Source organism: Lynx canadensis, chromosome X (assembly GCF_007474595.2).
Source record: "Lynx canadensis isolate LIC74 chromosome X, mLynCan4.pri.v2, whole genome shotgun sequence".
Classification (NCBI taxonomy): domain Eukaryota; kingdom Metazoa; phylum Chordata; class Mammalia; order Carnivora; family Felidae; genus Lynx; species Lynx canadensis.
The window spans coordinates 95,275,741-95,336,688 of record NC_044321.2 but is presented as its reverse complement, the minus strand read 5'-3'; the positions used below and the strand labels follow the sequence as shown (position 1 = coordinate 95,336,688).

The window sequence follows — 60,948 nt, the reverse complement described above, 5'->3', positions numbered from 1 at the left end:
AAGTAGAATCTGCTAAGATGTGTTGCAAACACGTGCGGAGCAGAACAAGGCTTCGTTGGAGAAATGTACAAAGCCCAACCAACAGCAGTGGTAAAGTTTTTCTCAGTCAAAAAAAAAAAAACCAGCTTTTTTTTTTTTTTTTTTTTTTTTTGAGCTCAAGGCTGAGACCGAACGTTTTCTGAATGAGAAGAACCACCTGCAACCGCTATTAAACACTGGATGGTTTTTTTTTTTTAATTAGCTTTTGCTGTAGGCTTAATGTTAATGCATTGAGACTAAAATTACAAGGCAAAATCCTGCTTGTACGTGCAACTTGTATTTCAGTAAAGTCATTTCAATGACAACGAACATTGTTTGAATCACAAGTAATGCCTTTACTTTGATCTCTTCCTGTGCCGTCAAAAATGAAAACAAAAATCGGGATTTGAATTCCCTCACCAATTTGCGATGAATACATTTTCTGAGTCCAAATTTACAATTCCAGTGGTGTTTTTCGGAACTTGATGCAAAGCGCAACGGAAATTTCTATATTTAAAAATCAGTTTAACTGTGCATCTCGGGAGCTTCCACCTAAATTTCAGTTGGAAGTGATTGTTCCGTAACGTAATGCCGCACTAAAAAGGCAAATATCAAGAGAAGAATCCAATTGAATTCTATAAGTTCCTTCTAAAATATGAATATGTTCAGTTGAAATCAGATGTTTGGTATCAGTATTTGGCAGTGTGTATCTGGGTTAAAACTTGTTTTCAAAGATGAAATACATAAAATCTCACTGCAGATAAGTATTAACAGAGGGATATTGGCGACCGCTTTATTTCAGTAAGACTTTTATTAACAAGTGCTTTCAGTTTGTTGACTCTTGGAAAAAAGCTGTAAACTTTCATTACAAAATCAAAATGAGGTTCTGAAAACTCTCACCTTGACCAGGTGTATTGAGATTGCAAGAGATTTTGATGATACAGAACACTCACTTTGAGCCCTAATTAAGTGAAATATTATCCCCTCTATAAAAGAATGCTATTCTTCTCATTAGCAGACCTGTATCACAAAAAATTAATTACTTTTATATTTTGAATTTCATCAATAACACATTTGTGGAAATTTGTTTTCTCTCGCTATAGAAGTACCTGAATAATCTTGTGGTTTTGCCTCTCGGCCCTCCAAAGGCTGAAATATTTATTTCAAAAGTTCACCCGGCCCTGCATTTGACTATGGCACACGAGGGGGTGAGATTATTTATAGGTGATCACTATACAACTAGTACATAGTGCACTGCCTGACACACAGCAGAGGATCAATAAATACCAAATAATATGAAATCATATGGATGACATTGGAGTAAGACCTAAGGAGCAAACACTGTGATTCTCTAAGACTTGAATTGATTTTTTAAAATTTGTTTTTACATTGATTTATTTTTGAGAAACAGAGTGAGACAAAGCGTGAGCAGGGGAGGGGCAGAGAGAGAGAGGGAGACACAGAATCGGAAGCAGGCTCCAGGCTCTGAGCTGTCAGCCCAGAGCCTGACGCGGGGCTCGAACCCACGAACCGCGAGATCATGACCTGAGCCGAAAGTCGGACGCTCAACCGACTGAGCCACCCAGGCGCCCCAAGACTTGAATTGATTTTTAAAAATTTGAATACAGGTTAAAAAATTGTGAATATAGTCGTCACATGATGTTATATTAGTTTCAGTTTTACAACATAGTGGTTCAACGACTCTATACATTAAGCTATGCTCATCACGATTGTAGCTACCATCCATCACCGTGCAATGCTAATACAATGCCATCGATTATATTGCGTACGCGGTACCTTTTATTCCCATGACTTCTTCATTCCGTAGCTGGGAGCCTGCATCTCCTACTCCCCTTCACCCATTTTGCCCATTCTCCTACCCCCCTTCCCTCTGGCGACTGTTTGTTCTTGGGATTTATAGGTCTGATTCTGCTTTTTGTTTGTTTTACTTTTTAGGTTCCACATATGAGTGAAACCATGTGGTATTTGTCTTTCTTTGTCTGACTTATCTCACTTAGCATAATACCCTTTAGGTCCATCCATGTTGCACATGGCAAGATCTCATCCTTTTTTATGCTTGAGTAACACTCCGTTATATATATATATATTAGATGTATATATAATATATATATATATACACACACCACATTTCTTTTATATTTGATTTAATTCACATTCGTTTGAGGTTCTAGCAGATGCCTTTAAATTCCCCTTGGTTTACACCTTGTGTGTTTTGAACTTCTTTCAGCCAGCCAAACTGTCAATTTTCTAGTCACATGCTCCTGTTGCCTTCACTAAGTTCTGTGTTAAAAATCCACTATTTTGGTGTTGTCACTTGGATTTTTGAAGTTATCCAATGTGAACTGCCTCAATGTCCTTATTCCGGATTGCTCCAGGCTCTCGTCCTCCACAAAGAACATTCTGGGGCAGTTTCTGGGTTGGGGAAGGAAGGGTGGAAACTGTCCCCTTATGACCGTGGCAAACAGGATTATTAAGAGGCCTCTGTTTGTAAGTCATTTGCATGATTAGGGTCTAGTATCTAGAAGGTATAACAAACTCTTACAATTCAGCAATAAGATGACAACCCGTTTCAAAATGGGCAAAGCATTTGCATAGACATTTCTCCAAAGGAGATACATAAACGACCAACAAGTGTGTGAAAAGGTGCTCATCATTAACCACCAGGGAAAGGCGAGTCAAAACCACAAGGAGATGTCACTTCACACCCACCAGGATGGTCATGATCAAAAAGACAGACAAAAGTAATTATTGGTGAGGCTGTGAAGAAATCGGGCCCCCTCCCCTGTGTATTTGTAGTGGGGATGCAAAACGGTATGCACCTAAGAACACGAAAAACATCCGTCCTCACAACAACTTGTACGCCGACGTTCATAGCAGCGTTAGTCGTTATATCCAAAAAGTGGGAACAACCCAACTGTTCATCGACGGCCGAGTAGATCAACAACATGCGGGATAGCCACACAACAGGATATTCAGCCGTAAAAAAGAATGAAGCTCCTTTTTACTGATTCATTACTGCTGTTTACCCATTCACACTACAACATGGGATGAACCTCGAAAACACGATGCTGAGTGAAAAGAAGCCAGACATCAACAGCCCCATGTTGTATGATTTCATTCATAGGAAACGTTCAGAAGAGGAAAATCCACAGGGACAGAAATTAGACTAGTGGTTGCGGGGGGGGGGGGGGGGGGCTGGGAAAAGGTGGGGAGTGACTGCTAACGATATGGGATTTCTTTGGGGGATGATGAGAATATTCTGGAATTAGTTCTGCAGGTTGCACAGCTTGGTGAATATACTAAAAACCACGGCATTATACACTTTTTAAGGGGTGAATGTTATACTACATGAATTATATCTCAACTTTAAAAAGATATCTCTACTTCATTAGGTTCTCATCCTGAATACAGCCATTAAAATCAAGACCATATTTAGATGCACACCTAAAATCTGTATGAAGCCGGTAATGTGCACATATAGTTCTTTGTTCTCTCTGGTTTCATATATCTGCATATACAGACGTGTATACCAATATACATGAATTAACTTCAGCAGTATCAGGACTGTCCCAAGCAAAGAAGTCCCAGCTAACTCAGGCCAAGGCAGAGGAGGTTCTGAGCGCTTTAGGGCGTTCCCCCCCCCGCATCCTGGTCGAATGGAACCACCCGGAAGTCCACGGGACTGCTACTGACACGTGACCAGCCTTCCGGCTGGGAAGAGGCTCGAGGCACGTCTGTGACATCATTTCTGCGCGACCCTTATTTTTTGGCCAGAGTTTTCCTGCTGCTCTTCAGAACTATGCCTAAAGTAGTGTCCCGGTCGGTAGTCTGCTCCGACACCCGTGATCGGGAGGAGTATGACGACGGCGAGAAGCCCCTCCACGTCTACTACTGTTTGTGTGGCCAGATGGTCCTGGTGCTGGGTGAGTGGTCGGGGAACTGGGCGGTGTCTGCAAGACGGGAAACTTCGGGATCTAGGAGGCACGTCTCTTTGAAGAGTGGTTTTCCTCGCTCTCCATCCCTGCCCCGCTCCAGGATAGCTTTTCTGTTTTCTGTTTAACTTTGTGAGTGTATCAAGGCTTCCCTCAGAAGTAAATTTCTCCTTCAGGAAAAATAAACTGGCCACCTCCCTCTCCTCCCAGTCCGCCTCTACAAACTTTGTAACCTTTCTGCCGGGTGCTAGGATGCTGCTATGGCTCTTCTCTTAAACCAGAATAAAATCCTCCCTTGATCCCCCCATTTTCTTCCAGCGGTATCCCCATTTCTTTGTTTCTTTTATAGCAAAACTTCTAAAAAAAAAAAAGCTGCCTATATTGACTGTCTCTGTATCCTCACTTCCCATTCCTGTTGAGCTAATTTCAGGCAGGCTTTCCTTCCTGCCCCACCACCGAAACCGTATTTGTCAAGGTCGGTGACTGAACGCGTTACTAGTCCCAGTGGTCAGTAATCAGTGCTCATTTTGGTCCACATCTTAGTGTCATTTGACAGAGATGATTATTCCATCCTTCTTAAAACACTTTTTTCTTGGCACCTGGGTGGCTCAGTCGGTGAGACCTCGGACTTCGGTTCAGGTCATGATCTCATTGTTTGTGAGTTCCAGCCCTACTTCGGTTCAGGTCATGATCCCGTGGTTTGTGAGTTCCAGCCCTGCACGGGGCTCTGCACTGACAGACAGTGCTGAACCTGCCTGGGATTCTCCTCTCTCTCTCTCTCTCTCTCCCTCTTCTTCTCAAAATTAAATAAAACAAAAAACACAACAACAACACTTTTTACTTCCAAGACTCCACAATCTCCTGATTTTCCTCCTACCTTGATTTTGCCCCTTGTCAGTGTCTAGTTCCTTTTTCTGACTCAGGTTTTTAGGCATCGCAAGGCCCTAGGGCTCAGTCCTCTTACCTACTCTCAACCCATACTCACTCTCTAAGTGATCTCAACCAGTCCCAAGCTTTAAATACCATCTCTACGGTGATGATTCCCAAATGTTCATCCTTCACCCACACTTCCCCTCAAACTCCAGCTGCCTGTTCCGTGTCTCCACTTGGATGTCTAATGGGTCTCTCGAAGAGATCATGTTCAAATTGACTTCATGACCCCCTACTTCCCACTCTCCCCTATTCGCCCAGAATCTCAGAATCATTCTTGACTTGTCTCTTTCTCATACCTTCGATCTATCTAGTCCATCAACACGCTGTGCCGGCCCTTCCTTGAAAAATCTATCCAGAACCTTACTGCTTCTTACCACTTCATTTCTGCCACTCTAGCCCAAGCCACCGTCGTCCCTCACCTGGAACTGCCACGATAGCCTTTTACCCTCCACTCTTTGTTTCCAGGGGGCTTTTTCCCACACAGCTGCCAGAGTCCTGTTCCAAACTTGGTGTTTTCCTATAAAACCAAGAGTAAAACCAAAGCCCATGCCTAGACCCTGCATGATAAGATCCTCAACCACCTCTCCGACCTCATCCCCTACCCCTCTTCCCCTTGCTCACTGTGCTACAGCTACAGTGGCCTTTTTGATTTTTCTTCATCACGTCAAAACCTTCTGCCTCCCAGAGCCTTTGGGATTGGCATTTTTTCTGCCTCGAACACTCTTCCCTAGGTGCTTCCTTATTTCATTGAGGGCTCAGCTGAAACGTCTCTTCATTTGAAAACTCTTCCCTGGGGGCTCCTGAGTGGCTCTGGCAGTTAAGTGCCAGAGGTCAGCTCAGGTCATGGTCTCGGTCATGATCTCCCACGAATCCCAGTTCGTGGGCTCGAGCTGGCATCAGATCAGGGTCTGTGCTGACAGCTCAGAGCCTGGAGCCTGCTTCGGAGTCTGTGTCTCCCTCACCCTCTGCCCCTCCCCCACTCACGCTCTCTGTGTGTGTGTGTGTGTGTGTGTGTGTGTGTGTGTGTGTGTGTCTCTCTCTCTCTTTCAGAAATAAATAAACATTAAAAAACCCCCAGAAAACTCTTCCTTGGCTATCTAAAATAGCACCCTTGTTACTCTTTGCCCTCTTAACTCTGCCTGATTTTTCTTGGTAGCACTTATCACTGAGATCACTGTCCATCCTCTTAATATCCGGCCGGGTTTTTTTATCGGCACTTATCATTATCCAAGGTCATATTTTGTAATTCTTATTTAAAAATCTTCTGCCTCCTCCACTAGAATGTAAACTGCATCAGGGCAGGGACTTGGCTCTGTTATTTGCTGAATCCCCAGCACTACGTTTGAACGGCACCTGGTACTTTGAGGGCCCTCGCCTATTCATTGAATGAATGAATTCTCTTTTGATCACCTAGAGTTGAGTCTGAATACTTGTTGTCCTCAGTAAATGCACACTCTTTGGCAGCCTCAATTCCCTCACCTTTAAACTCTGAATTGGGCCAGGAAATGTCTACTCCAGCAGGTCATTGTGAAGATTAATCAACATGCAAACTGCCTGGCGTTCTCTGACTCCCCCTCCCTCTCCTCCATTAATCTCGAATCACTGTGGTCACTTGACTTCTCTATGACCCTTTAGGTACTTAATTTGCATTATATCAGTTTCCATCTGCTTTGTAACTGCACCTCATTTATTTCCTGCGTGTTTTCATTGTTTTCCGAGGGAAACGCCTCTAGCCTGGCTTGGGTCATTTGCATATCACTTGTAGCATAGCACCTCCCCTGTCTCTCTCCTTTTGTGACCGCGGATCCACCCTTCCCAATGCCTTCCTAAACGAGGCTTGATGACGATGTCCTTCCTGTCTGATTCTCATGCATTATAACACGAGCCAAGTGTCCCACGGTCACAGAAACACTCATGGAAAACTTGCAGTGCTGGGAAGGACTTTTGAGACACTGTGATCTACTCATCCTTCAAATAAGGGGGGCAAAAAAACCCCAAAGGAAGTTGCCAAAGATCACCAAGATGGTAACGTAACAGCTGCGGGTGTTCTGACACCAAGTCATTTTTTCGTTGGGGAATCCAATAATAGCCATCAATAAGCATAGCAATTATAGTGCAAAATTACAGCGCTAAGGGCCCCACTGGAAACTTGTGATTGCCTCCAGGTATCTCTCAGTGGCTCCTGTGACCGAATCTTTCTCCATTTCTTCAGACTGTCAGTTAGAGAAACTGCCCATGAGGCCCCGGGATCGGTCCCGGGTGATCGATGCTGCCAAACACGCCCACAAGTTTTGTAACACAGAAGACGAGGAGACTATGTATCTTCGGAGGTAAGAAGTGGATGCTCTCTGTCTGGAATTTCCTTTCTGTGCCGCAGTCAGGTTCTGAGGAATAGAAACACCCCGTCTAGCGCTGAACGGGTCATTCTTGTGGGCCTAACGCTTTGACCTTTGCGTTGGCCCTAACTTCTGCGGACACAGTTAAGCATCCAACTCTTGATTTTGGCCCAGGTCATGATCTCGCGGTTCGTGAGGTCGAGCCCCGCGTCAGGCTCTGTGCTCACAGCTCAGACAGAGCCTGGAGCCTGTTTCGGATTCTGTGTCTCCTTCTTTCTCTGCCCTTCCCCTGCACTCACTCTCACTCTCTCTCTCCCTCTCTCTGTCAAAAATAAATAAACTTACCAAAAAATTAAGACGGATAAGGTACTGCCCTTACCATTAAAGAGCCCATCCCTCATCGAGCGGACTGGTCACCTGTTAGGATAAAATGCTGGCGTGGTGGACAAAAGGCTATGGAAAAACAGATGGGAGTGGGTCATTCTCCTGAAGAGTGATCAGGAAAGGCACCGAAAGATGATGGCATTTGTGTGTGGCCTTGAACTAGGATTTCACCAACTAGATGAGAGGGTTGAGAAGCATCCCAGGTGGAAGGGATATGGAAGCATTGAAAGCATCACATATGGTGTGCTTGGGAAATTTGAATGGTCCTTGGTGACTATAGCCCAGGTTACTTTACAGGAAGGGGTTCGTGCATCCTGGGGTGGGGACAGAGTAAAATGCCGAAATAGACAAATTTGGACTTTATCTGTCGGCAATAGCTTGTTCTCTTTCTTAAGCAGGAGAGTGACATGGTTAGATCAGTTTTAGATTGGGAGTCCTTGCTTGAGATGGGGAATTGAAGCCTGGGAAGGGCTAACGTTATGTGGAGTGCGGAGCAAGAAGAGAGAGGACTCAAGATACAATCCTGGGAAACACTGGACGTTTAAAAAGCAGACAAGGGGGGATGCACCTGGGTGGCTCAATCGGTTAAGCATCTGACTTCGGCTCAGGTCACGATCTCACAGTTCGTGAGTTTGAGCCCCGCGTCGGGCTCTGTGCTGACAGCTCAGAGCCTGGAGCCTGCTTCGGATTCTGTGTCTCCCTCTCTTTCTGCCCCTCTCCTTCTCACGCTCTGTCTCTGTCTCTCTCTCAAAAATAAACAAACATTAAAACAATTTTTTTTAAAGGGACGCCTGGGTGGCTGTCTTGGTTAAGCATCTGACTTTGGCTCAGGTCATGATCTCACAGTTCATGGGTTCGAGCCCCGCATCGAGCTTGGTGCTGACAGCTTGCTTTGGACTGTGTCTTCCTCTCTTTCTGCCCCTGCTTGTGCTCTGTCTCTCTCTCTCAAAAATAAATAAACATTAAATAAAAAATGAATAAAAAAAAACCAGACAAGGGGGGCACCTGGGTGGCTCAGTCGGTTAAATCCAATTTTAGCTCAGGTCATGATCTCATGGTTTGTGAGTTCGATCCCCCCACATCAGATGAGTTTGAGCCCCGCTTCAGGTGAGCCTGAGCCCTGCTCTGGGCTCTGCACTCTCTCTTCCTCTCTATATCATGTGGGATTCTCTCTCCTACCCCACCCCTCACCTCCCTTGCTCACTCGTACTCTCTCTCTCAAAAATAAACAAAATAAATAAAAATAAAAAGCAGACAAGGGGCGTCTGGGTAGCTCAGTCGGTTAAGCATCCAACTCTTGATTTCCGCTCAGGTCATGATCTCATGGTTCGTGAGTTTGAGCCCCGCATTGGGCTCTGCGCTGTCAGCACGGAACCTGCTTGGGAGTCTGTCTCCCTCTCTCTCTGCCCCTCCCCCACTTGCACGCACGCATGCGTGTGCGCTCTCTCTCAAAATAAATTACACTTAAAAAAGCAGACAAAAATAATTGGGACCTGGTGACGTGGGAACCGAGAGGAGAGAGCATCAAGGAGTGTGTATATCGGGGGACAGTGGCCGTCAACAGGTGCCTGATACCACAGAGAGGTCGGTTGTGGGGAATTAAAAAGTCCATACGTCCCTTCACGTATATTTTATTTATTGGGCCCCTCCTGTGTGCCAGGCACTGTCCTAGAAACCCGGGATATGCCACTGTATTCTTTTGCGAGGGCTGCTGTAACAAAGTACCACAAACTGGGTGGCTTAGCACAACAGAAACTGCCTCACATTTCTTCTGAGTCCTAGAAGTCTGAAATGAAGGTGTTGGCGGGGCCGTGGTCTCTCTGCAAGTTTGAGGGCAGGATCCTTCCTTGGCCCTTCCCAGCTTCTGGTGCTTGCCACCGGTCCATGGCGTTTCTTGGTTCGTAGATGCCTATATTATCACGTGGTCTTCTCCCTGGGACTCTGTCTCTGTTTTTCTTCTCTTCTTTTTATAGGGACACCAGTCATATTGGATTAAGGGCACATCCTACCCATCTGCATGACCTCATCGTAACTAATTATATCTGCAAGGACCCTCTTTCCAAGTAAGGCCACATTCTGAGGTTACTGGAAGGACATGACGTTTTAAGGGATCCATCCAACCCATCACGACCAGTAAACAAGCAACGCACCCTGCCTGTATGGAGCTTGTGTTCTAGTGTTGAACTGGGAAAAGCTACAAGCTGACATCTTACTATGTTAATTTAAGAAACCAAACTGCTGTCAGCCCGCACTAACAAAGAGAAGCGGAAATACTGCTAGGCGATTCGGTAGCAAAGCAGGCATCAAGCCCCATTGGGACAACTGGGTTTCTAAAATGGTGTAGCTGGGGGCGCCTGGGTGGCTCAGTTGGTTAAACGTCTGACTTCTGCTCAGGTCATGATCTCACGGTTCGTGGGTTCGAGCCCCGCATGCTTGCTTGCTCGCTCGCTCTCTCTCTCTCTGTCTCTCAAAAATGAATAAGTGTTAAAATTAAAAAAAAAAATTTTTTTATTGTTTGTTTATTTTTGAGAGGGAGCAGAGTGCAAGCTGGGAAGGGGCAGAGAGAGAGGGAGACAAAGAATCCGAAGCAGGCTCCAGGCTCTGAGCTGTCAGCACAGAGCCCGACACGGGGCTCGAACCCACGGACTGTGAGATCATGACCTGAGCCGAAGTCAGACGTTTAACCAGCTGAGCCATCCAGGTGCCCCAGTGTTAAAAAAAACTTTTTAAATACAATAAAATGGTGTGCCTGAAGCGACGTCAGTTGGTTCTATACGAGATACAACTCGAGGCCAATAATACGACCAGATTCTAAAATTGATGAGATCTGCAAAGGAAGGCCCTTCAGGAAACATTGGGGAAAAATACTCCAAACACTCCATTATGGTATACAGGAGGCTTTACGAGGAAGACACCCTGTCCCAAGCTAATCCATTGTCTTGTGCCTTTTCTCCCTCCGTTAACCTTTATTTAATTTTCTGATTTTGAAAATGGCCAACTGACTGTCTTTAAGATCACAAAGATACTTATTATGGATTTGTTATATGTATTGTAATTACATGTAGTAACGTATAATTGTATATTACGTGTATCGAACGGATGTATCTTACTCAGTTAATACAGAAACTGATCTAACAACACAGCCAGGCCACAGGCCCCTATGGCACTAAAAGGCAGATGCCCTCCCCTCTGGGCCAGAAAACTGAACAGCCTTAGGCTGAAGTAGAAACCCCGGAGTCCAATCAGCCTGGCCCTAGAAGCGAGCCAGCTCCGGGCCTAACCTTAGGACCAGGTAGTTCTTAGAGTTTACCAACGAGGTGTCGTCTGCTTCCCCCCCCACCGTTGGCACTGTTCCCTCTCTAACCAACAGTCTTTCCAATGGCCCGTTCTCGGGTGCCCCTCTGCTGGCCAGGGTGGAGTTTCGCTCTGCTCTTCTGCAGCCAAGCTGTGTGGGAGAGCACGGGTTGCTGAAAACGTGGCGGCCTGGCCACCATAGGCCCTGGAGCCTGTCGCTGTCCACCTCCAAGTCACGCATTCTCGAGTCCTTCTCTTTTGGCACTGTCGTTCCCCAGGCGTCCCTTTCCCTCCTCCGCCACTCGCACAGTTGCAAATCTGGTGCTTTTCTGTCTGGATCTCTGTTGACCGTGCCTCCCTGGTTGCTCTCCTTCCTTGATTTCTGTGAAGCTGTTCTGGAGATTCTCCTCCTCCTTTGGCTTTCTCAGTCTTCCGGATTCTTCCTCTGCCTGCCCGTTAAATGTTGGCATTCCCCAGGGCTCTGACCTCCCCTCTTTATGCTCTCCTCGGACATTCTCACCGCCTTTCATGACATCAGTTACATTTAGATGCTGAAGCCTCACAAAGTCTCCCATCTGCCTGCATTTCTCTCCCGTACTCAGAACTGTGTACCTCACTGCCTCATCTCCTTCGTCGTCTGACGTTCTCTCTCAGATCCAACAGGCTCCATCCAGGCTCTGAGCTGTCAGCACAGAGCCCGATGCGGGGCTCGAACTCACAGACTGTGAGATCATGACCTGAGCTGAAGTCGGATGCTCAACCGACTGAGCCACCCAGGCGCCCCGGTTTTTTGTTTTTTTTTTTCTTTTTGTAAGTAAGCTCTACGCCCAGTGTGGGGCTTGAACTCGTGACCCTAAGATCAAGAGTTGCACGCTCTGCTGACTGAGCCGGCCAGGTTCCCCTTGATTTTTTTTCTTCAAACACAACATTTACCATGTCATTTAGTTTCTGTGGGTCAGGGATTCAACAGCAGTTTGGGCGGGTGGTTCCCGTCTCTTCGTGAGGCTGTGGTTACGAGGCCGACCAAGGGTGCAGTCATTTGAGGTCTCGCTTGGGGCTGGCGGTCCCACTTCCAAGGTGGCTCACTCACAGGGTTGGCAGCTGAGTGCTGTTGGGGAGGAGCCCCAGCCCCTCATCACAAGGGTCTGCCATAAGGCTGCTTGAATATCCTTGTGATGGGACAGCTGGCTTCCCACAGCATGAGTAATCCAAGAGAGAGCAAGCCACAATATCTTTTGTGACCAAGACTCAGAAGTCCCCATCATTTCTGCAGTGTCCTCTTGGTATTACAGGTCAGCCCCCCTCCTTTTGGGAGGGGACTGTGCAGGGTGTCAATACCAGGGTGCAAGGATTATTGGGGGCCATCTCAGAGACTGCCACAACCAGGGAGAATGTTGTGTTGCGTTTTGTTTTTGGCCTTCCCTCCCTCACATATTCCTAGAGATTAAGGGCAGGACAGAAAATCAAGGTCAATTAGTCCAGCTAGCTAGCTCATGTTAATCACTTCCTTGTACCAGTTAAGTACATTGTCTCCATATCAAGGTGAACTTTTTGAGCGCAAGAATCCTGCCTTCTACATCCAAAACCCTTAGTACATCTTGCCTGCTTCTTGGCACATAGTTAGGAACAGATAAGTTTTTATAAACTTGACAAAATCCCATCGGTCACTGGTATTTGAAGGTTAACTCATTGAGAAGTATACAGTCCCCTTTATTTGAAATCCTGTGGTTTGAAAGCTCAGGCTTATGAGATTGACCGACTTCGGGATTCTAGAAGTCGCTTGCGTGGCGAATCTCTCCGCTTCAGGCTGAGGTTGGATTTAGAGTCCCAGTAGGAACCAGAAGTGGTACACGGAAGCCAAGATATTGCCAAGGCCCTAGTCGCGTGATGTTGGCGAATGGTGGCGCGTTTGACACAAGCAATACTTGTAAGAGAAATGGAAGGTTAAAGATGGCACAGACTTCGGAGTTCTACCCCAGGCAGGACCGCTTTGTGACTTTGGGCAAGTCACCTAAGCTTTTTGGGCCCGTTTCCATGTCCCTCAACTGGGAGAATAATAATCGTCAGTCTCTACAGTCTCTATTCCTCAGCAGTTCTGCTCTTTGCACGCACCCTCACGTAGTGACTCTCCCCCCTGGCTGTGTTAGCACCATCCCGGGGACTTTGTTTTGTTTTGTTTAAGTCCTGATGCCTGGGCGCCTGGGTGGCTCAGTCGGCCGACTTCGGCTTGGGTCATGAGCTCGCGGTTTGCGGGTTCGAGCTCCGCATCAGGCTCTGTGCTGACAGCATGGAGCCTGCTTCGGAGTCTCTGTCTCCCTCGCACTCTGCCCCTCCCCCGCTGGCACTCTGTCTCTTTCTCTCTCTTCTCAAAAATAAATAAACATTAAAAAAATTTTTTTTAAAAAAGGCACCAGAAATATTGTAGCTTTTTATGTCTAGCATCTTTCATTTAGCATGTTTTCTTTCTTTTTTTTAAATGTTTTTATTTATTTTTCTTTCTTTTTTTTTTAAATGTTTTTATTTATGTTTGAAGGAGAGAGAGAGAGACAGAGCATGAGTGGGGGAGAGAGAGGGAGACACAGAATCTGAAGCAGGCTCCAGGCTCTGAGCTGTCAGCACAGAGCCTGACGCGGGGCTCGAACCCATGAACCGTGAGATCATGACCTGAGCTGAAGTCCTACGCTTAACCGACTGAGCCACCCCGGCACCCCTGTCTTTCTGATCATGGTGATCCTAGTGTGCGTGAAGTGGGAGCTCATTGTGGTTTTGATTTGCATTTCCCTCCTGGCAGATGATGCTGAGCAGCTTTTTCATGTACTTTTTGGTCATTTGCATGTCTTCTTTGGAGAAATGTCTATGGATTTTTTGCCCATTTTTAATGGGTGTATTTGTCTTTTTAATTGTTGAGGTGTAAGAATTCTTTTTTTTTTTTTTTTTTTTTAGTTCAAGGGTTTTAATCCAATTCTATCACATATTAATTCTTTGACCTTAGGCACGTTACTTAACCTTGTTTTTTTAAATTTTATTTGTAATTTTTTAAAATTCACATCCAAATTAGTTAGCATATGGTGCAACAATGATTTCAGGAGTAGATTCCTTCGTGCCCCTCACCCATTTAGCCCATCCCCCCTCCCACGATCCCTCCAGTAACCCTCAGTTTGTTCTCCATATTTATGAGTCTCTTCTGTTTTGTCCCCCTCCCTGTTTTTATATTATTTTTGTTTCCCTTCTCTTATGTTCATCTGATTTGTCTCTTAAAGTCCTCATATGAGTGAAGTCATATGATTTTTGTCTTTCTCTGACTAATTTCACTTAGCATAATACCCTCCAGTCCCACCCACATGGTTGCAAATGGCAAGATTTCACTCTTTTTGATTGCCGAGTAATACTCCAGAGTTGTAAGAATTCTTTATAATGGATACTGGCCTCCTATCAGGTAAATAATGTGCAAATATTTTCTCCCATTCTGTGGATTAGCTGTATACTCTCTTGATGATATTCTTTGAAGCATAAAAGATTTTAATTTTAATCAAGTCCTATTTATTTTCTCTTTGATTGCTTGTGCTTTAGGTGTCTTGTCTAAGAAACCGTTGCCTAATTCAAGGTCTTGAAGGTTTATGTCTACATTTTCTTCTAAGAGTTTTATAGTTTTAGTTCTTTTTTTAAAAAAAATATTTATGTATTTTGAGAGAGAAAGAGAGAGAGAGAATCCCAAGCAGGCTGGCTTCATGCTGTCAGCACAGAGCCCGATATGGGGCTTGATTTCACAAACCGTGAGATCATGACCTGAGCCAAAATCAAGAGTTGGATGTTTAACCAAGTGAGTCATCCAGGCGCCCCTTTATAGTTTCAGTTCTTACGTATAAACCTTTCATCCATTTTGCGTGAATTTTTTAGATGGCCTGAGGTAAGGATCTAATAAATTCATAAGAGACTCTGAAATACAGAGAACAAACTGAGGGTTGCTGGAGAGGGGGTAGGTGGGTAGGTGGGGTTGAATGGGTGACGGGCATTAAGGAGGGCACTTTCTGGGATGAACGCTGGGTGTCATATGTAAGGGATGAATCACTGGGTTCTACTCCTGAAGCTAAGACAGCACTGTATGTTAACGAACTTGAATAAAAAATAATCAATCAGTTAATTCATCCTTTTACATGTGGATATCCAGTTGTCCCGGTACCATTTATTGAAAGAAAGAATGTTCTTTCTCCTTTGAATGGTCTTGACACCTTGTCAAAAATCCAGGGGTGCCTGGGTGGCTCAGTTGGTTAAGGGTCTGACTCTTGGTTTTGGCTCTGGTCACGATCTCACAGTTGCTGAGATCGAGACCCCTGTGGGGCTCTGCGCTGATAGGGAGGAGCCTGCTTGGGATTCTGTCTCTCCCCCTCTCTCTCTGGCCCTCACCTGCTTGCACTCTCTGCCCCCCCCCCATGAATAAATAAATAAACATTAAGAAAAATCAGTTAACCAAATATGTATGGGTTTATTGTGGACTCTCAGTTCCATTCCATTGCTCTATTTCTATCTTTTATGCCAGTACCACCCCGTCTTGATTACTGTGGCTTTTGTGGTTTCAAAATCAGCAAATGTGAGTCCTCAAGCTTTGTTCTTTTTCAAGATTGTTTTGGCTATTCTAGGTTCCTTGCAATTCCATGTGAATTTTGGGATCAGCTTGTCAATTTCTGCAGAAAAAGCCAGCTTGGGTTTTGATAGGGATTGTGTCGAAGGTGTAGATTCATTTAGGGAGTATTGCCATCTTAACATTAGTAAGTGTTCAGTCCACAAATACGGGATGTCATTCCATGTACTTAAGTGTTCTTTAATTTCTTCCAGCAGTGTTTCATAGTTTTCAGTGCATAAGTCTTGCACTTAATTTGTTAAATTGTTCCCAAGTATTTTGTTCTTTCTGATGCTATTGTAACTTTTCTTAACATTATTTTTTATCGTTCATTTTTAGTATATAGGACTACCACTAATTTTCATATAATGATTTTGTATCCTGCAGCCTTGCTAAATGTATTAGCTTTAATTGTGTGTATGTGTGTTCTGAAGGGTTTCTACATGTAAGATCATGTCATCTGCAAATAGAGATGGTTTTACTTTTTCCCTTCCAATCTGGATGCCATTTCTTTTTTCTTTCTTTCCTTCCTTCCTTCCTTCCTTCCTTCCTTCCTTCCTTCCTTCCTTCATCTAGTTGCCCTGGCTAGACTTTGTGTAGTGTTGAATAGAAGTGTTGAGAGTGAGTCTCCTTGGCTTGTTCCTGATCTCAGGGAGAAAACTTTCAGTCTTTCACCATTAAGCATGATATTAGTATATGTAGCTTAGGGATTGTGGGTTTTTCACAAATGCCCTTTATCAGGTGGAGGAGGTTCCCTTCTATTCCTAGTATATTAAAAGGGTTTTGAGTTTTGTGAAAAGCTTCCATTTGGGGCCTATTGAGATGATCGTGTGTGTTTTCTCTTTTATTCTATTACTGTGGTGTATTATTGCTTTGGTTAATTTTTTTTTTTTTGTATGGTGCACCAATCTTGATTTCATGGGATAAATTCCACTTGGTCGTGTTATATAATCTTTTTTCTGTGTTGCTGGATTCAGTTTGCTAGTATTTATTTTCATTTGAGGATTTTTGCCTGTGTATCAAGCAGGATTGATCTCTGTTGTGTTGTTGTACCTTTGCCTGGTTTTGGCATCAGAGTAATACTGGCTGCATAGGATGAGTTGGGAAGTGTCTCCTCCTCTTTTGAAAAGTTTGTGAAGCATTGGTATTCATTCTTCTTTGAACTTTTAGTAGAATTTACCAGTGAAGCCACTGGTCCTGGGCTTTTCTTTGTGCAGGTTTTTGATTACTAATTAAATGTCTTTACGTGTGATAGTCCATTCAGATTTTGTTTCTTTTCTAGTGAGTTTTGATAGTTTGTGTTACTCTGTTGTCTTAGGAGTTTGTCCGTTTCACCTAGGTTATCTAATTTGTTGCCATGCAGTCATTCATAATGTAATCTTACAAGTCTTTTTATGCTTGTCAGATCAGTAGTACTCCCTTGATTTTTTTTTTTAAGATTTTTTAAAAAAAAATTTTATTTTTGAGAGAGAGAGAGGGAGGGACAGAGGGGCAGTGAGAGGGAGATACAGAATGTGAATCAGGCTCCAGGCTCTGAGCTGTCAGCACAGAGCCCGACATGGGGGCTCGAACTCCCAAACCACGAGATCATGACCTGAGCTGAAGTCGAACACCCAACCAACCGAGCCACCCAGGCACCCCACTCCCTTGGTTTTTTAAAGTCCTAATAACGTTAGACTATTTCCCTGAGTATGCTATACGGTTTTGGCTTTGCGCATAGTATTCCCACTGCTTGAAATACTACTTTCTATCAGGAGTGTTGGCTTGAAATCACCTCCTCACGAAGCCTTCCATGACTGCCTCAGACAGACTTGGTGTGCCCACCTGTGTTCCCATTACAAGGCATACGTTTTTCCATTTAAGAACTTCCCGCCATGATTATAATTTTTCTCACTAAAACCGAATTCTTAAAAGGATAGTTTCAACCAATATTTATTGCATGCCTACTTTGTTTCCAGTGCTTTGCTCAGCTCTGGGAATAGAGTGGTCAGATAGGCATGGTCTCCGCTGCTTTCGGAGCCCATGGACCTTACAGTCTAGTGGGCTGACAAAAATAAAGTAATTATGATTATGGAAAGTTCTGTGAATGAAACCAAGGGCTTATACAGGGTATCTCACGAAAACTTCTCTGAAAAGGTAGTCAGGGAGGGTCTCTGTGACTAGGTGATATTTGATCTGTGAGCCCCAAAAATGAGAATCAGAAAGCAGGGAGAGGAGCATTCCAAGGAGAGAGAGAAGGGTGTGTGTGTGAAAGGTCAGAGGTGGGAAAGCGCTGGTTTGTTCCAAGAATAGGAGGGAGGGAGGGCATCTGTGGGATGAGGCAGGGGCCCAAGCGGGTGCTCAGTTGGGGCTGGTAGGCCGTGGTAGGGAGTTTGGATTTTCTTCTAGGTGTCTTAGGAAGCCACTCCTGCTTCTGTTTCAAGAATGATTTGTAGTGGAAGCAGGTTCTAGAATAAGCAGTTGGAGTTTGTATGTTAGGTATGAACTTAGGATGGGGAAGGCCTAACTAAATACCACCCCCCTCACACACACACACACATGCACACATACTATCGATTTGACTGCACAAAAATCTAAAATTTCCACACGGGTTAGGAGGAAGTCAAAGACAAATGTCAAACTGGGGAAAAAATATTTGCAAGGCCTGTTAACATTGGCAAGTCTCAATAAACAAAAGATGTGAAGTGACCACTCACACAAAAAAAGAAAACACAAATGCCCATTAAATATGTGAAAAGATGCCTGACTTCACTCCTTAAAAAAAAGAAATGCAAATGTTGAGATCACGGTTTGCACGAGCCAGATTGGCAGCTGTGCATTTTATTAAAAAATTAAATTTTTTTTTTTTTTTTTTTTTTGAGAGAGCAAGCAGGGGAGGGGCACAGAGAGAGGGAGACACAGAATCCAAAGTAGGTTCCAGGCTCTGAGCTGTCAGCACAGAGCCCGACGCGGGGCTTGAACTCACGAACTGTGAGATCATGACCCGAGCTGAAGTCGGACGCTCAACAGACTGAGCCACCCAGGGTCCCCAGCAGCCTTGCATTTTTTTTTTTTTTTTAAATTTTTTTTTTCAACGTTTATTTATTTTTGGGACAGAGAGAGACAGAGCATGAAGGGGGGAGGGGCAGAGAGAGAGGGAGACACAGAATCGGAAACAGGCTCCAGGCTCTGAGCCATCAGCCCAGAGCCCGACGCGGGGCTCGAACCCACGGACCGCGAGATCGTGACCTGGCTGAAGTCGGACGCTTAACCGACTGCGCCACCCAGGCGCCCCAGCAGCCTTGCATTTTAATAACATACCTTGTTGGTGAGACTGTAGAGAAACAGGAACTCTCACATTGGTAGTGGGGATGTAAGTTGGTTCAGCTTCTCTAGAGAGTAATTTGGCAGTATTTATCAGAATTTAAAGTGGATACACTTCTAGGAATTTATCCAACAGGTAAAAGACTTCGGCATATCCATACACAGGAATACAACGCAGCCCTTAGGAAGAATGACGCAGCTCTTTGTCAATTGATAGGGAAGGGTCGCAAATATATATTTTCCAACCAGGATACATTTTTAAGTGAACAAAGAAGTAGAGAACAGTGTAAGGTGTGCTCTCTTTGTCTAAAAAGGAAAAAAAATCTGTTTTCTTTATATACCAATAAGGATTCTTTGCTTGCATCGTCAGCTGTCTCTGAGAGGAACAGAAGAAACCAGAACAGTATTTGCCTCCGGGGAAGAGAACTGGGTGGGTGAAGGGTGGGGGGGATGATGTTTACTTTTCTTTGGACCCCTATAGGGTACCCCTATATTTGTACCGATATGTACCACGCATACATACTGCCTATTAAAAATTTGAAACCAACAAGGGGAGGGGGCGTGAGGGGACCAGTCTGGAAGCTGGAAGCTGTGACAAGTCATCCAGGGAAGAGACGCTGGTGGCCTGGGCTAAGACGGTGGCAGGAAGGTGGGGCAAAGCAGATCGGTTCAAGAACTTTTTTGGGAGGAATCCAAAATCTACTGATGGAGTAGATGTGGGAAGTGAGGGAAAGAGAAGAAACAAGGATGAATCCTAGGTTTCTGTTAAGCACCTGGGTGGGTGGAAAAGCCGCTTACCTAAGGCAGTGTTGTGGGCTCTTGAGCTGGACGGGCCTGAGCCTGAAGTCAACCTATTCTTTTTTTTTGTTTTTAATTTTTTGTTTTTGAATTCAACCTATTCTGCTTCCTAACTGTGACCTTGGGCAAATCATGTGATTGGTTTGTACTTAGGAGCCTTCATCTATAAAATGGGAACAATAATATGACCTACCTCACAGAGCCACTGTAAGCATTAAATGACTTAATACATGTATACTTGAGGGGCGTCTGAGCGGCTCAGTCGGTTAAGTGTCTGACTCTTGGTCTCAGTGCAGGTCATGATCTCACAGTTCGCAAGATCGAGCCCCCTGAGTCAGGCTCCGTGCTGACAGTGCGGAGCCTGCTTGGCATTCTCTCTCTCTCTCTCTCTCTCTCTCTCTCTCTCTGCCCCTCCCCCACTCATGCTCTCTCTTGCACTCACTCTCTCTCAAAATAAAAATAAATAAACATTTTTTAAAAATTAAAAAATACGGAGCGCCTGGGTGGCTCAGTCGGTTAGGCGTCCTCCTCTTCGTCTTGGCTCAGGTCATGATCTCATGGTGGTGAGATTGAGGCCTCCCCCCTCCCTTTCTCCACGCTGGGCATGGAGCCTGCTTAAGATTCTCTCCCTCTGCCCCCTCCTCTATGCACTTTCTGGCACCCACGTGTTATCTCTCTCTCTCTCAAAAAAAACAAAGATTAAAATGAATACAGGTTTAACTAACCAGTCAATCTAGGAAATGCAAATTTTTGAAAGGCCCTATTACCATTTGAAGAAATGAGGTAGGGAGGTGGATAGGTTATGCGATTTGTTCATATCTTTTTTTTTTTTTAAATTCCATTTTCTGCACAGGCCTGAAGGCATTGAACGACAATACCGGAAGAAGTGTGCCAAGTAAGTATTTAACAGTGTGGGTTTCTCCAAGCATAAGAAAGTAGAGGCAGCAATGTGTTCGGAAAAGAATTATTGGATACAATTCTCTGTTGTATCTTTATCCTTATAATCTCCATTGCCTTTGAACTTCCACTGCACAACCACCAATATGCTCCCCAAACAGACTAGTCAAAGTCACATCCCTGACCAGCTGGCCACAAAAATGTTTTTCTATTTTTTTTTTTTTAAATTTTTTTTTTTTTCAACGTTTATTTATTTTTGGGACAGAGAGAGACAGAGCATGAACGGGGGAGGGGCAGAGAGAGAGGGAGACACAGAATTGGAAACAGGCTCCAGGCTCTGAGCCATCAGCCCAGAGCCCGACGCGGGGCTCGAACTCACGGACCGCGAGATCGTGACCTGGCTGAAGTCGGACGCTTAACCGACTGCGCCACCCAGGCGCCCCATGTTTTTCTATTTTAAAACATAGTATCAATTTTTAAATGGAGATGTGAGACTACTAAACTACAGTAAGTTTAATCTTCCTGATGTAAGTACGGTTACATCTTGGCTCTCGGAAGACTGGGAGAATTAAGGCAGGGAAATGGCCAAGAAGGCATTTTAGTTCACAGCCACACTGGATTCGTTAAATTCGTTTTAACATGTCTCATGGGTCGACTTCATGTACCTGAAAACAAGTCTAATAGAAATGACCGACCCCAATCCCTATCAAAATAACACCAGCATTCTTCACAGAGCTAGCACAAACAATCCTAAAATTTGTGTGGAACCAGAAAAGACCCCGAATAGCCAAAGCGATCTTGAAAAAGAAAACCAAAGCAGGAGGCATCACAATCCCAGACTTCAAGTTGAATTACAAAGCTGTAATCGTCAAGACAGTATGGTAGTGGCACAAGAACAGACCCTCAGATCAATGGAACAGAATAGAGAACCCAGAAATGGACCCACAAACGTATGGGCAACTAATCTTTGACAAAGCAGGAAAGAATATCCAACGGAATAAAGACAGTCTCTTCAGCAAGTGGTGCTGGGAAAACTGGAGAGCGACATGCCGAAGAATCAACCTGGACCACTTTTTTATACCACACACAAAAATAAATTCAAAATAGATGAAAGACCTAAATATAAGACAGGAAGCCATCAAAATCCTTGAGGAGAAAGCAGACAAAACCCTCTTTGACCTCGGCTGTCGCAACTTCTTGCTCAACATGTCTCTGGAGGCAAGGGAAACAAAAGCAAACGTCAACTATTGGGACCTCATGAAGATAAAAAGCTTCTGCACAGTGAGGGAAACAATCAGCAAAACTAAAAGGCAACCGACGGAATGGGAGAAGATATTTGTGAACGACATATCGGATAAAGGGTTAGTATCCAAAATCTATAAAGAACTTATCCAGCTCAACACCCAGAAAACAAATAATCCAGTGAAAAATGGGCAAAAGACATAAACAGACCCTTCTCCAAAGAAGACATCCAGATGGCCAACCGACATATGAAAAAACTCATCACATCACTGATCCACATCACTCATCATCAGGGAAATACAAATCAAAACCACACTGAGATACCACCTCACCCCTGTCACAATGGCTAACATTAACGACTCAGGAAACAACAGATGTTGGCGAGGATGTGGAGAAAGAGCATCTCTTTTGCATTCTTGGTGGGAATGCAAGCTGGTGCAGCCATTCTGGAAAACAGTATGGAGGTTCCTCAAAAAATTAAAAATAGAACTACTCTAGGACCCAGCAATTGCACTACTAGGTATTTATCCACGAGATACAGGTGTGCTGTTTCAAAGGGACGCATGCACCCCAATGTTTATAGTAGCTCTATGGACAATAGCCAAGGTATGAAAAGAGCCCAAGTGTCCATCGATGGATGAAGGGATAAAGAAGATGTGGTCTATATGTGTCAGCTCAGGTCACGATCTCGCGGTCCGTGAGTTCGAGCCCTGCGTCGGGCTCTGGGCTGATGATGGCTCAGAGCCTGGAGCCTGCTTCAGATTCTGTGTCTCCCTCTCTCTCTGCCCCTCTCCCGTTCATGCTCTGTCTCTCTGTCTCAAAAAAATAAATAAACGTTAAAAAAAAATTAAAAAAACCTTAGACCAGTTACCCAGACTCTTGGAAGAATGGCAGCAACTATATATATATATAGTATGTTTTTAGAAACTTCTATTACTTTAAAAATTTTGTTTATTTTTTAAGTAATCTCTACACCCAACATGGGGCTCGAACTCTCAACCCCGAGATCCAGAGTTGCATGCTCTACCGACTGAGCCGGCCAGGCGCCCCAGAACGGCAGCAGTTGTAACTGGAAAGCCGTCAGTAGCAGGAGCCAGCATTTCCCAAACTTGTCGAATGAGAAGAATCACTTGGGATCCTGAGGGAAATGACAGATGCCCGGGCCTCAGCTCCCCGATTTGCTGAATCAGGATCTTCTGGGGGAGGGACCTGGGAATCTGAGCAGCAGTTTTAACAAATTCTTGGCTTGTAAAAGTGATCCCTCAGTGATTCTTAGCAAGTAGTTTCGGGAAGCAGTGGAAGGAGTGGATCATTCGTTTATGCCACAGACAAAACTATTCCCAGGATCTGAGCACACTTTGTGAATCCGTGTCTTGGGGGATTTGTATTCTGAGCTCCCCAGAGATTCATTCTGCTGTTTGCAGGTGTGGACTGCCACTCTTCTATCAGTCCCAGCCGAAGAACGCTCCTGTGACCTTCATCGTGGATGGAGCAGTGGTCAAGTTTGGCCAGGGTTTTGGCAAAACAAATATCTATACCCAGAAACAGGAGCCTCCTAAGAAGGTAACTATTGACAGACAGGTTAATATAGCTACAGATCGCCCTACATTTTTCAATAAGATTATAATGAGAAATCGCCCTTTACGGACGCATTCCTTATTAAGAGAATGCCATTTTCATGTATAAGCAGGTGTTACATGTGACACATCCATTCTGTGTTCTTTTTTTCTTTCCTAGAGCTGTCCTCTGAGTAAAGTGAGAAGTTGTATGGTTTTAATGACCATTTATTTCCTTTGAAATGTCTTCCTTTTTCAGTGTGGACAGTGTATTATGCTGCGGGGAATAAGTCAGAGAAAGGAAATAATATGATTTCACTCATGTGGAATTTCAGAAAACAGATGAACATAGAGGAGAGGATGGAAAACTAAGATAAAAAACAGAGAGGGAGGCAAACCATAAGAGACTCTTAAATACAGAGAACAAACTGAGGGTTGCTGGAGGGGTGTTGGGTGGGGGGGTGGGCTCAATGGGTGAGGGGCTTTAAGGAGAACACTTGTTGGGATGAGCACTGGGTGTTACATGTAAGTGATGAATCACTAAATTCTGTTCCTGAAACCAATAGTATGCTGTATGTCAACTAACTTGAATTTACATCAATAATGAAATAAGTAAAGAAATAATGAATCGGGCTGAGTTTTAAATATACTTTTTAAAGCCTTGATGGCAGATGTTAGAAAAACATGATCCAAATAAAAACCATTAGCATTTGTAGATAGGCCAGCCCGTCCCAAAGAGGGGAGTGTCCCCTGCCCCGGCCCCCACCCCCTGCAGTCAGGCATGTGTGCCCGCAGGGACACATGCGCGCGTGCACGTGGCTCACAGAGCCAACTGCAGTGAATGAGACCGAGTCCTCCTCCTGTGACTCCAGGTGATGATGACCAAACGGACGAAAGACATGGGCAAGTTCAGCTCTGTCACGGTGTCTACGATTGACGAAGAGGAAGAGGAGATCGAGGCTGTGAGTGCTTCTGCTCTCAAGGGATCTGGATGGACTGGGGGTGGGCCCGGAAGGAAGGGGGACTCTAGAACCAGCCCATTCGAGTCGCGGCATAAATAGAAACTTTGGTCATAGGCCTTACTCTGCTGGTAAGGGACTAGAGAACGCGGGGCTAGTCCCTGTCTCCCTGGGTCTCAAGGACATCTGCACGGTGAGAGCCAGGGAGTTGAACTAGCTCAGTGCTTGGTGTCCTACTGTGTTTTGAGCCGCTTTCAAGGGGGCAACCCCCTCATCCCTCTTCGGTTTCAAAACTATTAGACTCAACAATTTCAGGTCCCTTCCATTCTGGCTCCAGTGGTTTGTGTGGCTCTCCTTAGCGGTAGCGGCACTTACCTTTACGGTACTTGAGTATAACGAGGTTTGCAGAGAGGTGTGATCTGCTAGTTTTCAGCCGCTTTCGCTGCGATCTGCGATCTGAGCTCTTCGGGATTTACTGAAAACCCGAAGCCTTTGAAAGGGGACAGAGTCCGTTTCGGTACTTTTGGAACCGGAGGAGTCTGCTGCTTAAGGGCGACTTAAGGGCTCTGTTGCTGGTGGGCAAGACCGCTGGTTTAAAGGTGCCGCCGCTTCACCCGCAGAGAGAAGTCGCTGACTCGTACGCGCAGAATGCCAAGGTCATTGAAAAGCAGCTGGAGCGCAAAGGCATGAGCAAAAGGCGGCTGCAGGAGCTGGTGAGTGGCCCGGGCTGGCAAGGGTTACTTGGTCTGGAAGACCCTCGGACGCTCAGGGAGATCCTTTCGCAAGTCTGTCAGGGGCTACCGGCGTGGTGGGCTGCCAGCGTGAACCCCGCTCTGGTGACCACAACGTCCAGGCCCCCCGGTTAGAGTCCTGGTGAGCTGGCCCCAACCAGAACGATACTTCACTCTGCTGCCTGTGGTCCAAGGTCAGGAGTTAACGGATCGGGGCTCCTGGACGCTCTCCCAGGATGCGACGGCGGGCGGCGTTGCTACAGCGACAGTACCGGGACCGGGGCTTCGGCACTTCTGAGAGCACACTCCGGTTTCTGTGTTATCCACGGGCTCATCGCAGAGCACGCACGTTTATATCTGATGGTGCCCGCGTTTGTGTCTTCTTGATAGTAACGTGCTTATGCTATTGCCTTAAAATCCAACACCACTGCATTTGTGCCTCCTCAGAGGGTGTACCAGTCTGTTCGAATGACCGTAGAGGATTTTTTGGCGACAGAGGTGGGGGGGGGGGTGGTCTCGGGAGCTGCATGACCTTGCCATAGTGTCCAAAGCAGTGCTTACCGAATGTTCTGAGGTGAAGGGCCAGTGCTTGCTTTTTTTTTTTTTTCCTAATGTTTACTTATTTTTGAGACAGAGACCGAGCATGAACGGGGGAGGGGCAGAGAGAGAGGGAGACACAGAAGCCGAAGCAGGCTCCAGGCTCGAGCTGTCAGCATGGAGCCCGACGCTGGGCTCGAACCCACAGACCGTAATATCATGAGCTGAGCCGAAGTCGGACGCTTAACCGACTGAGCCACCCAGGCGCCCCCCCCCCTTTTTTTTTTTTTACAGTGCTTTCTTTTTTAAATTTCCGGCTTGTCAAGAGCAAGTTTATAATTTATCAAATGCAATAAAAATGAATTTGCCTCAGTTACTCCTATCAAATTACTTGATTTTGTTATCCCTGTCAAATGGCTACGCAAGTTGCAGAATGCTTGCTCTCGATTCTTATACGTATCTTGCACGAACCAATAACAAACAGTTCGTGGGCAGCACAACTTGAAGTAACACTGTTCTAGAAGAGCATTTCTTCCTGTTCTGCCGGGAATAGGATACCGGTATGCCACGATAAATTGCTTCCCTCGGCCCTTGGAGGAACCTGGGGCTGCAGGAGCCCTGCACTGATCACCTTTGGCCACAGCCTTGCACGCTGCCCCCATTTTGCCACGCAGACGTCATCATTTCCTCTGTGAACCGTAACATCAGAAACGTTGGAAAGCAGCTGCTGGACACCGCCCTTCTGGTTGCTCTACTGAGTGAACACGACAGCATAGAGTTTGGGCAGTTAGAGTAAGGAAGGAAAGTACGAATTTCACGTCATGTATCAGGGCGTATGCTTTTCTTCCTCTCCAGGCTGAACTGGAAGCCAAGAAAGCGAAAATGAAGGGGACCTTGATTGATAACCAGTTCAAATGATCAGGACCTTTCTCTCAACCCACACTGGAGATCACGAGGAAAAAGAACTTTTTCTTGACTGCATGGACTGCTGTCTACCTTTTTGCCCCCGCAGAAGGCTTTCCATTGCTTTCCATTGATTTCTCCTACCTTCAGTGAGGTCTTTGAGTCCATCTGACCTGCTTTCTAGAGATGGGGTTTTTTTTCCACCAAATCTTTCTGTATATAGGCCCTCAGTACTATTTTTGGTCCATTTGATATAAACTTCTTCAGCTGTGTAGAAACTCTCTGAATACATCAGTGCTTGAGAGTCTCCAGTTTCTAAAGTAGCTGTTCTTATACCTTCTTCAAAGTTAATAAAATGTTTAAAGATTTTTGAAAAAGATACTATGATGTGTCACAGAAGAAAGTGGCATGAATTATATTTAAAGCCATAGCAAGTCAGACTCTTTGAAGTTGAAGTGACTCTCTTCTATTCTTAGACTGGCAGGTATCAGCTCTGGTTTGAATCTCTCTGCTGTCGGAAGAAAATCCATAAAAAGCCAGAATGTACGTAGAGCTTCCTTTACTTGATGTTCAGAGAAACTTGCCCAGTCACAGACTCCAGAAACAGCACAGCCTTGCTTCCTGTACTTCAAATATTAAAGCCCTGGGTGAGTTCTTCCTTCTCAGACTTTGTACTTACGAAGGAACAGCCAGATTAGAGTGGGCGGGGGCAGGGCAGCTCGGCTCCAAATGGAAATGGGGTCTCGGTAAGCAGCCTCAGCTAATAACTGCCATCCCTTCACGCAGCTGACAAGAGTATGGGAGGGAGACGTAGAGGAAGAAACGATACTGAGACAAAGGGGCCTGTCGGCCATCGGGTATTTCACATTCGCTATCCGTAGAGGAGTGTTGTATAGTTAGACACTTAATGCCCCGCTCTTTCGGTGGTGTCAGTACGTAGTGTTGTGTGCGTGGTTTTATCTGTTCCCCGGTATGACGAGCCGTCGGGGCAGGAAGGGCACTTTAACCTCGTTGCGTCGTCTGCCGTGGGTTCAGTCGCCCCAGACGTGTGTGTGAGGTGCTGTCGGGAAATAATAGGGCATTTTTCTCTGCCTTTTTTTCCCCAGCTTCCTTATTTGGAAGGAGAAGTAGGTTGGAGTAGGGGTGGACGGGAGTTAGCAAGAAGTGGGAGAAGGGGGCGGGGGTGGTGTCCCGGGGACAGCCCCGGGCGGGGCCGTGTTTCCATCTTCCCAGTTAGCCTCCCGCACCCGGCGGGCTCTTTGCCTCTGAGGCGTCCCTCCCCACCTCATTTCCTGTCCTCACCCTGAGAGGTGCTTAGACACCATGCGGGTGGTCGGCTGTAACCTCCGCACAGTTCCTTGACTTCGCCTCCAAACGGTGACCTTTACCTTCACGCTAGCCACGAACCGCCATGACCACAGCCCGGCGGTCCTGTCCCGCCACCTCTGAAAGCCAAGATTCCCGAGATCCCATAGCCATCAAGTGATAAAGCCAGAAATCTGACTGCAGAACTAGGCTGAACTGGCTCTCCTGGGGGACTTTTAAGAAATATATTGTCGACAACAGATAGCAGTTTCATTTTGAGAAACCAAGTAAAATGCGTTGTGAAGACACTTACGTGGGGGGCTCCCTGTAGGAAATGTGTCGTTACCTTTCCACACATTTTCCGAAATACTCGTCCTTAGATACTAGCCCTAAACCGTTGGAGCATCTGGTTCAAATTGTGCATTTTGCTTCATCTTTAAGACTGCCAATCATTAGGTCATTAGCACTAGATAAGCACGTGCCCTTTAGTGTTTTATTCTCTCGTTCTGAAATGCTTATTTGCATAGTTTCTCTATTACCTTTATTTTCTTGTAGAATGTGAGCAGCAAATACAGGGTTTTAGCGTTAGGATAAAGAGCCATGTGGAAATTTTGGAGTCTTACTCTGTGCGTGTGTGTGTTTGCACATTGTCAACTGTCATAAAATAGTAAAATGTAAAATGTTTAATAGCTGTAATAATCGGTGACATTTGGAAGTGTAATTATACTGCGTAAGAGAAGTTAAAATGCTTTTTAAAAACTAGCTTGCCTCGACCATGTGGGGATCCTTATCACCGGGGACCACCTCCTTTCCTTAAGGAAAAAACTTCCCTTTTTGTCTTCCTTGATGTTTTGTTCTGCCGCGCCTTCACCTGTCTGACTGCTCCGAGTTTTCACTCACTTCGAACAAAGCACAGTCCCTCACACTTGAGCTTTTAGTATTTGAGAATTCCTCCAGGAAAACGAAAAGCATCACTTAGAGTGAACTGAACCGGCTTCTAAACTTCGTAGGACCCCGATCCTCCTGTTTTCTCCCAGTGTTGCCATTCTGTCACCACCTCGCTTCCTTTGGGCCCGGCCTGATCCTGTGGTTGGGGATCTGAAGGCCCCTCACCTTCAACTCTTCTCACCTTGAGTTTGTGTGTTGTTTTTTTTTTTTTTTTTTAAGTAGGCTCCACGCCCAACGTGGGGCTTGAACTCACGACCCTGAGATCAAGAGTCGCATGTCTACCAACTGGGCCACCCAGGTGCCCCTAGTTTTGTTTCCTAAGTAAGCTCTACGGCCCAACATGGAGCCTGAACTCATGACCCGAAGATCAATGGCCCCATGCTCTACCGACTAAGCCAGCCAGGGTGCCTGGCCTTGAGGTTTTTTACCTTAGAAAAACCCCTTTTTTTTTTTTTTTTAATGTTTATTTATTTTTGAGAGAGAGAGAGAGAGAGAGACACCATGAATGAGGGAGGCTCAGAGAGGATGGGAGACAGAATCGCTAATGCCAGCGCCGCCTCTAGCTCACTGAGCTCCAAAGGAGAAGGGGATTAAGTAAGGAGGTCTCCCCACCGTTGCCTGGACAAAGCAGGCTGCACGCGAGTCGACCGGAGCCACCGAGGAAGCAACCGGCTACAAAAGCCACTCGCAAGAATGCGCCCTCTACTGCAGGGGTGGAGAAACCTCATCGTCACAGGCCCAGTACCGTGGCATTCCGCGAAATTACAGATTATCAGAAGTCCGCGGAACTTCCGATCCGCAAACTTCCTTTCCAGCGTCTGGTGCGGGAGATTGCTCAGGACCTCGAAACAGATCTGCGCTTCTGGAGCGCGGCTGGCGGTGCTTTGCGGGAGGCAAGCGAGGCCTACCTGGTGGGCCTCTTGCAAGACACCAGCCTGCCAGCTGTCCGTGCCAAACGTGTAACAATCATGCCCAGCTAGCACGCGGCATACATGGAGAACGTGCTTAAGAATCCGCTCTGATGGAAAACGTTTCATTCTTCAATTTAAAAAAATTCTCTTCTTCCTCTTATTGGTAGATATTTTTTTTTTCCCATGGGGTCAAAGGTACCTAAGTATATGATTGCAAATGGAAAAACGGGGGACAGAAGTAGGTATTGGCAGTTTTTCCATTTTCATTTGTGTGTGAATTTTTAATACAAACGCGGGGACACAAAGCATTGATGCAAGTCAAAGTGTTGCGGTGAACACGTTTCAGCAGTTCAACTTTATAACCATTATAAATAAACCTGTTACATTTTTCTGGACAGTGCCAGCGTTTGGACTTTTTTTTAAAAATTTTTTTTTTTCAACGTTTATTTATTTTTGGGACAGAGAGAGACAGAGCATGAATGGGGGAGGGGCAGAGAGAGAGAGGGAGACACAGAATCGGAAACAGGCTCCAGGCTCTGAGCCATCAGCCCAGAGCCTGACGCGGGGCTCGAACTCACGGACCGCGAGATCGTGACCTGGCTGAAGTCGGACGCTTAACCGACTGCGCCACCCAGGCGCCCCTGGACTTTTTTTAAGACAAGTAAATTTCTTATTGATGGCAAAAGCAAATACATAAATATGTAAAATTTAAAAATTCAAAAAAAAATTTTTGAATAATTTGAGATGTACAGAAAAGTTCCAGAGATCGTTCAGAGAGTTCCTGTATACTCTCCACTCGGTTCCCCTAATATTAACATCCTGTATAATGGTCCGGGCTGAACTGTGTCCCCTCCAGAATTCCTCTGTTGAAGCACTAACCCCACAGCGTGATGGGATTCGGGGGATAGACCTTTGGGAAACAATTAGGTTTAGATGAGGTCATGAGGTGGGACCTTCATGATGGGATTAGTACCCTTAAAAGAAGAGACCAGAGAGCTCTCTTTCTACCTGTCTCTCTCTCTCTCTCTACCACGGGAGGACACAGCAAGAAAGCGGCCGTCTGCTAGCCAGGAAAAGAGCTCTCCCTAGGAACTGAATCAGGTGGCACCTGGACCTTGGACTTTGTAGCCTCCAGAACCGTGAGAAAAAAAAAAAATGCCTGTTGTTAAAACCACTCGGTCTGTGGAATTTCGTTACAGCAGCCCGAGCAGACCAGTCCATACAAAACCATAGCACAGTGGTCAAAACCCAGAGATTAACGCTGGGACAATAACATTAAACTACACACTTCGTTTGGATTGCACCAGTCGTTCCACTGTGTCCTCTTTCTGTTCCAGGACCCAATCCAGAATCGCACACTGCGTTCAGCTGTCGCGTCTCTTTAGTCTCTGTCTCTCTCTCTTTTTAATTTTCAGTAGCGGAGCCTAACGCGGGGCTTGAACTCACGACCCTGAGATCAAGACCTGAGCTGAGATCATGAGTCAGAGGCTTAACCTACTGAGCCACCCATGTCTCTTTAGCCTCCTCTGATCTAGGACAGTTGCTCAGGGGTATCTTGTGCTTTTGATTTGCGTCTCCCTAATGAGAGGAGGTCTTTACAACCCTGCTCTCGATGCCTCAGGTAAATACCCGGAAGTGAGGTGTTTGGATCAGACGGTAATTCTGTGTTGGGTTTTTTGAGGAACCACCATATGGCTTTCCACGGCGGCCGCCCCCGTTTACACTCCTACCAGTAACGTCCAGGGCCCCCATTCCTCCGCATCCTCACCAACACCGCTTACTTTTATTTTCTGTGTTTGACGGCAACCATCCCAACAGGCGTGAGGCTGAACTTCATGGTCTCTGTTAGCATTGAACAGCGGTGTTGAGGAACTTTTCATATGATTCTGAGCCATTTGCGTATTATCTCTGGAGCAAGGTCTAGTCAAGTCCTTTGCCCATTTTTCATTAGACTGATTTGTTGTTGTTGTGAACATATTTGTATTAGTTAATTTGCCACCTGTATATCTTCTCTGGAGAAGATCTGTTCAGATCTTTTGCCCATTTTTAAACGGTGTTTTCTTATTGTTTATTTATGTATTTTGAGAGAGAGAGAATCCCAAGTGGGCTCTGTGCCTTCAGCGCAGAGCCCAACGTGGGGCTCGACCTCACAAACCGTGAGATGGCGACCTGAGCCGAAAATCGAGTCGGACGCTTAACCGACTGAGCCACCCAGGTGCCCCTGTTGTTGGGTTTTAAGAGCTCTTTGTACAGTCTGGATACAAGTCTTTTATCAGATATGTGATTTGCAACATCTCCCAGTGTGGGAGTTGTCTTTTTATTCTCTTAATAGTGTAGTAGCTTTCATGACCCAGGACTGTGCAGATTTTCTTCCATAAGTTTCATATTTTAAATTCAGTCTGTGACCCATTTGGAATTAATTTTTTTTAATGTTTATTTATTTTTGAGAGAGAGAGAGCGAGAGCGCATGAGCAGGGGAGGGGCAGAGAGAGAGGGAGACACAGAATCCGAAGCAGGATCCAGGCTCCGAGCCGTCGGCACAGAGCCCGACGCGGGGCTCGAACTCACGAACCGTGAGATCGTGACCTGGGCTGAAGTCGGACGCTCAACCGACCGAGCCACCCAGGCGCCCCTGAATTAATTTTTGTAGAAGGTGTGAGGCATGTGTTGAGGTTTTTTTTTTTTTTTTTTTTTTGTATACAGATGTTCAGTTCTGACACCATCTGCTAAAAAGCCTTTGCTTTCTCCATTCAGTTGCCTTTGTACCTTTGCTAAAAGTCCGTTGACTCTAGTTTTGGACTTTCTCTCCTGTCTGTTGTCTCTGTGCTTGCACGAATACCCCACCATCTTGACTTGCTTATTACAGCTGTGTGGGAAGTCTTGAAATCGGGTCGTATGATTTGTCTAGCTGTGTCCTTTTTAACGTTTGTTTTGGTTACTCTGGTTCCTTCGCCTTTCCTTCTAAGTTTTATTTATTTAAAAACGTTTTTGTTTTAATGTTTGTTTATTTTTGAGAGAGAGAGAGAGAGAGCACGAGCAGGGGAGGGGCAGAGAGGGAGGGAGAGAGGGAGAATCCTCAGCAGGCTCCACGATGTCCGTGCGGAGCCCTCAGAGCCCAGTGTGGGGCTTGAACCCACACATGCCACGAGATCGTGACCTGAGCCAAAATCAAGAGTCAGACTCTTAACCAGTCGAGCCACCCAGGCACCCCACGAGTGGAATTTGACACTGTCCCGATAGCTAGCCAGTCCTGTGTGTTTGGGGTCAGCAACCCTCCTGTTCCCCCCCTGGAACAATTTACAGCCTCCACCACTTTGCCCCAGCCTCTCTACCCGTGAGCCCCCTTTCTCCCAACAGACCTTTTTCTCCCCAGAGCACCGAGGACACAGGGGCACCCATTAGTTTCGTCTCTTTCCATCCTTTTCTCCTTCCAGCCCCAGAGGAAGAGATGGCCCTCTTCCTGCTGAAGTTCATCTGTTACCTTACTCCGTGAACTTACTGTATACCGAGTAGCTGCTCCGTGCCAGATTTTGCAGTAGGAGCTGGGGACAGAGTGGAGAACAGAGCAGCTCATGTTCTGGGGGCAGGGGTGCCAGACAAACAAGGGAACAAGAAATGGGTCAGTTACAATAGTGTGATGTGATGGAGAATGACAGGTGGTCAGGGATGGACTCTGGGGCGGGGCCGTTGAGCCCAGGGGACCCGCGGGACGAGAATGAGCCAGCCAGGTAAGGATGGGTGGGGGAAGCAATCCGGGGGAGGCTAACAGAAAATACAAAGGCCCCGCAGAGGGATGAGCCTACCGCGTCGGAGGAACAGAAGGGCCGGTGTGCCTAGATTGTATTGAGCGAGAGAACAAGCAAGCAGCAAGAGGTGGTCAGGGGAGCGAGCAGGAGCCAGGCCATGTATGGCCTTGCGGGCCCAGATAGGGAGTTTCCATCTCGATGGCACAGTGGGAAGCTGGAGACTTCTAAGCAGAGGAGTAACGTGGTTTATGCTTCCGAACGGTGCCAGCTGTCACGCACAGAATGGCTTGTCACCGGGAGGCCAGAATGGAAGCAAGGAGACCCATCAGGGGACCCCTGTAGTAGCCCGGGAGAGAGAGGAGAGCGGTCGGCCCAGGGTAGTAGAGGAAGAGTTGGAGAAACTGAAGGGAGATGTGTTTGGGAGGATTTGTTATCGGGGCAAAAGCCGATGGGTTGGATGTGGGAAGCGAGGGGAAGAAGGGAATCAAGGACGACTTCTTAATTTGTGGCTAAAATAACTGGGTGAACCGAAGCGCCATTTACTGAGATGGGAGGAACAGCTTTGGGGGGGAAGGCCAAGCACTCTGTCTCAGACATGTAAAGTGCAAAACGCCTGCCGGCTGGCAAAGTGGACACGTCAAGTAGGCAATATGCAGTCCGGAGCTCAACTGGGGAGGTCTGGCTAGAAGCTATCAACGTGGGAGGTTTTGGTGTATAGATGTTCTTCAAAGCCACAAGACAGGATGAGATTCCCCAAGACATACGTGTACACAGAAAAGAGAGCTGGTGCAAGGATTGAATCCTGGGGCGCCTGGGTGGCACGGTCGGTTGGGCATCTGACTCTTGGTTTCAGCTCAGGTCATGATCTCACGGTTGTGGGATTGAGCGCCACATAGGGCTCCAACCTGTGCATGGAGCCTGCTTGGGATTCTCTCTCTCTCTCTCTCTCTCTCTCTCTCTCTCTCTCTCCCTCTCCCCCCTCTCTCCTCTCTCCTCTCTCCTCTCTCTCCCCCCTCCCTTGGTGTTACTCAAGTCCAGAATCAGGGACCACCCAGAAGCAGGAAGGCTGGCCCAGCAGGAGCTTGGTCCATGGAGGGAAGGCCTATCCCGGGGGAGTCACAGAGTAGATACAGTCACTGTTTCAGAGATGACACTCAACACAGAGGGAAAGGAAGGGGGTACCGCAGCTTCTACTCTCCAGTCTTCAGCCAGTGATTCCCATTAGCCAAACCCATCAGGAAGTCAGAGGGGAAGGGCGCCTGGGAAATGTAGTCGTCCGTTCCACACAACAGAGCAGAAGAGGGAAAATGGCTCTGAGAGCAAATAGGCAAATGACCAGCACGCGGAAGAAAGACGAGGACTTGGAAATGAGTATTGCATTTAATAGACGTCATTGGTGACCTTGACAAGAGCAATTTAATAGAGTGGTATGAGCAAAAGCCTGACAGGAGTGAGTTCAAGAGAGAATGGGAGGAGAGGAATCAGAGGCAGCGAATACAGATGATTGTGGGTTGTTTTTTTTTTTGTTTGTTTGTTTTTTGAGTTTTGCTGTGAAAGGAAAAGAGAAATGCGTGTGTAGTGGGAAGTGACAGTAGGTGTTTTCTGTTTTAAAAAAAAATTTTAACATTTATTTATTTTTGAGAAACAGAGAGATAGAGCATGAGCAGGGGAGGGGGAGAGAAGGAGGGAGATACAGAATCTGAAGCAGCCTCCAGGCTCTGAGCTGTTTGTCAGCACAGAGCTCAATGTGGGGCTCGAACTCCTGAACCACGAGACCATGACCTGAGCTGAAGTCAGACGCTCAACCGACTGAGCCACCCAGGCGCCCCAGTAGGTATTTTCAAGACAGGAGAAATAACAGCATATTTGAATGCTGATGAGGAAAAAGCCAAGAGATAATGCAGGAGAGAGAGAGAATTACCAGGGCAATGTACCTGAGGAGACAGGAGGGGATAAGGACCCAGTGCAAAAGTGATACAGTAACACAATTTGTAGAAAATCAGTCCTAGTATCTTCATCACTCAAGGGTGGAAAACACCTTAAAAAATCATGAGCTCTAACCTCCCACATACAGGAATTCCCTGTGCCACTCCCCCAGACACATATTTGGTCCAGCCTTTGCTTGAAAGTCTCCAGTCTTACTGACCCCTCTTTAATGTAGCAGTGCTCGCAGGTGTAAGACAAATAACAAGCTTTTAAAACACACAAGGGACAGAACACTAGCCCAAACGATGAAACGGAAGAATTCTCTTCACAAGAAATGACAGCTAAAGAATTGATAAAAAACAGATATAAACAACGTAATGAACCAGGATTTGGAATGATAGTCATAAGATTAATCGTTGGGCATTAATCTTAGCATAGATGACAGCAGAGAATCTATTGCTGCAGACATCAAGGAACTAAAAAATACTCATGATGAATTTGAAACTGTTGTAAATGAGGTGCAAAATAAACTAGAGGCAGTGACAGGATTCAAGAGGCAGAGGGGAGAATAAGCGAAATAGAAGATAAAGTTATGGAAAAAGATGAAGCTGAGAAAAAGACAAATTCTGGACCACAAGGGGGAGAATTAGAGAACTAAGTGACTCAATGAAATGTAATACTATCTGTATCATAGGAGTTCCAGAAGAAGAAGAGAGAGAAAGGGGCAGAAGGTGTACTTGAACAAATCATAGCTGAGAACTTCCCCAATCTGGGGAAGGAAACAGACACTGAAATCCAGGAGGCACAGAGAACTCCCTTCAGACCTAACAGGAATAGATTTTCTGCAGGACACAGAGTGAAATTGGCAAAATACAAAGATAGAGAGTTCTGAAAGCAGCTAGGGACAAACGGGCCTTAACCTACAAGGGTAGACATGTAAGGGTAGTAGCCAACCCATCTGCTGAAACTTGGCAGGCTAGAAGGGAGTGGCAGGAAATATTCAATGTATTGATAAGGAAAAATACGCAGCCAAGAATCCTTTATCCAGCAAGCCAGTCATTCCGAATAGAAGGAGAGATAAAGGTTTTCCCAGGCAAACAAAAACTAAAGGAGTTCATCACCACTAAACCAGCCCGACAAGAGATCCTCAGGGAGACTCTGTGAGTGAAATGTTTCAAGGACCACAAAGTACCAGAGACACCACTACAAGCATGAAACCTACAGACATCACAATGACTCTAAACCCATATCTTTCAATAATAATGCTGAATGTAAATGCACTAAATGCTCCAATCAAAAGACATAGGGCATCAGAATGGATAAAAAAAACAAGACCCATCTATTTCCTGTCTACAAGAGACTCATTTTAGATCTGAGGACACCTTCAGATTGAAAGGGGATGGAGAACTATCTATCATGATACTGGAAGGCAAAAGAAAGCTGGAGTAGCCATACTTCTATCAGACAAACTAGACTTTAAACTAAAGGCTGTAGCAAGAGATTAAGAAGGGCATTATATAATCATTACAGGGTCTGTCCATCAGGAAGAGCTAACAATTATAAATGTCTACGCACCCGATTCAGAAGCACCCAAATATATAAAACAATCACAAACATAAACAATCTTATTGGTAAGAATGTGGTAATTGCAGGGGACTTTAATATTCCACTTCTAGCAATGGACAGATCATCTAGGCAGAAAATCAATAAAGAAATAATGGCCCTGAATGATACACTGGACCAGATGGACTTGACAGATAATATTCAGAACTTTGCACCCCAAAACAGCAGAATACACATTCTTCTTGAGTGCACATGGAATATTCTCCAAGATAGATGACACATCGGGTCACGAAGCAGCCCTCAATAAATATAAAAGAATTGAGATCATACCATACACATCTTCAGATCACAATGCTATGAGAAAAAGTTTGGAAAGCTTCCAAGTGCAAGGAGGTTAAAGAACATCCTGCCAAAGAATGAATAGGTCAGCCAGGCAATTAAAGAAGAATTTAAAAAATATATAGAAACAAAAAACGAAAACACGACAGTCCAAACCCTTTGGGATGCAGCAAAGGCAGTCCTAAGAGGAAAATACATTGCAATCCAGGCCTATCTCAAGAAATAAGAAAAATCCCAAATACAAAATCCAACAGCGCACCTAAAGGAAATGGAAAGCAGAACAACAAAGAAACCCCAAGGCCAGTAGAAGAGGAATAATAAAGACCAGAACAGAAATAAACAATATAGAATAAAAAACAAACAGTAGAACAGATCAGTGAAACTAAGAGCTGGTTTTTTGGAAAAAATAAATAAAATTGATAAACCCCTAGCCAGACTGCTTAAAAAAAAAAAAAAAGAGAGCAGACCCAAATAGAATCACGAATGAAAATGGACTTATCACAACCAATCCCTCAGAAATACAGTCATCAGAGAATACTGTGAAAAATTATATGCCAACAAACTGGACAACTTGGAAGAAATGGACAAATTCCTAGACACCCACACACTACCAAACTCAAACAGGAAGAAATAGAAAATTTGAACAGACCCTTAACTAGTGAAGAAATTGAATCAGTTATCAAAAATCTCCCAACAAATAAGCTTCCCAGGGTAATTCTACCAGACATTTAAAGCAGAGTTAATACCTATCCTTCTCAAGCTGTTCCAAAAAATAGAAATGGAAGGAAAACTTTCGGACTCATTCTATGAAGTCAGCATTACCTTGATTCCCAAACCAGAGACCCCAAAAAAAGGAGAATTACAAGTCAATATCCCTGATGAACATGGATGCAAAAACTCTCAACAAGATACTAGCAAATCGAATTCAACACTAGATAAAAAGAATTCACCATGATCAAGTGGGATTCATTCCTGGGCTGCAGGACTGGTTCAGTATTTGCAAATCAATCAATGTGATACATCACGTTAATAAAAGAAAAGAACCATATGATCCTGTCAATCGATGCAGAAAGAGCATTTGACAAAATATAGCATCCTTTTTTTTAAATTTTTAATGTTTATTTTTTTGAGAGGGAGAGAGACAGAGTATGAGTGGGGGAAGTGCTGAGAGAGAAGGAGACACAGAATCCGAAGCAGGCTACAGGCTCTGAGCCGTCAGCACGGAGCCCTACATGGGGCTTGAACCCACGAACCGCGAGATCATGACCTGAGCCGAAGTTGGGTGCTTAACCCACTGAGCCACCCGGGTGCCCCTAGCATCCTTTCTTAATAAAAACCCTCAAGAAAGGATAGAAGGACCGTACCTAAACATCATAAAAGCCATTTATGAAAAGCCCACAGCTAATATCATCCCAGTGGGGAAAAAGAGTTTCCCCCTGAGATCAGGAACATGACAGGGATGTCCACTGTCACCACTGTTGTTTAACATAGTGTTGGAAGTCCTGGCATCAGCAATCAGACAACAAAACGAAATAAAAGGCATCAAAACAGGCAAAGAAGTCAAACTTCCACTTTTCACAGACGACATGATACTCTCCATGGAAAACCCCAAAGGCTCCACCCAAAGGCTGTAGAACTGATACATGAGTTCAGCAAAGTCGCAGGGTACAAAATCAATGAACAGAAATCAGTTGCATTTCTATACACAAATAATGAAGCAACAGAAAGAGAAATCAAGAAATTGATCCCGTTTATAATTGTACCAAAACCATAAAATACTTAGGAATAAACCTAACTACAGATGTAAAAGATCTGTATGCTGAGAACTGTAGAAAACTTATGAAGGAAATTAAAGAAGACACAAAGAAAGGGAAAAACATGCCCATGGATTGGAAGAATAAATATTGTTAAAATGTCAATACTACCCAAGACAATCTACACATTCAGTATAATCCCAATCAAAATTGCACTAGCATTCTTCTCAAAGCTAGAACAAACCATCCTAAAATTTGTATGGAACCACAAAAGACCCTGAATAGCCAAAGTAATATTGAAAAAGAAAACCAAAGCGGGAGGCATCACAATCCCAGACTTTAGCCTCTACTACAAAGCTGTAATCATCAAAACAGTATGATACTGGCACAAAAACAGACACATAGACCAATGGAATAGAATAGAGAACCCAGAATTGGACCCACAAATGTATGGCCAACCAATCTTTGACAAAGCAGGAAAAAATATCCAATGGAAAAAAGACAGTCTCTTTAACAAATGGTGCTGGGAGAACTGGACAGCAACATGCAGAAGGTTGAAACTAGACCACTTTCTTACACCATTCACAAAAATAAAGTCAAAATGGATAAAGGACCTGAATGTGAGACAGGAAACCATCAAAACCCTAGAGGAGAAAGCAGGAAAAAACCCTCTCTGACCTCAGCCGCAGCAATTTCTTACTTGGAACATCTCCAAAGGCAAGGGAATTAAAAGCAAAAATGAACTATTGGGACCTCATGAAGATAAAAAGCTTCTGCACTGCAAAGGGAACAATCAACAAAACTAAAAGGCAACCCACGGAATGGGACAAGATATTTACAAATGACATATCAGATAAAGGGTTAGTATCCAAAATCTATAAAGAACTTACAAACTCAACACCTGAAAAACAATCCAGTGGAGAAATGGGCAGAAGACACGAACAGACACTTTTTTAAAGAAGATATCCAGGTGGCCAACAGATACATGAAATGATGCTCAACGTCATTCATCATCAGGGAAATACAAATCAAAACCACACTGAGATACCACCTCACACCGGTCAGAGTGGTTAAAATTAACAACTCAGGAAACAACAGATGCTGGTGAGGATGCAGAGAAAGAGGATCCCTTTTGCACTGCTGGTGGGAATGCAACCTGATGTAGCCACTCTGGAAAACAGTGTGGAGGTTCCTCAAAAAATTAAAAATGGAACTACCCTACGACCCAGCAATAGCATTGCTAGGAATTTACCCAAGGGATACAGGAGTGCTGATGCAGAGGGGCACTTGAACCCTAATGTTTATAGCAGCACTTTCAACAACAGCCAAATTATGGAAAGAGCCCAAATGTCCGTCAACTGATGAATGGATAAAGAAGATGTGGTTTATATATACGATGGAATAGTACTTGGCAATGAGAAAGAATGAAATCTGGCCATTTGCAGCAACGTGGATGGAACTGGAAGGTATTATGCTGAGTGAAATAAGTCAGTCAGAGAAGGACAGATATCATATGTTTTCACTCACATGTGGATCCTGAGAAACTTCACAGAAGACCATGGGGGAGGGGAAGGGGGAAAAATAGTTACAGAGAGGGAGGGAGGCAAACCATAAGAGACCGTTAAATACAGAGAACAAACTGAGGGTGGATGGGGTTGGGGAGAGGGGAACATGGGTGATGGGCATTGAGGAGGGCACTTGTTGGGACGAGCACTGGGTGTTGTATGGAAGCAATGAACCATGGGAATCTACCCCAAAAACCAAGAGCACACTTTGCACACTGTATGTGAGCCAATTTGACAATAAGTTATATTAAAAAATAATCATGACATATTAGACAAAAAAAAAAAGCCTCCAGTCTTACAATTTCCCAACACAGCCATTTCCATTTTAAGACAGATATAATTGTTAGAAAATTTTTCCTTTTCTTCTTTTTCCATGTTCAGCTCTCCTAATATTTTATTGAACTTCCACCTGTTGTGTTGTATATTTCATTCGCGAGGGTTTTTTTTTAGTGGTTTCAGGACTAGAACTTAGGACTCATCACTCACATATGACACCCAGTGCTCCTCCCAAAAAGTGTCCTCCTTAAGGCCCGTCACCCATTTAGCCCATCCCTCCCACCCACCACCCCTCCAGCAACCTTAAAATTTTCCTTTTCCAAACCAGATGCACTTCATGCCTTTCTTCTAGATTGGGTGATGGTGTGGACAAACCAGCTGTCAGGCTCATTTCAGGGTCAATTGGGAAAATAGAAATATGTGATATTAGATGAGATGAAAATGCGTTAAAATGGTGGAGGTTATTGGCTGAAGAAAGCAGCTGTCAGAACAGTAGACGGAGTGATCTTATTTGGTTTATTATATATCTGTTCATGTGCACACACACCCGTACACGGGGCGGGGGAAGATCTGGAAGGAAATGCAGTGAGATATTAACCAGTGGTGATCTCTGGGTGATAAGATTATGTCATTGAGACCTAGCAGAACTTCAGTGAACAGATAGTTCTTAAACCTTCAGAGAATAGAAAAAGATCATTTTCCCCAATTCCGGACCAGTCTCACCAAGAAATATACATATAAAAATCCTGAATATAGATGTGCTAAGGTTCTAAAAAAATATATTAATAAATGGGACACCGCAATCAGTCGGTTGAGCGTCTGATTTTTTTATTTCAACTCAGGTCATGATGCCAGGGTCGTGAGCTTGAGCCCTGTGTTGGGCTTCATGCTAAGTGTGGAGCCTGCTTAAGATTCTCTCTCTCCCTCTTCCTCTGCCCCTTTCCCCCACTGGCGCATGCTCTCTCTCTCTCTCTCTCTCTCTCTCTCTCTCAAATAATAATAAAAATAATAAAATAGGATTTAGATGAAATTCTAGAGGCATTTTCTTTAATGTCAGGAATGAGACTAGGATGCTTGCCATCATTGCTATTACTCAATATTATTCTGGAATGAACTAAGAAAATGGAGAGGTATAAATCTTTAAAAAGGGATGCCTGGGTGGTTCAGTTGGTTAAGTGTCTGACTCTTGATTTTGGCTCAGGTCATGATCTCAAGGTTTCTGAGATCCAGCCCCATGTTGGTTTCTGCACTGAGAGTGCAGAGCCTGCTTGGGATTTTCTCTCTCCCTCTCTCTCTGCCCCTCCCCTGCTGATTCTCTCTCTCTCTCTCTCTCGCTCTTTCAAAATAAATAAACATGAAAAAAATTTTTCAATAAACAAATACTTAAAAGAAAGTGACAAAATGATCATTGTTTTAATCAGGCTTCTTTGGATATTAGGAACAGATACTCAAGTTATCTTAAAGAATAGGCATTTATTGTAAGGATACATATGGGAATAAGGGTCTAGGAATGGACGAAAAATTCTTAATTATGATAAAAGCTAGCTATAAAAAAAACTGTAAAGCAAGTTACATATTTAAAAGCTTGCCTCCAGAAATTGGAAATGAGGCAAGGATTCCCTCCATTACTAGAGTATTGGAAATCTTAGTGCAATAAAAGAAGAAAAAGAAACAAAAAGGTTAAAGATCTGGAAAGGAAAAAATAACACTGTCATCATTTGTAGAAAACACAATTGTGTACAAAGAATATCCAAAAGAATTGAAGGATAAACATTTGAATTGATGAATGAATTCAGATAGGTTGCTGGACATGTGGTCAATATGGAAAGCTAGTTGTATTTCCCTATATAAGCAACAAGCATTTGGAAACTTAAAAAAATAAATAAGTCATTATAATAGCATAAAAAATACCTAGGCTTAGGGGTGCCTGGGTGGCTCAGTCGGTTAAGCGTCCAACTTCGGATCAAGTCATGAACTCACAGTCTGTGAGTTCGAGCCCCGCGTCGGGCTCTGTGCTGACAGCTCAGAGCCTAGACCCTGCTTTGGATTCTGTGTCTCTCCCTCTCTCTGTTCCTCCCCTGCTCGCACTCTGTCTCTCTCTCTCTCAAAAATAAATAGAGATTTAAAAAAAAATTTTTTTCAAATACCTACAGATAGATCTCCTAGCACACAGCCTGCTTAGGATTGTCTCCCTCTCTCTCTGCCCCTTCCCTGTGCGCTCTCTCTCTCTCTCTCTCTCTCTCAGAATAAACATTTTTTAAAAGAGAAAAGACTACAAAAGATTATTGAGAAAAATGAAAATCTAAATGGATGGAGTGATATACTGTATTCATGGGTTGGAAGCCTTGATAACATTGGGGGTCAGTTCTCTGCATAGCGATTTGTAGATTCAATGAGACCCCATTCAAAAATCTCAACAGTTGTATGTGTGCGTATGTGTGGGGGAAGACTTGGCAAGGCAATTTAAGTTCTACGGAAACCGTCCTAGAATAGCCAAGGAACTCTTCAAGAGCGAGGTGGAAAGATAGGTCTAGTAGATATTGTCTTATTATATAGTGAAAGTAATGAAAACAATATGATATTGGCCCAGTGGTAGGCAAATAGACCAACAGAAGAGAACAGGGAGTCCAGAGACAGACCCACACAGGTAATAACAGATAGATAACATAGGTGCCACTGCTCCTCCATAGGGAAAGGATTGTCTTTTTCAGTATACTTTGCTAGGACAATTATCTCCCATATGGCAAAAAGAAAACTTGACCACTGTCCCACATCATTCACAAAAAATCACAGATCTACATGAGCAAGATAAAAAAAACTTCTAGACTAGGGGATGCATGGCTGGCTCAGTCAGTAGAGCAGGGGACTCTTGATCTCGGGATCATCTGTTCAAGCCCCACACTGGGCGTAGAGTTTACTTAAAAAAGAAACTTCCAGGGGCGCCTGGGTGGCTCAGTTCGTTGAGCACCCAAACCTTGATTTTGGCTCATGATCTCACAGTTCGTGGGACCCAGCCTCAAGTTGGGCTGGGTGCTGACAGCATAAAGCCTGCTTGGGATTCTCTCTCTCTCTTCTCTCTCTCTCTCCCTCTTTCTCTGCCCCTCCCCTGCGCTCGTTCTCTCTCTCTCAAAATAAATAAATAATCTCCAAAAACTTTTTAATAAAAAAGTTTTTCTAGAAAACAACATAGCAAAGTGTTTTCATTATCTTTGGGAAATGAAAGGCCTTTCAATCAAAACACAAAAAGCACTAACCATAAAAGACGTATACATTTGGCTACATTAAAGCTAAGAGCTTCCGTTCATCAAAAAACACCATTAAGAGAGTACGATAGCCAAGTCGCAGAGTGGGTAAAGATATTTGTAATACGGAAACGTGTAAAGCTCGTGTGCAGAATCTCCAGAGAACCACATGTCCTCTTCTAGATAAGAGGGGTTTGACTTTGGAGTCTCTGGGGGACAGTGCAGGCCACAGGCCTCAGACACAGACGCCCCAAAAGGAGGGCAAGGCCACTTCTCCCTCTTGCCTCTGAAGGCAGAACCAGAGCGAGGGAGGGAAGGGGGACAGTAGGACTTTGAAAGAGAATTGGCTGTTTAAAGATGCTGACCGAAAGGTGTTTTCCTCTCAGGACGACCAGAGGGAACAGGTGGCCCCAGCCCATCCTGCCCTCCCTCTTAGCGCCCGAAAGGACAAGGGAATTGAGTCCTTGTTTTGTTTTTGTTTTGTTTAGGCATGCTCTACCGACTGAGCCGGGCCAGGCGCCCCTAACGGTCCCTTCTCAGTCCCCCGCTTGTTCCTGCCAGGTCAGTCCCGATCCCGGCCTGGGAAGGAGGAGGAGCTTCCGGGAAGCCCCTGCCTGTCCTCCCGGGGGGCGGCTGGGGGGTTGGGGGTTGGGGGTGGGGTAGGGCATCCGGTCATGCCTTTGGAATGGAAGGGAGAGAATGAGTTATTAATAGACTTTCCTGTGGGGCCTGCCCCCACCCCCCCCCCCCCCGACTTTCCTGTGGGGGAAAGTCCCAGCAGGATCTGGAGAGCTTCCACTTTGGCTCCCCTGCTCCGGGCCACCACACACGGATCTCCGCTACTTGTTTGTGCGTTCTGACCCCGCGACTCCTACTACGATCCCCCTCGACTCACTGCGCTCCAGCCACTGTGGTCCCCTCCCTGGTTCTCACAGATGCCCGGCACATTCCTGACTGAGGCCTCCGCATTTGCTGTTCCTCTGCCTGGGACACTCTTCCCCCAGGTATCTGCATGGCCTGCTCCCTCACCTGCTTCAGGTCCTGACTTCAGTGTCCTTTTCTCAGAGAAGTCCTTGCTGTCCCTTCTGTCTAAAAGGGATAGCTTTTTTCTATCTAAAAGTGAGGAATCACTTCCGGAGCACCGGGGTAGCCCAGCCGGTTGAGCGTCTGACCCTTGGTTTCAGCTCAGACCCTTGGTTTCATGATCTCGAGGTTCATGAGTTCGAGCCCTGTGTCAGGCTCTGAGTTGACGGTGCAGAGCCTGCTTGGGGTCTCTCTCCCTCTCTCTCTCTCTCTCTCTCTCTGCCCCTCCCATGCTCTCTCGCTTGCTCTCTCTCTCTCAAAATAAACTTAAAGAAATAAAATAAGATTTCCTCACTTCCCCATACTTCCTATCCTCCTTCCTGGCTTCAGATTTCCTGTAAGACCCTCTATATTTTTGTTGCTCATTTTGTTTATTGTGTGGCCCTCCCACTGTAATGTGAGCTCAGTTAGAGAGGGATTTGGGGGGGAGGTCACTGTTGATTCCCGAGCCTAGTAGAGGTCCAGGTAACATAGTAGATGCTCAATAAACATCGGTTCAATGAATGAATGAAGGAAACACATACTGAGTGCCAGGATGATGGAGACACAGGCAAGCCTAGGGCTTTCCCTCAGGGAGCTCGCTGTCTCTGCAGGGAGAGAGCAAGGAAGAGGCAGGCCTGTAGGGACCCCACCCTGCTCTGATACCCCAGACAGGAGTGAGGACACTTGCTTGCTTCCTCCGCTCCCGGAGTGCCTGAGGGGAGCCTCACTCCCAGCTGTTTGGTTTCCAGGCTGCAGAGCGGGAGCGGAACGGGAGGTCCCGCAACCAGAAAGGGTTTCCCCTCCCTCCGTCTGGCTCCTTTGGTCCTGGGCCTGAGAAGGGAGTCCCTGCAAGCTCTTGGCTGCCGCCCTGGAGCCCGGAACCCTCGGCCCCGCTCTGGAGCACAGCCACAGCCTCCCCGCCGGAGGGAGGAATACACCGTAACGCGTTGCGATGGTCCATTGACCCGCTGGGGGCCACTACAATGTCAGCACCTGGGGGGCAGGGACCGTGTCCCTGCCGCTCAGGGCCCAGTCCCTGATCCCACTCCCTGCAGAGCATGGCGGTGCCCTGGATGTACGACTTCGGGCAAGTCGCTTCATCTCCCCTGTGCTTCGGGTTCCCCATCTGTCAGGTGGAGACAACAGTGGTCCCATCTCATGTGACGTTAGGAGCGTTAAGTGAGCTATTTAACGTTTATTTATTTTTTGAGAGACAGAGCATGAGCAGGGGAGGGGCAGAGAGAGGGGGAGACACAGATTCCAAAGCAGGCTCCAGGCCCCGAGCTGTCAGCACAGAGCCCGACGCGGGGCTCGAACTCACGAACCGCGAGATCATAAACCCGAGCCGAAGTCGGACGCTCAACGGACTGAGCCAGCCAGGCGCGCCCCAAGTGAGCTAGTATTTGTAAAGTGCTTAGAACAGGTGCCGGGTGGATGGTCAGGGCTCCGTAACAAAACAAATGCCAAGTACTACCTGTTGCTTCATGAATGAACTGCAGACATGGTCGCCCCGACCTGTCCTGAGCTCAAATGCGAATCTCACAGGCCTCGGCCACATCCCTGAACTCCTTGAAATTAAATATGTTTCGTGCGCCTGCGAGAGAGGCGCATTTTTTCTGTGAAGGGGAAACCACTGATTTCACCAGAGGGGCCCGTGAAGAAAGAATGGTTGGGGGCCCCCTGGGTGGCTCAGACGGTGGAGCTTCTGACTTCGGCTCGGGTTGTGACCTCATGGTTCGTGAGTTCGAGCCCCACGTCGGGCTTTTTGCTGTCAGCCTGTCAGTGCAGAGCTTGCTTCAGGCCCTCTGTCCCCCTCTCTCTGTCCCTCTCCTGATTGCACTCTCTCAAAAATAAACATTAAAAAAAAAAGAAGAAGGGTCAGGAATCACCGCCGGTCTGGTACGCCAAATGCTCACGGAATAAGCAAACCACTTTACCTCATTGCATCAATGTCCTCATCTATAAAGCGGGGATAACAGCCATACCTACTTTATAGGGTTCTTCAGGGGAAAAAAGAAGGCAAAGCCCCTAGTAGATTATCTGGAACATGGTAAGGTAGGTATTTTTTTTTTAATTTTTTTTAATGTTTTTTTAATTTATTTTTGAGACAGAGAGAGACAGAGCATGAGCAGGGAAGGGGCAGAGAGAGAGGGAGACACAGAATCGGAAGCAGGCTCCAGGCTCTGAGCCATCAGCCCAGAGCCCGACGCGGGGCTCGAAATCACGGACCGCGAGATCGTGACCTGAGCCGAAGTCGGACGCTTAACCGACTGAGCCACCCAGGCGCCCCGGTAGGTATTTTTTTAAATGTTTATTTTGGAGAGAGAGACAGAGAGTGAGTGGGGGAGGGGCAGAGAGAGAGAGAGAGGGAGACACAGAATCCGAAGCAGCCTCCAGGCTCCGAGCTGTCAGCACAGAGCCCGACGCGGAGCTCGAACCCACGAACCGCGAGATCATGACCTGAGCCGAAGTCGGACGCTTAACCGACTGAGCCACCCAGGTGCTCCACAGGTTTGTTTGTTTGTTTGTTTGAAGTAGGCTTCATGCCCAGCAGAGAGCCCAGTGCGAGGTTTGAACTTACCACCCTGAGATCAAGACCTGAGCTAAGATCAGGAGTCAGACGCTTCACCGACTGAGCCCCCCAGGTGCCCCCATGGTAAGGTAGGTATTATCGCTGGAGATTCAGAAAGCCACCTGTGGTGTGTGTGTCTGGGATTGGGGGTGCGGGGCAGGGCACAATAGTTGGAGCTCCCAGAATTCGCGCCCGGCGGTCAGGCTGGTGGCACGAGCTATAAAATGAGATTTGCTAGCAGGGATCTGCCCCTGGAAGCTGTAGGTGGTCTCGCCTCTCCCCTAAGGTAGGGCTGGAAGCAGGACTGACTCCCCTTGCATCTAGACTGATTTTAGGGCACAAGGTGACCCCTCCTAAGTAGCTCCCCCTAACGTTGATGCCATGAGAGTCCCTCATAGCTGGAGCAACAAAGCCTTTGTTAAAATGTACGCTCAGCGGCAAACCCGTGCAGAGAAGCAGAGTGAGGCCCACCCCCTCCCGCCAACAAATTTCTTCTTCGATGGGATGTTTCGGGGGTTCTTCCCCAGGAGCCACACTGCTACCGCCAGTCATAAGAGTTGTCGCTCCTCACTCATGGGTGTCCAGCTGTTTTCCTGAGTGGGGCACAGTGGGCAACCTTGCCCGCGCTTTAGGCCAAGAGGGCAACTGATTCTAAACTGACACCCCCTCCCCCCCCCCCCCCCCCCCCCCCCCCGTCCCCGCCCGCCCGCGGGGACCCTTTCTTCTCGGAACAGCAAGGCATTGTTTTTGAACCATCATCCAGGTAATTTCCTGTGTGGCTTCTCAAAGCCTGTTTAACTGGGCAGTTTACTTGTCTTTCTCCTTTCTAGTACCTGGTGAGCCACTTGAACTATATTTCCTCACTGTCTCAATGGTTTTTCCTTTGTGCCTTTATAATTAGTTTTCCTTTGTCACTTGCTCCCTTTTAGAGCCGCGCCTGCTCATGAGGTTTAATCCTGAGCCCCGTGATTTTCATCCGCCTGCTCGTAGACAAGTGTTTTTTTCTTCGTTGTCAGCTCTGAAACAGTTTTTCTGATCGGTTTTTATCACATGTAACATCCACATAGTTGTGTTTGCCTGGGAGCTAGATTGCCGCCATGAACACACGCAAGTGTCGTCACAGCAAAACCAGGGCTTATCTACCAACCCCCCTGGATCTGAGTCCTGTTTAGGAAGTGGTTTTAGGTAAAAAGTTGGGGAATTCAGGAACACAGCGCCTTCTCTAAATAATACACACGTTCCCGGGTACAAACTAATCCAAGGGAGAGAGGACAGATCCATGTGGCCAAGGATGAGGGACCTTGAAATCTGAACACTATTTGCGCCTGCCGAAATGCTTCGTCTTCTAGCTTTAACTGAGACCCCAACGCCACTTGGCAATCCTGTGCTGTGTCCCTTGGTCAGCGCCTCCTCAGTGTCACCAGCTGGTCTGCTGATTCAACTCAAATGCAATAGCGCCCCCTTCCTCTCTGCAGTGGGCACTGTCTGTGCTTCTGGGACCCCCTTCGGGCCTGAAGGACTCGAGGCCTTTGGCAGACGGCCCTCAGCTCTCAGACCCCTTTGGGGATTGGCTCAGCTGAAGAAAGCCGCTCTGCCCAAGGGCGTGCCCCCTCCCCAGGGCGGCCGCACCCAACGGGACGGCTGATGGGGGGTGTAGAGGCCCAACCCCCCCCCCCCCCCCCCCCCCCCCCCCCCGTCCCAACTCCTGGCTTCAGAGCTCCTCATGGGGCTGCCCGAGGCCTTTGTCGAACCTGCATTGCAGCCCAACATCTCCTTCCCCCACCCTGCTCCCCTTCCTTCCCTTCCATGGCTGGTGGTCCCAGGAGCACTCCCTAATAAACATGCTGATCTTTATTTCAGAGCTGGCTTCTCAGCAAACCCGACCTGCCATGCCCTCTTCTCCTGCCCCAACCGCCCCGCATCCTGCCCAAGGCTGAGACCTGCTTCCCGCTTCCCCGGTGTGCTCAGGTCCAATCCACCTTCCCTCCCCTTGAGCCTTGCTCCATCACTCATGTCCTCTCTCTTCCCCGAAGCTTCGGCCGCCCCCCACCCATCACTTCCCCTCCGCATGGAAACTGGAACAAATATCTCAACAAACACCTCCTTTGGCACAGAGCCCCCTTCCAGCTTCTGTTCTTTCTTGGCCTCCACAGTCTAAGCTTCTCCGCACAGTACAGTCTGATGGCCGTTCTCTCCCCTCTTCATTTCTAGGACGCTTGGCTCCCTCCACTTTCTTTACATTCCTGGAATGCTGTGATCTCCAGAGCCCTGCCCTTAGCCTTCTTCTTCTTTTTTTAAATTTATCATTATCGGGGCGCCTGGGTGGCGCAGTCGGTTGGGCGTCCGACTTCAGCCAGGTCACGATCTCGCGGTCCGGGAGTTCGAGCCCCGCGTCAGGCTCTGGGCTGATGGCTCGGAGCCTGGAGCCTGTTTCCGATTCTGTGTCTGCCTCTCTCTCTGCCCCTCCCCCGTTCATGCTCTGTCTCTCTCTGTCCCAAAAATAGATAAACGTTGAAAAAAAAAAATTTAAAAAAAAAAAATAAAAAAAAAAAATAAATTTATCATTATCATTTAAAAAAAGTTGGGGCGCCTGGGTGGCTCAGTCGGTTGAGCGTCCGACTTCAGCTCAGGTCACGATCTCACTGTCCGTGAGTTCGAGCCCCGCGTCGGGCTCTGTGCTGACAGCTCAGAGCCCGGAGCCTGTTTCGGATTCTGTGTCTCCCTCTCTCTCTCTGCCCCTCCCCCATTCATCTCTGTCTCTCCCTGTCTCAAAAATAAATAAAACGTTAAAAAATAAAATAAAAAAAGTTTAGTTATTTATTTTGAGAGAGAGAGAAAGAGTGTGCAAGTGAGGGAGGGGCAGAGAGAGAGACGGAGAGAGAATCCCAAGCAGGGTCTGCACTGTCAGCACAGAGCCTGACTCGGGGCTCAAACCCATGAACCGTGACATCATGACCTGAGCCGAAATCGAGAGTCGGACGCTCAACCGACTGAGCCACCCAGGCGCCCCAGCCCTCTTCTCTTCTTACTCATGACCCCGGCTTCAACTACCCCCATCTGCTGAAGGTGTCCATCGTATCTCCAGCCCAGACCTCTGCTGCTGGGTGATAGCACTTTGATATCCAAGTGGCTATTAGATGTTCCCACATCTTTATACTAAATACAGGAAAAATGTTTCCACTCTTGCCTACAAGATGGGGCTGATGTAGTCTAGCATCCATGCCTCGCTCACACAGTTGTTCAAAGGGTTAAGCGAAATGATAGTTTTCAACTTAGAATTCTGTGTAAATAGATAAGTTATAAAAATTAAAAAAAAAAAAAAGACATTCCCACTTCGATGGCCCATGAGGACCTCACAGCCCCCATATCCACAACGGCTCTCATCTCCACCCCAGCCTGTGTCCTCCCTGTGTTCCCACCTCACTGAATGGCACCACCAGTGTCCCCAGTGACTCAAGCCAGAAAACTGGCACTGTTCTTGGCATGACCTCTCTCCCTTGTCACCTGCTTCTCAACAATGATCATGTTCTGTGGATCCCACTTTCTCGAAGGTTCTCGAACCTCTCCTTTGTGCCCTCACTGACCATGGCCTCGTTCAAGCTTTGTTGTTGTTGTTGTTGTTTTAGTTTATTTGTTTATTTGGGGAGAGAGCGAGCACGCACGCGTGAGCACTGTCAGCACAGAGCCCGACGCGGGGCTCGAACTCACGAACCGTGAGATCGTGACCTGAGCCGAAGTCGGGCGCTCAACCGACTGAGCCCCCCAGGCGCCCCCGGTTCCAGCTGTCGGCCCATATAGCCCAGAAGACTGCAACAGCGTCCTCAGCAGTCTCTCTGCCCTGACACCCGCCCCCGCCCCCTCTGCTGCCAGAGCGGTGGTTCTTGGTCATTTGGACCATGGTGCTCCCCTGTTCGAAATGCCTCAGCGGCCCCCTGTTGCCTCAGAATGAAGTAAAAACTCTCTTAATTGGCACCTCTCGGATCTGGCTGCCGCCTGCCTGACTCCATCACCCCCCCCACCCCCCCACCCCCACCTAGAGCTCTATATCCTGGCACAGCTGGGCTGCTTAAACTGCTGTGAACATGCCTCATTCTCCCATGTCTCAATGCCTCCTTTGTACATGTCCTCTCTGGAAAGCCGCCTCATTCCCCCCCCCCCGTTACCCTTCCCTCCCCCGCCCCCCATTTACTTGGCAAGGGTCCTTGCAAACTTTCCCGGCTCTTCGAGGCTATCTCCGGCCCCCGTATCTCCCCTCTTTTTACAGACATCCGTTGGCCGTGTGGCACCTTCCTCACTTTCCGGGTCTCTCTTCCTACCAGACTGAGTTCCTTGAAGCCAACGCTCCATCCTGTGGTCCTGGTAGCTGGCATGGGGGGGGGGGTTGGCTGGCAGCTAGTTGCCCCTTATTAAGGGCTTTGGGGATGGATGGGTCAATGAGGCGCGAGGGGGCAGCCGGAGGAGAAAAGAGAACAAGAAGCTTGAGAGGAGGCAGAAGGCAGATACCAACCATTCACAGGTTTGCTCCCGCTAGACCCCCTGGCTTTGGCGGCTGACACACCCGGTTATCCCGAAATGCAGTCTGCTTTTGCCCCTCAGAGGCCGGGGGGGGGGGGTTGCCTGTGGTCTCCTCGCCTTCCTGCATTACCCAAGAGGCACAAGTGAGCCCAGACCTTCAGAGTGCTGCCTGTGGCCACAGCCGGCTGGAGAAGACCCCTGCCCTCCTCCCCCCCCCTCGGTGACCATTCCCCCCTCCCCGTGTCTCTGAGAGCCGGGCCCCCCCACCCAAGCCCTGTGCTGGTTGTGAGGCCAAGTGGGGAAAGCAAATCCCAACAAGGCTTGCCGCCGCTTCCTGCACCACTTGTGCATCCGGCAGCCTGAGCCACCCCAGGCGCCGCGAAAAGGATTCCAGGGACGCAGCGTTGTCAGTGCCCTTGGCCTTTGGGGGTAGCTGGGCTGAGCCCGGGGCAGCTCTGGTCACAAGAAGCCTCTTCCTTTTTATCCCCGTGTGCTAGACACATATTTTCTGTGCGTGCCATGCCATGAAAAAGGTTGATCAATCCTGTTCAATGCTATCTAGTAGTTCTGGTCAGGTACCGGGGTGCCTGGGTGGCTCAGTTAAGCATCTGACTCTTCGTTTCGGCTCAGGTCACCATCTCATGGTTCCATGAGCTCGAGCCCCGCGTCAGGCTCTGCGCTGACAGCTCAGCTTGGAGCCTGCTTCGCATTCTGTGTCTCCCTCTCTCCCTGCCCCTTCCCTGTGCGCTCTCTCTTGAAAATAAACATTAAATTTTTTTTTTTAAGCTTTTTCTCCTGTCTTAAAATACGGCAGGGGCTTTTTTTTTTTTTTTTTTATCCCCATTTTACAGGGGAAGAAACCAAGGCGCAGCAAGGTCAAAAGACCTACCTGCCACAGCACTGTCACAGACAAATCTGGCAAGGGTAACTGGCTTCCTAAGAACGGGAAATCGAGAAAGCCCAGCCTCTGGGAGGGCAACCGGCTGAGGGACAAGCCCTCTGAGGCTGTCCGGCCACCAGTGCATTTACACTGTGCCCACAAGGGGTCAGTAGGTTCCATGGGAGCCGAGGCCCACAGAATGGAAGGTGGAGCCATCCCCCCATCGCAGCCCCGCCTCCAGGCTGCACCGCTGCTGCCTCGAAGGAACGTCCTGGAAGTGCCTCCTCCCCGACACGCCTGGGGTTGTGACTGGCCAATGGCGTGCTTACCCCAGGAAGGCTGGGGAAGTTCCCACGGGCCACGCCTTCGCTTCTGGCCAGTCCTCCGGATGCCAGCAGTCCTCTGTGCTGGGCAGTGCCTGTAGCCGAGGCAGCTGGCACATACGCCCCCTGCCCGAAGGGCCGCAGCCGTTTCCACGGGAATAACTGGAATCAAAAATATCACAGGGCTGGGTCTGTCCGGCCAGAACCTTCCCGGGTGGGGGAGGTCGAGAGCGGGAGAGACTTGAAGAACCATATGTAACGTAGCACGTCCAAGATTTGGAGCCAGCCCTGGGTTTGGATCCCGACTCTTCCTCTTTCTATCAACCATGACCTTGGACGGGTTACTTCGCTTCCCTATGGCTCAGTCTCCTAATTGGTAGAACAAGGAAGAAAAACGCCTTTCAGGGTGATTCTGAGGACCTCTTCACTCACTCCTTTGACAAATACTGCCAAGCTTCACCTAGGCTAGCCACTAGCTTCGGGGCATGTGACGCCGCTTGGATTCAGTCCCTGGCATATAGCAAGTGTTGAATCACGGATACCTTCTCTTTGAAGGTCAGGCCATGAATCTGGACTCGAAATAGGCAGTTGGAGACATGCCGAACGGAAGCAGGAAGAAAAACCACTGGGGGAAGGCTCCACTCATATCTGCACAGTGTGGAGGTGGGGTTGAAAAATGCCAGCCTGGGGGCGCCTGGGTGGCTCCGTCGGTTGAGCATCCGACTTCGGCTCCGGTCGTGATCTCACCGTTTGTGAGTTCAAGTCCCACCCTTTGTGAGTTCCGATCCTTTGTCTCCCTCTCTCTCTGCCCCTCCCCTGCTCGTGCTCTCGATCTCTCTCAAAAGTAAACATTAAAAACAAAAATCCTGTAGGGGCGCCTGGGTGGCTCAGTCGGTTGAGCGTGTGACTTCGGCTCAGGTCATGATCTCGTGGTCCTTGAGTTCGAACCCCGTGTTGGGCTTTGTGCTGACAGCTCAGAGCCTGAAGCCTGCTTCGGATTCTGTGTCTCCCTCTCTCTCTGCCCCTCCCCAGCTCATGCTCTGTCTCAAAAATAAAAACATTAAAAAAAATTTTTTTTAATGCCAGCGCTCTGTTCTCCACAGCATCATAAAATACAGGCAGAGCAAGAGGCTTACACTCATCGGGAGTTGAGCCCACACTGCAGTTGGGGACAGGAAGTGGGGGGGGGGGCCGGGGAGGTGGAGCCGAGAAGAAGCTTCCCGTCTGCTCTCTGGAAGCCGCTGGGCTTCACGTTGCAGGTCACCTTGCCCGCCTTTGGGTGGTGGTTTCAGGATGTGGGGAGGAGGGGAGGGCACGCATGTGCCGCAGCAAGGACTCGAGCCCGGGCATTTGAAGGACGGGAGAACACAAGCGTATGGAAATGCCTCACTGTGGGTGAGGCCCCGGTTCCTCAGACTCAGACAAGGGCATCAGGGGATAAGAAGACCCTCGAGTCCTTTTAGCCAATGAATGTATCCACTTCGTTGAGTTTAGTCATGAATGTAGCCATGAATTTGTCCGATGCTACTGCGTTTCTGTTCGGTCCGCCCCATCAACTGGAATGTTTTCCACACACTTTTGCTTCCTCCTGTAGAGAAATCCTTTTCTTAAAAACGCGCCTCTCCCTAGCGTCACGTGATGCCATCTTCTGGTACATCAGACTCACCCCCTAGATTGCAGGCATCTGTACCACCAGCAGCCCCCAGCCAGCAAAGCTGATGAAGGAGGTCTAGAAGAGCCCCTGGAGATCATTTCCTGCATTAGCCAACTGAGGATCGGAGAGGCAACGTGACTTGTCAAAGGTCTCACAGCCACCAAGTGGTAGGGAGAATTAGAAATTTCCCAGGGCGCCCCGGTGGCTCAGCTGGTTGAGCGTCCCGACATCGGCTCAGGTCACCATCTCACCGTTCGGGGGGGGGGGGGGGTTGAGCCCCGTGTCAGGCTCTGCTCCGGAGCCTGCTTCGGATTCTGTGTCTCCCTCTCTCTCTCTCTCTGCCCCTCCCCCACTCACACTCGGTCTCTCAAAAATAAATAAACATTTTAAAAAATTGTTTTTTTTTTTTTTCAATTTTCGTAGGTTTCTAGTCGGGAGACTGGTCTATGTCGCCCCCCCCCCCCCAAGCCAAATGGCTTCCCATTTGGGATGTCCTTTGCTGGACTTCCCTCATTGCCTCTCCTCTCTGCCCTGGGCCCTAATTTCCTTTCGTTCTGTCCTTATGGGCACAGTTGGCAGCTAGGCCAGAGGGGTTTGTCGGGTGGTGGAGGCACCAAGCTAGCTTAGGCTACCTTCTACAGAGCCAGCGTCCAGGAAGCAAAGCCGTGGACCTTCCTGTCAGGTGCCAACATGACGGGCTAGAGCCAGAGTCCTTCCAGGGCCAGACTGAGGGTGAAGCAAGGAACCTGTGGAGAGGGGATGTTCTAGGCTGAGGACCACAGGCCTGGGTTTCCTGTCGGGGCCATCTCTGGGCACTGTTGTGAGGAAGTTAGATCAAAGTTAGCGAAGAACTATTCGGGGTTGGTTTTGTTTTGTTTTGTTTTTTCTATAAGATTTTATTTTTTTTAAGTAACCTCTGCACCCAACATAGGGCTCGAACTCACAACCCCGAGATCAAGAGTCACATGCTCTACCGACCGAGCTGGCCAGGTGCCCGAGAACCATTCATTTTTTTTTTTTTTTTTTTCAAGAAGAGTTGACTAAGCACCTTCTACGAGCCAGGCGCCGACCAGGTGAATGAGAAGGGCAAAGTCTCTACCCACCTTCACGGACCTGATAGCCTAGTGGGATCCCCATCCAGTTGGTTTTTTCAAAAGACACATACATGATTCTTAGTCACGTGTCCGTCCTCTACGGCGTTTTAGTTGGCGTTAGAGTACCTCTCGGACCTTTGAAACTTGGGTTTCTGATGCCAAAGTACTTCTGAGCCTTGGGCTTAACCAGTGGAGCGTTGGTAAATGTTTAACGACCTGCTCTCTGGGGAGAGGTGGATGCATGTATGCATGTAGCTAAGTTATTTATAAATTTTACTGGCATAAAGTATGTGGCACACACATTACATATAATAGTGAAAACACACAATATTATTAAGTTATTGATTATTAAGAAATTAATTTTAGGGATGCCTGGGTGGCTCCGTCGGTTGAGTGCCTGACTCTTGATTTTTGACTCAGGTCATGATCCCAGAGTTGGGGGATCGAGCCCCGTGTGGGGTTCCACACTGAGCATGGAGTGTGCTTGAGATTCTCTCCCTCTATCCCTCTGCCCATCTCCCCTGCATGCACGCTCGCTCTCTCTTTCTCTAAAATAAAATACATATAAAATAAAATAAAATAAAATAAAATAAAATAAAATAGGGATGCCTGAGGGACTCAGTTGAACGTCCGACTCTTGATTTTGACTCAGGCCATGATCTCATGGTTCGGGAGTTCAAGTTCCACGTCCAGCTCTGTGCTGACCGTGCCTTCTTAGGCAGAGCCTTCTTAGGGATTCTCTCTCTCCCTCCCTCTCAAAAGAAATAAACTTAAAAAAATAAAATAATTTTATACATTTATTGTCAAATTTGATTAATAACATTTATGGATATTAATATACTTTTAATATTGTTAATTAGTAGCTGATTCTCACAGAACGCTTTTGGTGATTTTTGCCAGACTTGCCTCTGTAAACTTGTGGTTGCTATTGATGAGCAAGCGTAGTTCTTTTTTTTTTTTTTTTTTTTTTTTTTAAGTAGGCTTCATGCCCAGCACGGAGCCTGGCTTGGAGCCTGACGCCGAGCCCAACGAAGGGCCAAGAAAGGGCCCAACTTGGGCCCAACGTGAGGCTGGGCCTCTCACCGCCCTGAGATCAAGACCTGAGCCGAGATCAAGAGGGGGATGCTTCACTGGCTGAGCCCCCCGGGTGCCCCAGCGGTTCTGACGTGAATATTGGTTGATCTTTTCGTTTCTGTGTGAGACAACCAAGACCTATGTCACAACTTCATTAATTCATCCTCGAGGAGACCGACGTCTTTCACGAGTAGGATACTGGCTTTCAGATACTAGAAGATGATTTCCTCATTATCTGGTATCATTCTCAATGTGACAGTTGCAGGCTTGACTCACTGTTGAGTTTGATCTGCATGATTAACATTTTCCCCCTCACTTTCTCCGGTCTAGAAAATCAACAACAGCAACAATGAATTGAAGCCTGATTAAGAGCATTTACCGATCTCTGCATTACGAGTACCCAGCGCATGGCTGATTGCAAGTCCCCAGCCTCACCGTGACATTGGGAAGAGATGTGCAACTGCCCACCGTCATACGGTATTTCAGCCGCCCGGATGTGGGAGATTGTCACCTCACGTGTACGGGTCACAGTAAAATAGAGTAAAAATGGTTAGGGAGTGATGAGTTTGTGGCTATTTATTACCTAGTTTTTAAATTTTTTTAACGTTTTTATTTTTTGAGACAGAGAGAGACAGAGCATGAGCAGGGGAGGGGCAGAGAGAGAGGGAGACACAGCATCGGAAGCAGGCTCCAGGCTCTGAGCCATCAGCACAGAGCCCCACGCGGGGCTCAAACTCACAGACCGCGAGATCGTGACCCGAGCTGAAGTCGGACGCTCAACCGACCGAGCCCCCCAGGCGCCCCTATTACCTATATTTCTTTATAACCTTAACAACCAGCTCACATTTGTGACAAGGTGGCATTTGGCTCCCATGGGCCAGGAGGAGCCAGCTCCCTGGGCCTGGCTAGATTTCCAGGTCCTGAATGACCCTCATCCCTTCTCCCACTCCCCTCTGCCATTAATTCGAGGACCTCCCAGCCCACCGCCACAGCTGGGGAGCTCCCGGGTTCCAGAGCTAACCCTAGCGGCCACCTTGAATGAAGGCACTGGAGAGAGTGACAACGGTGGCCTTTCCATGGCTGGGTGGCCTCTTTCTGCCTGAAAAAAAAAAAAAGCAGAGGTGGAAGACAGCCAGGGACACCCACGGTGACTCCGGAAGGCACATCTGGCAAGCACTCAAGACTAAGAGGAAAAGGAGGGATGAAGCGGTGAGGGCAGGGGAGCTTGGGCTCAGCCTTCTGTCCATTTGGCTGTACTCCTAGGCTATAATTTATTGCTGAAGACTTTCCAGAAAGGCTGGTGACGCTGGAGACAAGGCAGCGCTGTGGCGGGGGGGGGGGGGGGCAACCCTTCGCTCCTGCCTCCAGGATGTCAGCCAGAGCCTGCGGGTGGTCTCCTGTCTGCTCTTGGAGTCTACATCCGGGGCCCATTCGTCTTTCGGCAGGAGACGGTGGCAGTGACTTTGGGGCTGTTGTGGAATAGGACTCCCTCTGGGGAAAGCCCGCCCTGCGTTCTGGGCCATCCTCTGCGCGCTGGCCACGGATCAACCCTGTTTCTTTCCAGGTGCCTCTGCTCTCCAGGCCACCGCCCAGGCAACTTATCAGGTCCGACGCCTCCGTACAGTTGGGCCATGCTGGGATGAACCGCGCGAATGGGGACCCTGTGTTTGCACCTAGGCTGGCAGCTGCCCAAGGGCCCGGGCCCCAGCCCCACCCCGCGCTCAGTACAAGGACCAGCCCACGGGGACCGACTGAATCAATGAGTACAAGCCTGGCGAACATTCAAGATTTCTCCCTGGTGAAACAGAAGCACAGTGTGGAGGCCTGTGTGGAAACACTCATTTTCCCAGCGTGTACAAAGAGCGTCCTTGATTGTTGCGGACGCTTGGTGGCAGGGGCGGGGAGGGCAAACCCCGCCCCCCACCCCCGCCCCCGCCCCCACGCACACACAGGTTCTCACCGGCTAGCTGTTCTGTAACCAGGAAGTTCAGATGCCAACTGTTTTCCTTCCAGCCTAACAGGAAAGTCACCTTCACCCCCACCTCCCCGTGTGCGGCTCCCCCCGCCCCCCACCAAGGAAGCTGCTGGCTGAAGTCCTGACTGGGAGCGATTGCTCCTTCTTGGCACCTGCCCGAGAACATCCTGTGCATCGGAGAGGCCGGGTGCCGCCATTCCCTGTCCTACGCGGGATGGGAAGTGACCAGAGGGAGGACGCAGACATCGCCGGCCCAGTACACTCGCAGCGGGGAGGGATCCAACTGGACAGGTTTACAAGCGGTCCGCTCCACGCCCAGCACCCCCACCCCGTGCCCTGGCCAGCACGCACACCGGCATCCACACGCGTCCTCCATCCAGCAAACGCCTTCGGACAACCCTGTTCACAGGCTGACAAGGGGGCATCGTAAAGTCCCTGCGCAGGGAGGGTCCATGCCCGTCGTCTCCAAGGAGCACATCCACACCTTCTGTTAACGTGCCCTGGGCTGCCGGCCCCTGTGAGTGTACCAGCTTGGAAGTTCTGGCGTCCGTGTTGTGTGTGTGTGTGTGCGTGTGTGTTAAGCGTCTGACTCTTGATCTCTGGGCTCAGGTCATGATCTCCCAGTTGGTGAGTTTGAGCCCCGCCTCGGGCTCCCCGCTGACAGCGTGGAACCTGCTTGGGATTCCCTCTCCCCCCCACCTCACTGCCCCTCCCTTGCGCACTTGTGCACACACACACACACACACTCCCTCAAGATAAATAGATAGGGGGCGCCTGAGCGGCTCAGTCGGTTAAGCGTCCGACTTCGGCTCAGGTCATGATCTCACGGTTCGTGAGTTCGAGGCCCACGTCGGGCTCCGGGCTGACAGCTCGGAGCCCGGAGCCCACTTTGGATTCTGGGTCTCCCTCTGCCCCTCCGCCGCTTGCACTCTGTCTCTCGCATTGTCTCAAAAATAAACGTTAAAAAAAATAAATTCGAAACAAGTAAATAAACATTAAAAAAATATTAAAACTTTGTTTCTAGACCAGACTTCGCTCCTGTGCTCCAGACCCCGCAGTCCACGTGGCACCTGGATGCCCCACAGGCGGTTGAAATTTCACATGGCCTACGCTTATCGTCGTCTCCTTCCCCCCCAAGCCCACAGTCCGTCCTGTCCCACGATCCCTTCCTCAAGAAATAGCACTGCCCCTCACCTACTTGGCCAGTCGGGAAAGCTGGGCCCTCTCTCACCCCACACCTCCACACCGTCCCGGGTCACCGAGTCAGACCTGCTCTATCCGGCACATTTTTGCGTCATCAAGTCAGCTGCGCTCCCTGTCAAGACGTTAGGTCAGGCCACCGTCTCCTCGAGGTGCAGCCCTACTGCACTGTCCTCAGCCCCGTCCTTGAACCAGCCCCGAACGATGTGCCCAGAGCAGCAGGGAGAAGGCCCACCTGCCCAAACGCATCTTTCCCTCAAGCTGTAGGTGCCCAAAGGTCCCCGTACTTCAGTCAGTTCTCGGGACATGTGCTGACATATTAGCTAGCTCCCCCTTGAGCTTCTCCGATTTGTCCTCCTGGCATCGAATTTTCCTGGGCAAAAAGGAAGGAATGTGAGGTGAGAAGTCAGTTTTGACGCCAATGAGGAAGTCAGGGGAAGTCCCCGAGTGGGGTAATGTGCCTAGAGGGGATTCCCAGGATTTGAGGAAAGTGGCTTCCAGAAAAGATGGGGGCTGGGTCCTGAAGGGACCGCCCAGAAGAAAGAGTGTCCAGAGGAAG

The 60,948-nt window shown here is 47.5% G+C and overlaps 1 protein-coding gene and 1 pseudogene across 5 annotated transcripts; both read left to right on the top strand.

The window, feature by feature from the left end:
* Positions 1–3,754: 3,754 nt before the first annotated feature.
* CXHXorf56 (chromosome X CXorf56 homolog) lies at positions 3,755–44,598 on the top strand. 5 transcript variants are annotated; one of them, XR_003966582.1, is made up of 9 exons: positions 3,755–3,962; positions 7,117–7,234; positions 9,598–9,687; positions 20,491–20,532; positions 23,201–23,339; positions 24,205–24,294; positions 24,912–25,004; positions 26,939–27,109; positions 44,526–44,598. XR_003966582.1 is itself a non-coding variant. In XM_030305470.1 (8 exons), the coding sequence occupies exons 1-8, from the start codon at positions 3,839–3,841 to the stop codon at positions 27,011–27,013; spliced, it is 771 nt and encodes a 256-aa protein (XP_030161330.1). In that variant the 5' UTR covers positions 3,755–3,838; the 3' UTR covers positions 27,014–28,585. The 5 variants fall into 5 exon arrangements, 4 of the variants coding, with proteins under 4 accessions (XP_030161330.1, XP_030161332.1, XP_030161331.1 ...); XM_030305470.1 differs by lacking the exon at positions 44,526–44,598 and having other exon boundaries at positions 26,939–28,585; XM_030305471.1 differs by lacking the exon at positions 44,526–44,598 and having other exon boundaries at positions 3,759–3,962; positions 26,415–28,585.
* Positions 27,786–30,021, top strand: LOC115506869 (annotated as a pseudogene).
* Positions 44,599–60,948: the final 16,350 nt, after the last annotated feature.

What these genes read in the sequence shown, in the direction of transcription:
- CXHXorf56 (XM_030305470.1), top strand. Translation starts at nt 3,839, where the DNA reads ATGCCTAAAGTAGTGTCCCGGTCGGTAGTCTGCTCCGACACCCGTGAT. An exon ending in TACCGGAAGAAGTGTGCCAA is followed by an intron (nt 20,533 to 23,200) that starts GTAAGTATTTAA and finishes TGCTGTTTGCAG; the next exon opens with GTGTGGACTGCCACTCTTCT. An exon ending in AGGAAGAGGAGATCGAGGCT is followed by an intron (nt 24,295 to 24,911) that starts GTGAGTGCTTCT and finishes CTTCACCCGCAG; the next exon opens with AGAGAAGTCGCTGACTCGTA.